The sequence below is a fragment of the Xenopus tropicalis genome, chromosome 3 (assembly GCF_000004195.4).
Source record: "Xenopus tropicalis strain Nigerian chromosome 3, UCB_Xtro_10.0, whole genome shotgun sequence".
Lineage (NCBI taxonomy): Eukaryota > Metazoa > Chordata > Amphibia > Anura > Pipidae > Xenopus > Xenopus tropicalis.
The window spans coordinates 117,235,352-117,306,596 of NC_030679.2; the positions used below are offsets into that span (position 1 = coordinate 117,235,352).

Here is a 71,245-nt window from a genome sequence, read left to right on the forward strand (position 1 = left end):
TTTAAAAACACAGAGAGGCTTATAAGAATGGTACTGGTGAGTCTTTCTCTTTTGTTTATGCAGCGGTCAGAGTGGTCATTTCAAACACCAGCTCTCAACATGATCTCAGTGCTCTGGCACAGCCACTGCTGCCAAATGACAGAAATTCCTGCAGTTTCCTATGGAACTGAGCGTCCCATTCAGGTCTGTACATTACCTCATCATAACCACTGCACCTGGGGAGAGGAGGTGAACAGGCCAGGAGCAAGGAGGGGGTGGGAGGAATGCAGCTACATCTGACCATGGCCTGCAAGTAATAGAGGCTACAAGGCCTATAATTACTAAGAAAGGAGGTACAAGAACACTGGGTTAAGAATTACTAACAAAGCACAATGTACTTCCTTGGGACCTGGGGAAAACAGATTGTGCTCCATCATTTATATAAATTAGGGCTGTCAAACCTGTGGTCCTTAAGATGCTCTGGAACTACAACTCCTAAATGTTTAAATCTGGCAGTCAGACAGGCCTCAGATGGTTCAGCACTCACAAAGTGCTACTATTACTGCAAGATCATGCTATTACATATCTGTAGTGCTTTCCCAGAGGCCAGACAAGTAGCCCACTGCTACTATAGGCACCATCTCTCCCTACTATACTCGCTATCCCACAGCCACAGTCCCTTCCCAGAGGCTATTATCCCCCCACTGCTACTATAGACACCATCTCTCCCTACTATACCTGCTATCCCACAGCCACAGTCCCTTCCCAGAGGCTATTATCCCCCCACTGCTACTATAGGCACCATCTCTCCCTACTATACCTGCAATCCCACAGCCACAGTCCCTTCCCAGAGGCTATTATCCCCCCACTGTTACTATAGGCACCATCTCTCCCTACTATACCTGCTATCCCACAGCCACAGTCCCTTCCCAGAGGCTATTATCCCCCCACTGTTACTATAGGCACCATCTCTCCCTACTATACCTGCTATCCCACAGCCACAGTCCCTTCCCAGAGGCTATTATCCCACTGCTACTATAGGCACCATCTCTCCCTACTATACCTGCTATCCCACAGCCACAGTCCCTTCCCAGAGGCTATTATCCCACTGCTACTATAGACACCATCTCTCCCTACTATCCCACAGCCACAGTCTCTTCCCAGAGGATATTATCCCACTGCTACTATAGGCACCATCTCTCCCTACTATACCTGCTATCCCACAGCCACAGTCCCTTCCCAGAGGCTATTATCCCCACTGCTACTATAGACACCATCTCTCCCTACTATACCTGCTATCCCACAGCCACAGTCCCTTCCCAGAGGCTATTATCCCACTGCTACTATAGGCACCATCTCTCCCTACTATACCTGCTATCCCACAGCCACAGTCCCTTCCCAGAGGCTATTATCCCCACTGCTACTATAGGCACCATCTCTCCCTACTATACCTGCTATCCCACAGTTATCTAGATTACTATCACGCCCAGGGGTACCACAGGTGTTGCTTTTATATCTATTCTTACTATAGATGCTGATGTGCTATTATCGTTGCTTTGATACATACTGCTGGGCTATTAGTCCCAATATCTGCAAGGAGTTTGTATGTTCTCCTCCTGTTTGCATGGGTTTCCTGCGGGTACTCTAGTTTCCCCCACACTCCAAAACACTCCTAATAAAATTGACCCTACTTTGTAAATGTGATAAGGACCCTAGATTGTAAGCTCCTCTGAGTAAAGGTGGCCATACACGGGCCGATTCTAGCTGCCAATATCGGTCCCTTAGACCAATTCAGCAGCTTATCGGCCCGTGTATCTGAAACTGTCCAGATCTCGATCAGGCAGGTTAGAAATTTAGTCGGATCTGGGATCATCGTTGATGCGGTCCCCGAACTGACAGACGCTTAAACCTGTCATTCTAATCCGATCGTTTGGCCACAGGGCCAAATGACCGAATTAGCCCAATATCACACACACGTAGGTGGGGCTATCGAGAGAAGATCCGCTCGCTTGGCAACCTCGTCAAGCGAGCGTATCTTAGCATGTATGGCCACCTTAAAGGAATGATGCATAATCTCTGTAAAGAACTGTGGAAATGTTTTGACACAATATATACCAGGAATGAAATAAATATTTGCATTGCCTGGGGCCCTTGCCCTGCTTGCCTGGACTCCCTTAAATACAGCGCTGAACCAGATAAAGCCTCTCTGGCAGCGACTGGGTAAAATAATTTAGGAAAATAACATTCCAGTGCACGGTTCACAGCACACAACTCAAATCTCCTTATAAATTAAAAGGAAACTTACAGTCAGACTTAGAAAAGGCAATGTTATCATTCCAGTGACTCACAGTAATAGTGTAACCCTCCCTTCCCCAAAACTGCACACACTACAATGTGCTTAAGTCATATTAACCTGCTTCTCTGGGATTCCCCTCCGGTAGTGAAATGGTAAATTTACTGATTGGGCTGGCCAGTAAAAAAAAAAAAAGGCAAAGTGAACTTATTTTGATGAACAGAACAATGGAGACATTCAGTGATGAAGCAGGTTATAGGAGCAGAATCAGCATCTTCTGAACATCTCCAACATCAAAGGATGGAGAAGTCCTCTGAGCCAAACCTCACCCCCTCCTCTTACCCCCCAGGAGCTCCTCTGCTTTCTGTCACGGTCACAGCCACAGGCAGTTCCAGCTCCATCCATTTCTGATTATTTCTTCTGGTTATTTAACCTGCCTGGAATGCAGCCTGTGAAATCACATTACAACCCTACTTCTCTTCAGACGCTTCTATCCCTGGCAATGCCTCTCTGTTGCTGCCATGTGCCAAACTACTGCCCAAAAGAAGGGCCACTGTATGGGGACACAAATGGTGCCACTTGTCTTATGCACAAACTTTGCAGCCACATCGTAAAAAACCTGCCCTTGAAGTAGAGAGCAGCCTGTTCCTCTGCTTAAAGGGGCAGCATACCTTCTTGTTCAACACAAGCTCAATGAATAGGGCTTGTGCCAAACTTACTTTTTGCCTATTGTTTTAATCGCAAACAAATCTATGGATTTATTTTGGTCCATGCGAAGTAGATTATTAGATTACTAGTGTACATAAAATTGCCCTGAATAATAGGCTCCTACTATCAAAACAGTCACAGCAAAATGAGATGGGAGGGGGTTGTATTCTAGTAATTATCTACCTTGAATGGCCCCAACATGGACAGACTTCAGTTTCCCTGTTTGTTTATTTTTGGAACTTAAAAAAGAAAAAAAAAAATTTCATGATTAAAACAATACAGAAAAAACATGTTCAGCATAAGCCCCATTCATTGAACTCATATTGAACAAGGGGATATAATTTACCTTTAGCACTGTGGACATTCCAACCAGTTTTCAGCCCAGGCAGAGGTGGTCCCTGATTCACAAACTGACTTTTATTAAAGGGGATGTTCAATATGTTGCACATGGAGGTAATCTAAGCAACTGTGCGTATTTACCTTTCTATTCTGTCCCCAAAAGCCACACCGCCATTTCATTATGGGGCTGTATTGTATTGCTATTATTTTCATTGCTTATCTTTCTATTCAGGCCCTCTCCCATTCATACTGTTATACAAACAAATGTCAGTCTGTCTGCCAGAAAGCATAGGAAAAGCCAGACTGGAGAGCTACAGAACAAAACAAAGTCAAATCACCCAAATCCAACAATTACAACAGAATAATAAAAATAATAATAATAAAAAAAAACAATTTCAATGCAAATTGCCTTAGAATTTCATATTCTCCATCAATGCTGTTCAGTTGGAGGCCAGCAGGATGGCTGTGTACATGACTTTATCATCTTATAATAATTTGTGCCCCAAAAATGTATTGTTGGTTAGATTTTAGTGTTGTGTGTTGTGTGTTTTTCTTTTTAATTCTGAGGTTTAAAGCTGTTTCTACACTGCCCTGAGCACCCTTTTTACTTATGGATGTAGATATAATAATCCATGAATATAACAATATCAGAGGCTATCAAATGGTCAAGAAAATGTATGGCTGCAAAAAAATTATTTTCATACTTCTCATCCCACCTTAGCCTAGTACCAGAGCCCTAAAACACACTCAGCGGTGTAACTTGGTCGAGTCAGGCCCCCCCTGCAAAAAAATCTTCTGATAGGGTCCAGCATGACCCTGCCCCTCCCGCGCCACTATATTTAAGGGGGAGGTTGGACTAAGGTACAGCAGACCCAGCAGACACCCCCTTCCCCCCTGCGACCGAAGGGTCTGCTGTAATGTAGTTATGCCACTGTCTTGGGGATATGAGGGTCCTGGAAATTATGAGATTTTTTGCCAGCACCAGTTGCGTCACAGCCATGCTATGTTAGAACACAAAGCTGCATGCAGGGGGCGTGTTATTGAACACCCATGCGATAGGGGGGGCTATATCACTACTGCAGAGAGCACAATTGCATTCTCTGCACTTGAAAAGCAAAAAATTAATTTATCAGATTTATCCACCCCTGGTAAAGTTTCATTCTAAGGCAAGGTTCTCACCTTGCCTCATGGCTGAAGCACCAGCTACATATCAAGCTGTACGGCTATTTTCATACAATTTACTAATAGGGCAAATCTTGGTGTACCCAGATACTAATGGCAGATGAGGAGATCACAGTTGTGAAATCTGCTTTAAAATATATAAATTATATAATCATCATAAAATGAAGAAAAATGCCATTTCCATGTTTTTCATGTTGATGCCAGCGCTAAGCTTTTTATTAATGGAATTGGCACTTCTGGATAGAAGTTTCCCCATGGGTGACAAATCTCCTCATGTCATCACCCTTAAGACTCATGGCACACATGGCATATACTGTGCTGGCAAAGGAAATTCCAGTGCCAATTGGAACCTATTTTGGTTGTAGTATGTTCCCACTCTGACTGCTGGGTCTGCTGTACCTTAGCCCCCTGGCCCCTCTCCTTCCTTAAATATAGCAATTCATTCGGGGCCGGGAGGTGCGTTGCGGTTGGGGACAGGGGATGAGAAACTGGTCACGCCAGGCCCTCTTAAAAGATTTTTCTGCATGGGGGCCCAGTGCAACCAAGTTATGCCGCTGTGCAGCATGCATCTAAATTAACTGCTAAACTGCTAATTAGCCATGCAGGATGTGGATTCAATTTTTGCTCAGTATTAAAGAGGTGAGGTTGCAATCCTAGGCCCAACTCTTCCAAAGTCCAGTACTGATAGCATCTGCCTTTCACTGCACACATGGAGAACACCCAAGTGTGTATTTTCCAGGTACTAGTTTAAGTTGCATTAAAGGCCATACTACATATTTATTGTGTCAGTTTCCATATGTGGTTAGTATTTTTCCCATGTTGTGGGAAGCCCTACTATAACCATGCTGTGACACACTAGTTGAACTGAAGTTCATATCTTTTTAAAGCAAGTAGCAAGGCAGCTCCCGCACATATTAATATAAACAGATATGCAGATAAGTAAAGATTTGTATGGAGAAGAACCTAATACCAGACATTTGCTGAATGTTAATGCTTAAAACCCTAATTTTGACAGGGTATATTTTCCGTTCAAGTCACACCAATATTCTCCCCATCATTTTCCTGTTTGCTAGCTGTGGGGATTGGCATGGACCCTGATTTTTTGTGGTTATTAGGCATCTGTTGCTGGATGGAGCTTGATTTCTCTAAACATAGTCACAATTTTGGGAGAAATACCAGCAAAGTTTGCCAGAAACAGATGAATGTATGACCTAAAGGGAGAGGTTGTTTGTGAGGGGAAAAGATTGTTTCTATGGGCTAGTAGGACCAAGCACTGAAAGGGAGCGGCTTTTATTGATTAGTATTACTTGGAAGTGCAGAGGTTAGATGGTTGTAAAAATTTGTATTAATCAGTACTGTATGTTACTAGGTCCCAACAGTAAAGGGGTTAAATAAATATCAATAAAGGATTAGTAGTATAAAGGGTGCATTTACAATAAAAAGGATGGAGATGTATTTCACTCATGGGCTGGACAAAATTTTGCTAAAGCAGGTTTTTAAAAAAGAATAATAAGCCACCTAAGGGGTCCCTTTCCCTTATGCAGTCGCCCTTGGCGCCTAATTATAAATATGGCCCTGATGAGGGATTAAAATGGATGCATGTTTATGAAACACATGCAGCATTTCGTATGAGGTCTAGCGCATCAGACCGAAGTTGCAGCATACTTAGTTCCACTAAATTTGAGCAAAGAAAGTTGTCTAACGGGTAAAAAACATGGCAAAATGCGCCCATTTCTTTGCACTTTACACTAAATATACAGAGTTCGGTAAGAGACACAGTAGGAGAGAGGTCCTGTAGACCTTACAATTGAAGCAATGGCATAACTATAGAGAAAGGGCCTGGACCGCAGGGTCTGCTTCCTCTGTTGCAGAAAAGAAATCCCTCCTCCCCAGCTGCTCTCCTACCTGCAGGCATGAGGCAGCCGCTGGGGATGGGGGAGTGGCTGGAAAGGGGCCAGGTAAGGATTGTTGTGTGCCGGGCCCCTGTGAAGATTTTTTTGCAAGGTGGCCCGGTGCGCACTACTTACGCACCACTGAATTGAAGTGATGTAGGTGAGTCTTTATGAGTTACTGGCTGTGAGGCGTTAGGCCTGTATCCATTAAGGCTAATGCCAGACGTGGCGTTTTTACTCTGCGTATTTTCTCCGCCTAAAAACGCTGCACAGCCCACACAGCCCCTGACTATGGCGTTTTTCAGCCTAGTACTGGTGACGTAGCAAATCCCGTTTCCCATTGTGCTAATAGTGCAAAATAGTAAGGTCTGGCAGCTGCCTTTATGTACACATAGGAATAGGTTGCTGTGCAAATAACAGCGTATTTCAGCAAACGCATGAAAAGTCCGTGGTAACGCGTTTCTAGCGTATTTACGCATAGTGTGTTTTCCATCGAGACTGTTATTTCTATGGATGATGATATTGTGCGTTTTTCAGCCGCCGAGAGAATTAGAAAATACGCAGTGTAACAACGCCACGTCTGGCATTAGCCTTAAGGAAAACTATACCCCCAGAATGTATATGTAGGGGTTTACCAAAAATGGGCCCTTAGGACAGAAACCCCTAGGACAGGCCACAGGGTGGTGCTGGGTAACAGGGACACTGGGATGACTGGGTTGTCAATAGTTAATAGGGTGTATACCTGTAGTTCGGGTTATGGCCACAGGGTGGTGCATAGGCCCATATAAGGGATAGCAGCCATGTGCTGTAGGCAGACATTTTGGGGACTGCTCCAGGCAGGAGTACCCCAGGTACAGCTTAGTTAGAAGTTTGGTAATAGATTGCTCTAGGAGTAATATGCAGTACACCATAGGTTAGAATGGGCAGACCTGACCCCTCCAGGAGTAGTAGTGAGGTTATGACCTCCCAGCGTTACATCTGCTGGAGTGCAGGGCCACAAGTGGCTAGGGAAGGTGTACCAAGGCACCACTAGTCCAGGATCTCGGATTTGAGGATGCTTCGTGTGAGTACCGGTGTGGGTCCCTGTGGTGATGCTTCTAGCGTGAGTACCGGGGAGGGCTCCAAGAGGGGGTGCCTCCTGACGAGAGTACCGGGAAGGTCATCTAGAGGGGAGCATGTGGCGGGAGTACCGTGAAGTAGTCCAACAGAAAATGAGTATCAATGAGTAGTAAGGAGAAAGCCCTGCATGCTGTATAAATATGTTTGCCACTCCTGGAGAGGACCCTACCTAAATAAACCGTGCATCTAGTTCACATACAAGATTGTGTCTGTGTATCTGAGTATCTGCCAAGCCCAGAGGACCACTACCAGCTGGTAAGGAATAACCCCAGGGTGGGGTACATCTGCCAGGAGTACGTGGGTCCCCCGAGGGGCATAACAAATCTATTAAGTTCCCAGGGGGTGGATTATAGTTCCACAACACCATCCCTGGGTGGAGGCACGCCATTTAGGGGAGAATCCCTTGTAAACCCCCATAGTAAGCGGGGGCTCAGGACTCCTGTAGCGCCAAGTATAGTGCTCCAGTAGGTAGTGCCACACAAGCATTTAACAAGTGGGCTACATATACATAACCAACAGATAGTTCATATCATATTAAGAGAACTATTACAGAATCTTTCCAAACTGCAATATAAATATTGCCCTTTTACATCTTTTCCCTTGAGTAACCATTTTGTAAGTGTAAACTGTAGAGCGCTGAAAATTTTTTTCGGTAGGCGAAAGTCATGTCACATACAGGGATGCGCTTCTGGAAGTGACGTACATGTTCAAAAGCTGTACCAAAAACTTTTACCAGGCATGCACAATTTGCTCAGGTGCGCACCGGAATTCACTGCAAGACTTTAGGGGATTTGCTAAAAATCGGGAGAATGCTATTGGGGGACAGGAGCCAGCAAAATTGGGTAACTGACAAAATAGGGAGGGTTGACAGCTTTGTTTGGAAATAGTGGTTTCTCCAGCAACATTATGTAATATCTATAGATTACCCACCCTCACGACATGGCCATCTTTGCAAAGTTGCGGGCAGGTGGCAGGGCCCACTCTGATTTTTCCCTGTATTTTCCATAGGTCAGTCTAACCCAATAAGATGTGTAAAAACTAGTGGACTCTTCTCCAGTGTGTGCAGAGCTGTCAACCAAACAAATGTCATGAAGGAGATAATGATCCAGTCCTGGTTTAAATAAGGTCTCAAAAGGCCTGGAGTGAATTATTAGCTCCCACATGGGGCTCGTTGACAGCTCTGACTGTTGCAGATTAGTTGTGTCTCTGTGCTGAGTGGATGAAGGTTTGATGTGTGATTGGCAGCCAGCACTAAAGGGGTGTATATGGAATTATTACTAACATGGAAGAGATAAGGATTTCACAGGTTATGTAATGGCCATTATTGCAGAACTTTGTAGGGTTGTAATGTATTATGAGGGACATTTCTAGGATGGCAGTAACCCTCATACAGCCCCACCTTAGCCTAGCACTTACGTTGGCTTTGATTGCATAAAAACCCAGTGTAATTGCCAAACAGAGCCTTCTGTAGGCTACCAGTCAACATAGGGGCTACCAAATAGCCAACTTAAGTTCTTATTGGCACACCCAGGAACTTTTTTAATGCTTGTGTTGCTCTCCAAACTTTTTCCATTTGAATGTGGCTCACGGGTATAAAAGGTTGGGGATCCCTGTATGGTGACCTTTAGGCTAATGTCAGACCAGGCGTATGGCGTATATTTTCGGCAAACCGAAAATACCGCCAAACGCCCCTTGCCTGTGCCTGCACCCGAATGAATGGAATATGCTGGGGTGCAGGCACATGTAGCCGATATCCGCATACAAAAGCAATTTTGGCATCAAAGGTCAGTTTTAGGGTAATGCAGGGCCAGAACTAAGAGTAGGCAAAAAGGCACATACCTAGGGTGCAACAGAGGGTGGTTAATGGGTTACTGCACCTGGGCAAACTTAGTGACTTCTTTTATATACCCCCATAAGTGTTTTGGAAGCAGGAGAAAATCAACCCAACCTTAAAAATGAATTGGAATCACCATCAAGTGCCAGGTCCTGTTAAGTGACAGGTGCATATCTTGATGTGCTGCTTCTGCCACTTGACCTGGGGCTTGGTAGTGATTCCTATTCAGTTTGAATGGGGGGCTTATTATGAGTGTTTCCCCCCTCCCTCCTACGGAGCTATAAAACACACACCCAATGGCCCTGTCTGCCATTACTAGCCAGATACCTGCCAGGTGACAACCATACTTGCATAGGTTAATATTAACTGCCAGAGAACTGGTCACAATGTAAAACCCAGTATGGTACATAACATTGTAAAGGTTTATCTGGAAGTATAAACTGTTACATCCATGTTTTATACACACACCATATAAATGTCACACACACATAACATATATCTTTAACCTTGCTGTGAGGTAAAAGAAAAGAAACTCCATCTGAAGGTTGGACTTTTGCCACAAACAGGGGTTTTAAGCAAGAAGTCTGAAAACTACTGGGAAGTTTGAAGTTAGAGTGGTGTGGTTGTGTATGGGTTAATCATCAGCAGTGTAGGGATTAGGCAAGTTGGCCAAGTCAGCAGCATTGGACATCTTCGGCAGGGAAGGGGTTACGGAGCCTGGCGCCCGGTTGCCCTCTCCAGCGGGACAGAGGAATTCCCGAGACTTGGAGTTATCAGTGTGTGGGAGTAGCCTGGAGACATGTTCCAGAGATAAGAAACATTAGCCCCTCACCCCCTCCCCTCGTGTGGGAAAGGAGCCAGCGCTGGATACCGACCCTACCCCCTCATGTCAACAAAGACTTGTCACTTCCCTCAGATTTGGGGGCAGGCTCAGGGATTTCAAAGAAACATTGTTATTAGTAATTATTAATGCCTGATGCTGATATTCACATTAGCTCAAACTTGATGAATGAAAATTGATCCTCAGATCCCATACCATTCAGTCCTAGAGGGTGAAAATATAAATAACATATTATTGCCCTCACTCTAAAGGTGGCAATACACGGCAGATTTTAGCTGCCGCTTTGGGTCCTGCCACGGAGAGCCGGTGGAAAGCCTTTTAGGAGACATCTATTGCGGACAACTTAACCGATTCATGGGTTCTTACCCAAAACGTGGCCATTCACTGGCAGATTTCAGCTGTTGATTCAGCCACAGGCCTCCCCGGCCATCATCTGCCCAAAAAATTAGCCAGATGTGCATCGGGGAGGATAGATTTTTTTCTGCTGGATCAAGGACCACATTGCATTCCTCTCTCCAACTTTTTGTATCCACTTCGATGTTCGGCATCCAATGTGGGCTTCTTGGGGGAAAGATTTACTTGTTTGGTGACCCTGCTAAATGAGCGAATCTTACCATTTCTGGCTACCTTTAATACAGTCTGTTTCTTGTTGTCTGACAAGGAAACTGCAGTGCTTTACCGAACAGGAGTATACAAATACAAGACATTTATCTATGTATGTACAATACATCAATGCAAGGATACAATTATATATTGTTATGAGACAATAGAGGGAGGGAACTTACAATCTAAAAGTTGAAAGATGTACTACAATCTGATTAACTGAATAGATTCTGACCATTACTGCAGATGCCAGCTGTGTGTGAATTGCCCTGCACAAAAGGGTGGCTAAAGCTAATGGCACACTGGGCAGTTTGCAAACTAATTGCAAAGCTCCCTGGCTGAAGCATACAAAGCAGTTCCACAACCTGTGTAATAATACTCATCCTGCATGTGTCCTTTGTTTATATGGTCATGGAGTTCCTTGGTGGTTGAAATTTTACAATATGCCCTACGTAAATTATCTATTAATTTATGGGGAATACATTTTTGTGTGCAAAACTGTATGTGAGCCCTAAACAAGTACTGAATATGTGCATGCATAATAAAAATCTATGTGCAACATGCAATTTGTTGTGTGTGCTGGTGTCAGAACCTATGCCCAAATGCAAGCATGCACAACTTAATGGTAACATGCAAAGCCGGGCAAGAGGTACTGGTTCCCAAGGCAAGTACCACTTGATCCTCTCCCTGCTCCCAGTTGCCACATTCCTTACTTGATTGCCTGACATTCATTCTTCTTAACAGGACCCCCTTCTGCAATCCCCTTGCCATCCCTCTCCCTCTGCTCATTTATCCAGGGCCATAATTAGGTGTAGGCAAAAGAGGCATGTGCCTTGGGAGCAATGGTAGAGGTGGGCGCTAGGCACTTACCTCTCTGTCCACCTACCCCTAGTTCGGCCCCTTGTATAACAAAGCCAGCCAAGTGAGGGTAGTGGGGGATTATCGCACTCCATCGGTGACAAACGGGGGGTGACAACCCCTGTGTCACGCCGTGAGGAGATTGAGTGCGGTGGGCCTTGCCTTGAATGGGGTGGTGTGATTCTTGCCCCTGCACTGGCTACTCCCATTCACCCTTTCAGAAATGTACAGTTGCCAAAGCCGGATTTAGGTCACTGGAAACTAAGTGTATCATGCAGTCATTTTTTTTAATTGTGCCCCTTCACGAGCGTCCTAGACAGCTGCCTCCTCTGTCTAACCGTAGTTCTGGCTCTGGAAACATGTTGGATATAAACAGAAGTTGAATAGCAAGGAAGATACCCTCCATTTCTTTGGTGCCCTGTCCATTGACACTTTATGTATGTTTTATACAGGGCTACTTGTTAAAGAAGTGCTGTACATTAAAACAATATTATTTGAACAGGGAACAATACTTTAAAAATACAATCAAATAAGATCTAAGACACCAAAGGAAGGATGTCCCCCACCCTAAGAGTCTAAGTAGTGTTTGCCACTTCACCCCTTTAAAACTAGACACATATTAAACGGAATGCATGGCCATCATGGCTGGTTTGCAGCATGCATCTAAAGGTGGCAATACACATTAAGAGCCAATCCTAAACTGGACGATATCAAGTATAGGAGCCACTGGGATCGGGTATAGGATCTATCAAGAAAACCAAACGTGCCCAATTGACAACTTGCCTATTTTCGGGCAGATATCGATGGGGGAGGCCCATCAGGGGGGCCACATACCCCGTCATATAAAATGCCCAATTGGTCTAAAGGACTCAAATCAGCATCTTAACTCTACATGTGTATGGCCACCTTTAATCAATTGCATATCAGTAATGAGTGGATTTAGGGCAATGGCACATGGAGAGATTAGTTGCCCTCAGGCAAATAAAAGCCGATAATTCGGCATCTTATCGGTCCATGTATGGGGCCAGCCAATGAGCCCGCCTGCCTGATATCTGGCTGAATAACGGGCAGATATTCATCTGTGGCAAACCAAAAGGATTACACCTTTCCTTGTCCTTTAATGTGTCAAGTTTTAAAGGGGAGAAGTGAAAACTCTACTGCTTAACATACCCCAAAATTACCCTTTAAAATACCTGTGCTCTGCTTTGTGTGCAGAGGGGGAAGGTTGGGAAACAGATGAGGGCATGGATGGGATCAGTCCTTTAGATACACAAGAGTGTCAGTGATGGGATTATCAGGTAGATGTGCCCTGGTATTTATGTTCAGTCTCACAAGATATACAGTGAGCCTTGCCTCCCACCCCCTGCACTTAAAATTATCCACTTCAACTTTAAATACCATCATCCCCTGTCAGCTCAAAAACAGCTGGAAGACCACAAGCTGGATTTTAGCACTTTATAAATCAGTCCATACATACTGGCAGTTCTCCAAGAGGGAATCAGTAATACTGAAAACAATAAAATATTTTGTATTTCTCTGTGTGAAGTGCCCAAAACAGCCCCATTTAGTCTAATGAGTGTTCACAGTCTCTAATCCAGTCTAATGTTTCCCTTTCAGATGAATAGAAGGCAGCAGCAGATTTACTATAGGAAAACTGTACCTTGATCAATGTAGGTCTCTTTTTATAATATATTGCATACAACATATGTAAAACCCTGCTTCATTAAAATAAACCATTTCCATAAAAAGATAATTTTTTAGTAGTATATGCCATTGGGTACTCCTAAATAGAAAATTGCCATTTTAAGTACCAAAGACTGCCCCTGGGACCATACGATTCACAGTGCTCCTGTTGAGTGATGACATGCAGTTTTAGGACAGTGGTCCACCTGTGGGCGTAACTACAGAGGAACCAGTGTGACCCATGATTTTTTTCACGTTCCAGGGGTGACTAGAAAATAAGTTTTTCAGGGGCCCAGGCACCCAAAGTTATGCTACTGGTCATTGCCCCATATCTGTTGAATGATGCACTCTTGTGATTCACAAGCATAAAGATATGGGACAGTGAAGGTTTTTTGCCAGGGGCCTTAACTATACCAGGCCCAATGACATGGGGTTAGACGTGTCTTATCTGCTATTAGATCACTCCTTCGCAGCTACTTTGTGACCTGTTTATTTGGCTCTCACAGAACAGTGACAATTGGCCATGTACGTGCGTGGCTTAATGAGCCACAATGTACACGTGCTAAATCGCATGAGCAGACTGTAACCCTATGAACCTGTGACAATGTAATTGAGGAGCAATCATTAAAACAAATCAGGGTCCTCGTCCTGCTAGTGAGATGTTACAGGACCCATTGTTCACTTCAGAATTTATGCACTCACACTTAAAAAGTTAAAAGAGGTCTCAATATGAAAAACATATGTATAAATGGCATGGAGAGCGGCAGTAAGGATTTTTATTTGCTTGGTATTTTTTTTAACTCTTTCACCACTTTAGAGGTGCTAAGACTTCCAAATCTTGGCAATGGCACAAGGTATGCTTTGTTACCTGCACTTAATCTCCTCCGGCGTGGGTGATAAAATGTCAGAAAACACCTTTACTGGTGTCAGTGTATCGGCAGTGGTAATACAACTGAATTGCATGAATGCTGGAAACTGCCTGCTTCAAAAGTTTTGCCAGTGGAGATTCACACTGACACCAATGCAACGGTTTCTTTTCTGACATTTTGGCTCCCACGCTGGAGGAGATGAAGCTCCAGCAACAAAATGTACCATTGGTCTAATAGCCATTAACATATGCATATCTTTAATGGATGAGCGGCTGAGCGGCGTGTGACCAGATAAATAACCTCGCTGGGGGCCAATGCTTTAGAAGAAGTGGGATCATTGAAGCTGCAACTCCCAGCTGTTAAAGGTGTAGTATACCCATTGTTCAATATAAGTACAATCAATATGGATTGTGCTGAACATACTTTTTGCTTATTGTTTTAATCACAAAAATTATGGGTTTTTTGTTATTTCTTGAGCTAAAATGGGCAAACAGGGAAAATGAACTTGTTTGGTTCGCATGAATTAGATTTTAAAGTACCAGTATACAACACCCATTCACCCTTTGTTGTGATTGGTTTGTTAGAAGGGGTCCTTTGTGCACAGGGATTATATGTCCACAAGTAATCTAATTATCTATTTTACAAGGTTTGAAAGATGGTAATGGAGGAAGGAGCAGGATGAGCACTTTGCTGCCCAGGGGGATACAAATATTATACATGCGTTTCTGTACCCCATTTGCTTCATGCAAGCAAGTCAAGTCAGTCAGGTGGTTGGGGGCTCTTCATGGCCAATAAACTGCTGGCTCGGTCTAAAGTAACCAAACCTGTATCTTATATTGGCCTGTGTATAGCTAGACTGGTACTGCCTTGCCTTTAAAGGGCACCTATCACCCTAACATTGCTTCGGCCACCAGAGGTGTGAGCTAATAAAGCCTGCATTCCTGCTGGGGGAAACAATAGTTTTTATTTTAAAAACACAGTCCTGCCGCTGCTAGGCTGCCCGCACCGGCCATGTTTTTTGTAGTGCGTGTGATGTAGGAGTGGTGGATGTGACTCACCCTCCTATCTCACACGCATGCACATAATAAGTTGTGGCACTCGCTAGTTATGCTCATACGAGTGCCACAACATGGCTGCCCAGCCAGGAGCTCTGTCCCAGTGTGGGCAGCCTGACACTGCCTAGCTGCTGATTGGTTCCTATTCTACAGTGTTTCTGTCCCCCCTGCAGCCTGGGAAAGGAGGCAGCAGGAAATGGAACAGATAGGCAAGACTAATGGGGTTTTTGGAGAAATGTTCAATAAATCAGCCCGAAACTCACTACTACACAATATTGTTTTTCAATCAATATGTCCCCTTTAAGCCCCACTGGGCAGGACTGATGTAAATACTGTATCATCTGCAATGGAATATGTTGGTGTTCTGTAAATCAGGGATAACAGTAATAACAATAATAGTACAATGGAGTTGTTTTACATTCCCTCTCTGCATACTACTCCTGCCTCATTTTTGGTGGGTACAAACCTCCTGAAGACTGTTCTGCTATAATAATAGGGGATGCAACTGTGATGTAACTTAGGCTGTGACTTAATTTGTCAAATATGGTAGGTGTGGCAAAAAAAAACCCCCAACATTTTAGAGCATATCTTATGTGACTTCAAGGCACAGTAACAAAGTGTTCCTAGAAATTATTTTCAGATTTTGGCAACCAGCTCTGTCCCTCTATAACTACGTACTCTATATTTATATAAATATATGTTTTTTTTCCTATTTCATTTTTAATATATATATATATATATATACACACACATATATATATATACATATATATATATTGTATACGTACATGTACAGGATATAGTTAAATATATATATATATATATGTGTGTGTGTATAGCTAAATCAGTGTTGGACTAAACTACTGGATCTAAATGAATTGGATTTCTGCTTGGATAAATAAGACAAATGGCAACAGACATTAGTAGGCCAAACTCTGATACTGCCACAAGACACACACACCTGTTGTATAATGGAGACAGTCTGCTTCCCAATATGTATATAAGATATTATCTAAGCGGAACTGTAGCACAGCACTGGAAGTCTCTTTCACAAGCATTTCCAGACACACCGTCGCTCCCGATGTCATTCTACAGCAACTGTCTGCTCACTACACTGCACAGTCGCACCACCACGATCCAGCGACCGCCCAGCATCGCTGACTGTCCCACAGCACCACCGGGGTTAAGCCCTTGGCTGTTCTGGAGTCAGGGTGGCTGGCCACGCCCACTCCTTGTGTTTACTTGGCCAGGGTGGCAAAAGTTCAAGCTTAAAGCGCTGCAGTTGGCTGAATGGACTTCCAGGCCTGTCCCCCCTTCCTGATTGGCCCTTTGGCTGCAATGAAGGGCAGCTGTCAATCAGAGACTGGCGTCAGCGAGAAGAGTCTGCTGCTGTGTGTGGCTGCGCCGCGGAGTTAATGATTGAGTGGGGGGCGACGCGAATAATCTTGCAGTACAATAGGGACATGAGCTGCCATAGTGATTTCGGATAAGCGCGGTGACACCAGACTTGGGATAAGCAAAGTGGGCCATTGTTTCCCGGAAGGCTTTCTGTTTGCTCCCACATGAGGCTTTGCTTGTTTTGGCCAGTGCCACTATACAGTACGTGCAGATGCAATCGCATTCCAGCCTGGGCTAAAATAGGATCATAATACAGGGTGATACAGCCCAGAGAATGGCAAATACTTACTGATAACTGTTAGCTCAGCTGGTCAAGGAGATTTGGGCAAAGGAAAAGAAAACTGAATAGAATGGCATTGAAATTAATAAAGATTTGGGCAAAGGAAAAGAAAACTGAATAGAATGGCATTGAAATAAAAAAAAGATTTGGGCAAAGGAAAAGAAAACTGAATAGAATGGCATTGAAATTAATACCGAAATACATACTGCTGCAAGAACAGATTTATATCTGCCACATCTGATAGTGGGGTAAATCGTTATGTTTTTGCACATGGGCTATATAGGTTTCCTTTGCATCCATTACTTCCTGCTTAGCAGTTTGTATTCCACTGCTGCAGTTAGAAGGTGAAATATGACCAGATATGATATCTGACCTATTCCTGAACTGACCAATATCCACTATACATGGATATTGGTTGGAATAAATGGGCTGCTGTACATGTACCAACAATCAGGTTTATACGATTTTATTGGTACGTGTATGACCAGTTTAAGGATTTAACAGTTGCTCTAATTATGGAACCTAGTTTTAAGTCAGGCTAAATCCTGCTGTGCATGGGAGTAGTGTATGCTAATGGCATCATAATCTCATGGTGTTAATGAGAAAAGGTAAAACTGGTAGATCTAATGTACAAATAGAGGCACTATATCAAGAATACAATCTAGGTAGATAACGGCAAGTCCCACCCAAGGTGATTAAAATCTAGCCAGATAATAGAAAACCCACCCTAAAAAGACAATGATTACATACAAATATATCATTTGCTAGCAGAGGCAAACCCTCTAGCCTGTTTGATCTTCTCATTCCCTAAGCTGTTTGAAACCTAACTTTATTTAGTTTTGATCTGTTAATTCTTATTTTTGGTCTCTTTGATCTTGTGTCCCTCCAAGGCTACATAACGTTCCTCTCTTATTATAGGTGGGTCTCTTTTTTATCAACTTTTCTGAAAGAAGCTACTGGTTTGTATTCTTTGTTAAGATCAGCTCATAGGTCCCAATTTATGTATCCTCTCATTACATTTATATCATTAACAGTAGATATTAGTGGGTAACAAATGGAATGGCTGTCAAGTGCAAAATGTGATACCTTTCTAAAGACAAGTGATTGGCTGGAGTGGAAGCAATATTTTATTAAAGCTGCATTGTGCAGCATTGAAATTTGGAAACTTTTAATTTGTGCTGTTATGTAGCACTACCCAGGGACATTAAAGCTGGCCTTGTCTGCTTACTTTGCCACTCCAGATCAAGTCAGCAGTTTATTGGCTTGTTTATTGAGACCAACAATGACCTCCCCTAAGTCAAAGGGTACACAAGGTGCAGCCTGCAATTTCTCCTCTAAAATTGACTGCATTGTCTGTATGCATTCCGACGCTGTGCTGTCAGTGCGGAGAAACAGCGGAGCAAATGGAAGTGTATCAGCCTTTCTCCGCCTGCAGAGAAAACACAGGCAGGGAGAAGCCGAGACTGTGCCTTGTGTGCCTAAGGTGGACAATATAGGAGTAATCCAGTCATTTGGCCTAAGGATCTGTGGGTCAATATGTAACCCAGACTGCAGCTGCTTTGTGTGTATTAGTGAACACAGAGCTGAAAATGTAGACCAAGGCTTTCTTGGTCTGCCTTAGCGTAAAGTTTGAAAGGGATTAAAGGGTCCTGTGCATACCATTATACATTGTATGCCAGCATCTTCCTTTTATAGAACCTTTCCTGTAAAAACTGTCAAAAATCAAAGAGCTAAATTGTTGTATAAGTGCAAAAGCAATGTGAGCTACATCATTCACTGTGCTATCCTGCTTATGAATGGCACTCCAGATAATGCTGTTTGGCACTGGCTGATGCACATCCTTGATAATGCAGACAGCTTGTCCCTGTTCTGCTTCCACGTTTAGCTGCCAGTGCAATAAAAGTGCATATATTAACTGCAATTACATTTAGGGTCACAGAGTTTGGCACTATTTAATGGTTTTTAACCATCTGTAAAGTTTTAGGGCCCAGGTTGAACCCTTCCCATAATGCAGACACAGCACTGTAAGATTACTTACAATATTCAACAACACTGGGATATAAGTGTCATAGCTCAGGTATACCTATGAAGTTTGCTCAAGCCACTTAGTTATGACTAAGGGAAGCAAGTTCAAGTCTTTTGTCATTTATCACATTATCTATCTGCACCTCATGCACATAAACTGCACTTGTCTCTTTTTATAACAGCCGATCCGCTGTGCTCAGCCCACTCCTCTGTCTGCACTCACAGGTACTGGGTGCAGCAAGGTCAGTGGCACATACAGGCTTACTTTGCTCCTGAAGGCCCCCTGTTTCTGTAAGAATACAAGCATATGTTTACATGATGGGTGATATTTTCATATTCATGTTAAAGAGACATTCCCTATAAATCCCTATAAATCCTCTCAGGTCCCTGTCTAACGGTCCCTGCCAAAAGCACAGTAAGAGGGGCATAGCCATCACAGCCCTGCAGTCACACAAGCAAAGACAGGCTTCTGTTTGCTATCAGGTCAGCCTAGCTGCTGATTGGTTCCTATCCTGCAGTGACCTGAGTGCCTTCGGCCCCCCTGCACAGACTGGGAAAGAAGGCAGTAGGAAGTGGAACATATGGGCGGGACCAGTGGGATTTTTGGAAATTATTTTAATAAATCAACCCGAAACACTACTTTTTAAAGCACATTCCTTCTATATTTAGATGAGTACAGTTCAGTGCCATGATATTGTTTTTCACACTGTATGTCCCCTTTAACTATCTCTGTTTATTTTTAGATAAAAATACAGAATTAGCCAGGGTTGGACTGGGGGTTGCAGGGCCCACCGGGGATCCCGCCCCAGGGGCCCTGCAGGTGCCCCCGCCGGCTGCGTCCCCTAACCCCCCCCCCGCAGGGGCCCCCCTAACCCCCCGCAACGGCACCCACCCAACGTCCTCCAGCTTGCTCATTATGTGCTTGTGCCAAACATAGGAGTAATAGATGCACCTCCCAAGCTTACGTCTCAAGCTTATGCGTGTGCGTAACAAGCAAATTGTGGCACTCGCTCATTATGCACATGCGTGCCCATCATGGTCACTCACACTGGGAGTTCCTTCCCAATACAAGTGGCTTAGCACTAGTGAGGGGCATTTTAGCAAAGTAAAAACTGTTTCCCACCAGAATGTGGCCTCTATTAGCCTACACTTCTGATGGGGGAAACAATTCTTTAGTGTTAGTTGCCCTTTAAAGTGGGCCCTGCAGTGCTGCACTTACTTGAATTAGCCGGGCCCCCCAGGGCCGGATTTGTCTTCAGAGCGCCCCTCCCCGCCCGCCCAACGCGCATGGGCAATTGAGCGGACGGCCGCTTGCATCCCCCACGCCCCCCGCAAGCGCGCATGCGCATACATTTAAAGTTCCATACGGAGCAGTGGGGAGAAGTTCCACTGCTCCGTATGGAAGAAACCTTTAAAAATGTTGTTGCGGTGGGGCGGCATGCCGCCCCTACATTTCTGCCGCCCTAGGCCCGGGCCTTTGTGGCCTCTCCACAAATCCGGGCCTGGGGCCCCCTTTCTGACATTGAGCTTCTGACTTGGGAAAGGAGGGAGCTTTTTTGCCTGCGTGTTTTTACACAGCTTTTTGTACTTCTGGTTAGTCACTAAAGTTTAGGTCATGGTAGAGTCACATAGGGATTGGATGGGTGAAGTATTAACTTTTCCTCCAGCTAATCCAAGTATATGGCCGGGCCCCAATAAGACGCTAAATCCCCACCAGCCTGGGACAACTGCTGTCCCCCCTTGATGGCAGCCCTGAGTGACAAAGTATATGAACTTGAAAAGAACCTTACCTCCAGCATATCATCAAAAGAACTGAGGTTCTGGTTAAAAAAAAATGGAAATGCCTTTTAGGCCCCTGACACATGGTACTCAGCTGCCCTCAGGTGGAAAACAGCGATGGATCCTTTTGAGCATTTTGCTGCTGAAGCCTGTCTGTCACCAGTCTGGGTGCATTCTGTAGGGAACTTGCCATTTAGTAATATTAAGAGCAATGATAAGTGGAGAAGGTTGTTTGGTCCACCACTGGAGGGCAGCAGCAGATGAAATGCCCCATGTGCCATAGACCTTAAAGTTGCCAACGCGCTGTATTAGGCAAGTTTCTCAAAAATACGCTGTATAGACTAGCAAGAGAGCAATCGTCTTGCAAAACTTAAACCTATTAAAAATCCGCAGGCAGTGAAGTAGGACAAACAGTTTTGACTGTAAAAATCTAAGAAAGTCTTCAAAGGGACCCAGCAAAAAACTTTTACTACAGCAAGGCTTCATGCAGATGGGAGTGTTAGTTGAAGAAGGTTGTAAGTGGTGTTAGACAAGTATGCTAAGGAGCTGATGCCCATCACCAGTAGCCTGTTTCCCTGTATCAGCATCTGGTGTCTCAAAGTTCCCTTCATCTTTCTGTAGTCTCATGATGGTCCTAAATAGTTAATGAGGGTCCTTAAATGCATCAGTTTAGGTAAACAAGACAAGTAGGTATGGAGTGGATAGAGAGGCAAAGAGTAGCTGGCAACTTTTTCCTGTGAAAAAAGGAACTAAATGACCCTTGATAAACAGAACTGGCAAAGCCCACACCCTGCCCATCAGCATCCCAATTGCTGTGGAGTGAAAAGATGGTGGTTCAGTGAGGAGTAGCAGAAACATCCTGGGTCAAGTAAAGACCAAAAGCATATAAGCAGAAGCCATTAACTAGACAGCAAAGAGCAGTTTATGTGAACCGATTTTGACAGTGGAATGAAGGACAACTTTTAGTACGAAAGATGTAATGGATGTGGAATGGTAGAAGACTTGCTACTGTGAGTGGGGCTCCCTTACCAATTGTATTTCTAGTAGGTCAAGTTATTCAAATACCAAAGAATCCCCAAAGAATAGGATCACTATCTAAGTGTCTAGTCAGTGCTAATTTGGCCCTCCCTCTGGTTACTCAGTTATCTCTTTATTCTATGCAAGTTTGTTTCAACCATCACATAATGATAAAGGGCGGAAAGGAGATAGAGTTCTGCAAGAAGTAAAATGGAAGGTGTTAATCTCTTACTGATTATAACTTCTCAATCTATTCCTTCTGTGTCACTTACAAGCTTGTACAAGTATGAAGTAAAGCCGGGCATACACTAGAACTTGCATGTTAAATTCCAGTGATATGGAGGACCAAATCAAGTAGGTTAAACTTTGTAAGGGCCAAGGTTCGTCAGATTGGGGCCATGTACAGATTATAGACAACATTCTTTTGCATACAAAGGGTAAACAAATATCTTTGAACATTATTATCTACATTTATATTGTATTATTGTTGTTATTCATAGTTTTAGGGCTCTGGCACATGGGGAGATTAGTCGCCTGCGACAAAACTCCCTGTTCGCGGGCAGGCCCGGATTTGTGGCGAGGCCACAAAGGCCCGGGCCTAGGGCGGCACAAGCATAGGGGCGGCATGCCGCCCCGCCGCAGGCAAATTTTAACATTTTGCTCCCATACGGAGCAATGGGGAACTCTCCCCACTGACCCGTATGGGAGATTCAACTTTGGCGCTTGCGCATGCGCGCTCGGCGGGTGGGGGAAGGGGGGTTCACGCATGCGTATTGGCGCGGCGGGGGGGGGATAGGGGGCGCCAAATGGGGGTGGCCTCGGGGCGTCCCCACTACAAATCCGGCGCTGTTCGCGGGCGACTAATCTCCCCGAGTTGCCATCAGTTGCCATCCCACCGGTGACTTACATTGTCGCCGGTGGGATGGCAATTCGGGGAGATTAGTCGCCCACGAACAGGGAGATTTGCCGCGGGCGACTAATCTCCCTGTGTGCCAGAGCCCTTAGCTGGTGTATTTTCTGTGCTTTTGTCCAAATTTTGATAGTACCTGAAAAAATGCACATAATGGATAAAAAAAAAGAAAGAAAGAAACTCCAGTAAAGAGGTGAGAAGTCTGAAAAGTGCCTTGAGGGATGATATTGGGAAAGGGTCACATGCAGCATCCAAGACACCAGTTTGACATGCCTGTAGATTTCTAAATCATATAAATCCAATTTTTTGGCCCCCTTGGGAAAGCAATAGCATCATAACAGGGGTTTAAGGTGGCCATACATTATAATATTCACCAAATGAGCGGATCTTTCCCTGATATGTCCAACTAAGGTGAGCGATATCGCTCTAATTCGATCGTTTGGATCCAAATAAAAAAAATCAAACTTGCCCGACTGACACCTGGCTGATTTTCGGCCAGATATTGGGCTGTCAGGGGTCCCGTACACAGGCACATAAGCTGCCGAATCAGTCTAAATGACTCAAAATTAGTCACAAGAATGTAAATCGCTGGATGGATGGCATATGTGTTGCTTTGGTTTCCCAAAGTTGCCTTGCAAGAAACTTTGGCCAACTTTGGAAAACCGAAGAGGCGTGTATGCCACCCCACTGGTGTGATGGCATGTTGGGGAGATTAGTTGTCCACAATAGCAAAGATTTATCACGGGCGACTTATATCCCCGTGTGCCTCTGCCCTTATGCAGATCTGTTGGGAGAGGACTGTAACAAATGGACAATGGGATTTCTACACCCTTTGGCTAATCCTTGTCCAGATATTGGTTGGTTAGGCCAGTAGTGTGTTGTGTGAATGTGGAGGGATCTTAGTGTAATAACACAAATCACTCCGTTCGGCCTCAATGCACACATGGAAAAGACATTGCTGGATTACTATCCTGTCAGTACACACAAATGGTACTGAGGGAGCCTGAATTTGAAATTATTCATTCTAGGTTTGTGCCAGTGCTTTATGAAATAAGCATAATAATAATAATAAGCAGGTAGCTCCTATTTGGCTTTGCAGAATCACAAATATGTTTGTTGCATTCTCCTAGACTCAGCTCTGCCCTCACACAGTGAAATATGTAGTGCAGTTCCTTCTTGGTTTCTCCCCTGAGCTGCTGGCTGCCCACCCACAAGACTGGGATTGATAGGCATCCTATAAAGCAAAATGCTGGGTATGCCAGCTCTCCTGAAATCCCTGGAAGAGTAGCCAAAGTCTCATGGCTGGGAGGTGCTAGTAAAGTTTGGGGGAAATTTTCTATTAAGCAGCACAAAACAACATTTTTTCCTTCTATTTTTAGAGTCTGTGGCAGAGAATGATTTAAATGATTTATAATCCCTGTAAAGTGCTGTGGAATATGTTGTTTCTATATAAATATAGGATAATAATAAAAGTAGTGCTCATTTTCCAGTCAAATGGGCAATGCCCCATGCATACATGATCTTGCCCTGATACACCCTATCCACAAACCTTTATGTAAAAACCCTGGCCCAAACCCCCTGCATTCCCTGTTTTCTTTGCCATTCATTTCTCTTGGTGCCCTATTTTGCCATGTACAGGGCTGTAATACCAGGGGTACAGGGGGTGGTACGGTCAACATAAATTATACATAATAAATAAATTACAGGTTGCAAAAGTGGAGAAGCTTGTGAGGAAGTGGGTGGTGTTGGGGTTGATTGTAGGCAGGGCCCTCTGGTTAGGACTGGGGCCCTGGGGCCAAACGATCGAATTATTACGACGCGCATAGGAAAAGTTGTTCCGGGGACCGCATCAATGAGTCGATGCGGTCCCTGATCCAACTAGATTTTCTAACCTGCCCGATCGAGGTTTGGGCGATTTCAGGCCAGATATCCAGGGTCGGACTGGGGGTTGAAGGGCCCACCGGGGCTCCTGTCCCAGGGGCCCTGCAGGTACCCCCAACCAGACGCGTCCCCTAACCCCGCCCCCGCAGGAGCCCACCTAACCCCCCTCGCAGGGCCCCCCTCCCGACGTCAGGGGAGGAGCAGTCGGGAAGAGGAGCACCGGAAAGGGTCGGGTCTGGGGCCCACTAGAGCCGGGGCCCACCGGGATTTTTGTCCCGGCGGCCCAGTCTGACCCTGCAGATATCGGTCGGGCAGGCCCGTCGGGAGTGCCCCTACACAGGCCGATTAGCTGCCGAAACGGTCCAAGGGACCAATATCGGCAGCTACTATCGGCTTGTGTATGGGGACCTTAACAATGTGGCTCTTGCCCAACAGGATATCCTAACCAGATATGGGATAGGTAGGCTGTCAGGATGCCCCTTCATTGCTGCTACCATACTATGCATATAGCACATTGCTGTCAATCTCAAGGGATCCTCATTGCCTTGCATCTCATGGCCTTCCCCATTTGACTGCAAAAATAAGCAAGCTATGGGCTTTCCATGGGATGCCCAGGTGTTACCTATTACCTGGCCTCCTGTGCTGTTGAATACTGACAGGGCTGCTTAAAGGAACAGTAACACCAAAAAATAAAAATGTTTTAAAGTAACTAACATATAATGTACTGTTGCCCTGCACTGGTACAACTGGTGCATTTGCTTCTGAAACTTTACTGTAGTTTATATGAACACGCTGCTGTGTAGCCATGGGGGCAGCCATTCAAAGCCAAAAAAGGAGAAAAGTCACAGGTTACACAGCAGATAACAGATAAACTCTTTAGTATACAATGGGATTCTGCACAGCTTATCTGTTATCTGCTGTGTATTCTGTGCTTGAATGGCTGCCCCCATGGCTACACAGCAGTTTGTTTAAATAAATAAAAGTAGTTTCCTTAATCAAAAACACCAGTGTTACCGCTTAGGGCTCTGGTACACGGGGAGATTAGTCGCCCGCGGCAAAACTCCCTGCTCGCGGGCGACTAATCTCCCCGAGTTGCCTTCCCTCTGCCATCCCACCGGCGAACATGTAAGTCGCCGGCGGGATGGCAGACGCGGCAGCGCGATTTCGCGCAAATCGCCGAAAAAGACTCGCAAGGCTTTTTCGGCGATTTCCCGAAATCGCCCCGCCGCGTCTGCCATTCCGCCGGCGACTTACATGTTCGCCGGTGGGATGGCAGAGGGAAGGCAACTCGGGGAGATTAGTCGCCCGCGAGCAGGGAGTTTTGCCGCGGGCGACTAATCTCCCCGTGTACCAGAGCCCTTAAAGGTCCCCATACACGGGCCGACTATAGCTACCGATTCGGCAGCTAATCGGCCCGTGTATGGGGAGAGCAGAGCGGCCTGGCCGACCGATATCTGGCCTGAAATTGGCCAGATCTCGATCGGCCAGGTTAGAAAATCCGGTCGGATCGGGGACCGCAGGGCCAAACGATCGGATTATTTTTTTTTTTACCTAAATGCTCCCCGATATCGCCCACCCGTAGGTGGGGATATCGGGGGAAGATCCGCTCGCTTGGCGACATCGCCAAGCGAGCGGATCTGCTCGTGTAGGGCCACCTTAAGGCTAATGCCACACATAGCGTATGGCGCATATTTTCAGCAAGCCAAAAACGCTTGCTGAAAATATGCTCCATAGGCTCCTACCTGTGCCTCTACCCAAATGAACTGAATACGCTCGGGTGCAGAAACTTGTTGCCGATATCTGCATAAAAACATGAGACTTTGCAGTTTCTTGCGTTTTTATGCAGATATTGGCGACGTGCCTGCAGCTGAGCATATTCAATTCATTCAGGTGCAGGCACAGGTAGGGGGAGTTTTATGTGTATTCTCGGCAAGTGTTTTTTCTGCTTGCCAAAAACATGCGCCATAGACTTTGTGTGGCATTAGCCAAAGGGTGAAGACACATGGGGCGATTAGTTGCTGCTACTTGTCATGGTGACAAATTAGCGCAAATTGTTGCGCCATTAGTCGTGCTGATTGTTGCCTATGGAAGTTAAGTCCCTAATTGCCCATGTGTCTTCGCCCTTAGGGCTGTGGCACATGTGGAGATTAGTTGCCCATGACAAGGAAGATTTGTCACTGGCGACTAATCTCCCCGTGTGCCACAGCCCCGATATGAGAATGTAAATAGCCGGTGGGATGGCATACGCGGTGCTGCGATTTCCCTAAAATCGCGGAAGGTTCCTCTTAAGGCAATGTATGCCATCCCACCAGCGATTTATATTCTCACCGGTGGGATGTCATATCGGGGCCAAACGATCGAATTATACTGGCGGCAAGGGGCAGTCGGTTCGGGGACCGCATCAACGGGCCAATACGGTCCCTGATCCAACTGAATTTTCTAACCTGGCCGATCGAGATCTGGCCAATTTCAGGCCAGATATCGGTCGGCCAGGCCCCTCGTTTCTGCCCCTAAATGGGCAGATAAGCTGCCGAATCGGTCCAAGGGACCGATATCGGCAGCTACAATCTGCCCGTGTATGGGGACCTTTAGACACTTGGAGCTACTTAGTAGCAGCTACTTGTCACAGCTACAAAACACCAGAAAATACCCTGCCATAGACAATACTGAGAATTGCCTTTGCTAAAATACACAGAGACAATTATCAGTAAATTGACAGCATTGTGTATTTTTGTATCTGCTACAAGTAGCTCCTGTCTTAGCCCTATAGTGAAAAAACACTACTCACTTTGCTCTATTCTAGAAGTGCAAAGAGCTGAGCTTCAGGGTGCAAGGAGAACATATTTCTCACTTTCTATATATTTGCTGATATTCATTGTTTTCCACATACATTCTCATCTGCTTTTTTGTATTTAGTTTTTTTGGTTCTGTATCATCCATCGCTAACAAATACATATTAAGAAATGAAAGTAAAAGGGCAGGAGACTCCATGTACCGGTCCAATAGAATGTACAGCACCCCATACAGCCATTGTTGTAGTTCAACAGCAGCTAGTGTGCCACAAGGTGAGCATCTCTGCCCTGGGGTGAAATGATGGAAACCCCAAGCATCTAGTTATAATAAGTAAATGACCCAGCGATTATCTGCTCAGCACCAAATAAAAGCACTGCTTTAAAAAAATGTATTTGGTAAAAAGTGTGGGACGTTTGTGAAGGTAATAGGGCAATTTTAAGAATTGGGAAAGGACTGTGGCTCCTTTAAGAGTTAAGAAACTTGAGATTTGTTTGCGCAACAGTCAGTGCAGCGGAGCCGCCAAAGTGTCTAGACTGCCATGTGACAGGGAACAGCCAATGGGAATGCTTTCAGTGGGCCCGAGTGAGTGAGAGAGGGTGAGCACAAAGAGCAGGGATCAGTGTGTGCAGGGACCGGAGCAACAGAGTGAAGCGCCTACTGCTATCGGGGAAGCTGAGAGGAACCCAGGGGACCGGAGCGGGGAGCCTACTAGGAAGTGTGCGCAGTGCAAGCCGATAGAGAAAGGAAGCCTGTGCGGGACGGTAGCAGCAATGTGCAGTGTGTGAGAGCGCCACAAGCCCGGCTGCAGTAGGCTGCAATCCCCGGGAGTGTAAGGGCTAGAGCCGTGCAAATACCCCGCAGCCCCGCTCTATCCAGCGTTCAGCATCCTTCTCCGGAGCATCCCGCTGCGCCCAGTCTCCGTGCCCCTGCTGGATGCCCTGTGCCGTGAGTACCGCCATGTGACAGCCGTGGGGGTTCCGTCTGGAGAAGCAGCCTTCCGAGATGTGACCCGGGAGGGGGACACCCCAATACGTGCCCAGCCGACTGACTCTCTATCCGTGCGGGCACCGGAGAGACTGGCACAGGAGAGAGCGCTCTTCCCCCATGCCGACCCTTCTAGTTGGCCCCGGGCACTGAGGCACCGGAGAGCCGGGCGCACCCTCGGGGGCGCGCCGCATGTTCAGGTCCAGACGCACCGGGCTGGTTCGGCGCCTGTGGAGGAGCCGGGCGGGCGGGGATGGAGGTGTCTCTTGCTGCGGTCTGTCGGAGCAGCCCTCTGGCTCCCCGGAGCTCCGCGCCGCTGCTTCTGCGATCCTGAAGCGACTGAAAGAGCAAGCCCTGTGCGCCCTGCTGGAGGCCGTGGAGTCCCGGGGTGCAGCGCCCGGAGGGTGTGTGTGTGTGACCCGACACGGGCCCCCCCCTCACCTGCTCTTGTGCAGACTCTTCCGCTGGCCAGAGCTGCAGCATCCCGGGCAACTGAAAGCCTTGTGTGGGTGCCAGGGAGCCGGGGGCTCGGAGAATAACAGTGTGTGCTGCAACCCCTACCATTACAGCAGGGTGTGCGGACCGGGTGAGTGCCAATGCATCCTTCCTAACAGCCCCTGCTAGGCTAGGGGAGAGCCTGGAGCATCCCTTGTGCAGATTATGTCTCTATCACTATTGCACAGTGTCCAGCAAATTCCTGTGAGTGATGTCTGTCCCATGGCCCCTCAGGTTGTTTTAATACAACAGGTAGAAGCCAGGATGCTGGGAGTTGTAGTTCAGCTTCTATAATCTCAGGCTAAGGGCACAGACAGGACATCCCTAATAAACACAGTCTGCTTCCCTCATGTTAGTGCACCCGCTTTGGTTTATTGCCCGGGGTGCCTTCATCTTTATCTCTGGCCCTGCCAATAGCTGGAGGCTGTCTACATATTATCATTATTGTTACACTTCTTTAATAGGTAAGAGGTTGCAGGAAATGTAGCACTAATTACATATTACTCTAGTTCCTCTCTTCCAGGAATGTACTTTAATGAAGTCATTTGAACTAAAGATCCTATGTCATTAACAGGTGCCTTATTGCTCTTTTGCTATTAGAGATGTTTAGACATTAGGTCTCTCTGGAAATTAATGATCCAAAATTTCCAGCATTTCCAACACTGTCAGCAGCTGGGGGAGGGGGTCTCTGGTTGGATACCCTGATTATAGTGATAGGGCATTTATAGTTTTGTTTGGAGCACTCACTGGCATAACTCTTACATATTAACCAAAATATTATCAGCGTAGTATAGCTGGAGGCAGAATGGTGGTCTGTTAAGGGCCTCATAGGCTGCCTGGTTTTGCTCGAGAACAATTTGCTCCTAACCAATCATACTGGGCTGAAAAATGGGGCACAGATGACAAGATCCACTTGTATGGTAAGCTGTCCAACTTGGATACCTGCATTATGGTCCACATCAGACTGGTTTGTCCCTAGTGGTGTAGCTACTAAGGGAGCTACGGGTGTGACTGATCTGGGGCCTACTACCCTGGTGAGTACTGAGGGGGGACCTGAAACTCTGTGGCCATAGTCCACGGAAGCCAATCTAATGGCATGGGGGAAGGGGGTCCCATGCAGTGGTAGCGCCTTGATGCAAATTTCGACCCATGAGCCCTTGTCTACACCACTGGTTGTTGGTGAATGATTAGATCATAAACAAAATAGGGGCCTAGGCAGACATGACAAGAGTCCATCAAGGGGGCAGGGGAAAGATTCTTGAAATCATCGCCCATTCATTTGAATGGAAATAGCCTGAAAGATGCTGGTGTACTCAACACCATGACATAAAAAAACTCTTGAAATCGCTCAGTATTTGCCAGTGGAAAGCCCTTTGAATGGTGTTGGTAATATGAAGTTGTGCAAAGTTTCATCTTGCAGCAACTTCACGTGACTTCGGATTACCGAATTGATGGCAATGGCTTTCCACTGGCGACTCCTATTGTTGCTGGTGGAAATCCTTTTTGGAGCAGTTTGTCACCCGAGACAGTAGAGATCTATCGCGGGAAACTAACCACTCTATGGATTCTTACCCTTAGGGTGGAGACACACTGAGTTACTTAGTAGCAGCTAATTTTTCAGGGCTACAAAATGCCAGAAAATACCCTGCCATAGACAATACTGAGAATTGTCTCTGGTAAATCACACGTAGAGACAATTATCAGTAGCCATGACAAGTAGCTGCTGCTACTAGTAGTTTTGTGTGTCTTCACCCTTATAGGACAAGTAACACCAAAAAATAAAAGGGTTTTGTAGGCATTTAAATGTATATGTACTTTGCATTGGTAAAAATGTGTATTTGCTTGAGAAGCAAGCGCTACTACAGTTTTAGGGCCGATATTTGCATAGCGGATAAGCTATGTAGAATACAATGGTTTTCGTTCTGACCATGGGAAAATAAACAGGGGTCTAATCTTATTTATGACTCTCTACAGACCAATCACTGATGGGGCACTGAAACCCAGTATTTAGTACTGTACAAGCTAACATTTTTTGCAGTGGTACAGGGCCTTAATATAAAAATTGAATAAATGTTGATGGTGTGATGAATGTAACACACATAAATGTATACATCAGGTTAATGGAAAAGCTTTTAATTTTATTATACTTTTTTGCTTGGGATCTCAACCCAAACACTTTATTTTTTTCATAATGAAAGAAACTGTAATACTACCAACTTACTCATATATAACTATTCCACACATTCAAGTTATTTGTAAATGTAATTGCAATAGACTGAAGTATCTTTATTTTCTCTGCACTGCTGGTTTTGACTCCTAAAACAATGGCATTGAAGCATTGACTTGAAGGAAGATTAAATGTCGTGTTAGGGGTAAGAACCAGAGGACAGAGAGAGAGATGAACAAATACTGCTTTCATTTGCAGTTACATTTACACAGAATTGGAAAGCTAATGAACACCTTTATTTTCATGGAAAGTTGTTTAGAATTACATTTTTTTTTTCATTAGGCAAAGACCGTGTTTAGGTGGATATCTGCTCTAAGCTAGATAATGTCTGTACTAGCTACTGATGAAGTGGATGGGGATATGAGGTTTGTCTTAAGGTGTGTGTGTATATATATTATATATGTGTAGATGCATGCTAGGCATTACTTAAAGGAACAGTAACACCAAAAAAATGAAAGAGCTTTAAAGTAATAAAAATAATGCACTGTTGCCCTGCACTGGTAAAACTGGTGTGTTTGCTACAGTAACACTACTATAATTGATATAATAAGCTGCTGTGTAGCCACGGGGGCAGCCATTCAAGCTGGAAAAAAGGAGAAAAGGCACAGGTTACACAGCAGATAACAGATAAGTTATGTAGAATACAATAGTGTTTTATCTGTTATCTGCTATGTGCCTGTGCCTTTTCTCCTTTGAATGGCTGCCCCCATGGCTACACAGCAGCTTATTTATATAAATTATAGTAGACTTTCTGAAGTAAACACACAACTTTTACCAGTGCAGGGCAGCAGCACATTATATTTTAGTTACTTTTACACACTTTCATTTTTTGGTGTTACTGTTCCTTTAAGTCTCAGTTGGAGTAAGAGTCTTTGGAGTCCGAGCCAGCAGTGCAGAAATAACACTTTTAATTGCCATTATGTTTACAGATAAACAACACTGAACAAATTAATGTATATTTCAATTTTGTTTAAACTAACGTTAGGTTTGAGTTTCGCTTTTACAGAACCCAGATAATGTTTGGTTGTGTTTTTAAAAGATTTTTTCGCCAGCCATTTTAATCTGAATGCACCATCAGTGGAGGACCACACCCCTTTTTTTTTTTTTTTTTTTTTTTAAATATGGTTCTATATAACAGTGATTATAAGAATAGTGGAGTTAAAACTATTAGCAGACCTGGAGCCGTTACTCATTTTCATTTACCAAAGGGTAATATCTCCTACTTTTAAGTTTGGTTACTTGGTGAGAATGGACCATTTGTCCTGGCCTAGATACAAAAGGTGTCTGCTTTAAGCTGACCAATGACTTGGTACCAATCAGTATGGGAATTGTCTGCTGTTTGGCCTCAGTACTGCTATCTGTTCATTTCTGTCACTTATAGTATAATTGAATATGGTGTGTCTGACAGAGAGAGCCTTAACATATTTTCTTTATACTAGTGAATCCTTTATTTAAGAAGTGGCCTCTTTAATGGCTATGAGGTGTATATATATATATATATATATACACACAGGAACTTTGATTTCCCTGCCTGAATGATAAGTAGCCTATATGTCAGTTATAGCTTCATATGGTAATTGCATATAATTTCGTTTATGGATTTTCACATGTCAAACTATTCATAGAAAGGTGGTGATTATATAAATACTTACACATACACACATTTATATGTATACCATAAGTAGGATTCTTTGAAGTTTGCCTTTCGCATCGTGTTTGTAGTCGTTCCATATATGTTTTTATTGTTACTGACTGATGTTCTGAGAACAATTGTAAAGTTTAGTATCGGCATCCCCTTAAAATCATATGGTGCCATATCTGTTTCATTACCATTTCCCCTTTATACATCTGAACTTTCATAGGTGTTATTTGGTCTGTGTTTATTTATGGTTTCTTTGATTTAGCTAAATTGCTGAGTTATATGGTTCAGCTTTACTCCCTGTAGATTGCCCTTGTCATCCTTTTATTGCTCTGTTTAAGAGAATACGATGAGCCTATTCTAAAAATAATTCCACTTTTGGTTCAAAGAGATGTGGCTCGTTAATGTGGTCCTTGCCATGATGACCTACATTTACTTGTGAGGGTCAAGGGATTGGATCAGGCCAATATTGCCCAAGCGTATTTTGTATTGAAAATAGCGTGTTGGGTTTTCTCTGCGTGGAAAAGTCAATCATCAACTCTGTGTACAATTAGCCTAAGGATAGTATATCTAGATGTTATTAGTTGGTATAGTTTAGCATATCTATGTGCTCTTCTTGGGGAGAACCACTTTTAATGTTCTATACTTGTATTGGTACATTGGCTATTCCCACAAAAGACTTTACAAATAAATTTAATTTGGACAGTTATAGCATTTTTCCACTTAGTCTTACGTCACACATGACATTTTTTCAAATGGTGGAGAAAGTGCCAATCCATTAAAACACAAAAGTATGCATTTTCATGTTGTAATCTGCCCCCTATGTGTACTGATTGGCAAATGCTGTCCCCGGGCCCCCCTGGCAAGTTGTTAGTTTGTATTGGGCACTATCAGAATCATTTTTTGTGCTGGCTGGGCCCCCTCTAGTTGAATAATTCTACATTTAGTGGCATATCCTTTTATGTTTTATTTCCCATTATAATGATTTTGAAGCTATTTGTTTTATAGCTAGGGGTATGAAGTATGTACATGACTTACCTTAGGGAGTGGAGTTACCACCTGTCGTAAGGCAGCTGTGTACTCTGATAGGTATAAATGTGTTTATTTATAAGGGCATTGCATTGCATGTGAGTAATTGCGTAGTAATTGATATGATTGTTTGCTATAACTTTGTCATAGATTTCTGTTTGAACTATTGCTAGTTGTCCTCCTAAGTGCTGGTCTTCTGTGTTTAAATTGTTTTTGTTTTTAACTGAAATCTGAAAATTGCAAGATGTTTACATTGTGTGTTTCTTTTGTTTTAATTTGTTAAAATTAAAGATGATGCTTGATGTCAATGTTATTAATAGGAAAGAAAGCTAAAAATTTATTAAGGCCAGCTTTATTGTTTTCAGAAAAGGTGGCAACCCTAGACGTGATATCCACCCCAAGGACTGATTATGAGGGGTTATACGCATGGTCACATTTCTCTGTGTTTGTTTGGGCTGACCACCTGAATGACTGGACAGCAGGAAATTTTCTGTCATGGGCCCCTCAACAAGCTATAGAAGTACCCAGATGGTCGGGCAGTGTGGGTGAAATATACCAAACTGGATGACCAATCTGGACATATGTGATCAGCCTATCATAGACAACATCTAGTAACAGAAAATTCCTTGTGTTTCTGTCCCAAAATAGTTACTGTCTTTTTACATTTCCACATCAATTGCCATTGCTGTCTTAAACCTTTCTCTCTTGCTGCTCTTTACCTCTGCGACTGCATCCATGAGATTTTTCATATATCTGAATTCAAAGCCTGCTTCTTGAAGTACTAACAGTATCTCAGGACTGTCCAACTGGTGGCCCTCCAAAGGATTTTATGGCTCTCAGTTATATAAGAAATAATTGGCCCACTTCATGTAATATGTTGGGTAGCACTGCTGTATCTGATTCTTGCTTCTTATGGGCTGATGCCACAGCCATAGAGCTTATCTGCCCTTATTACCTTTGCTAATTGTGCCTATAATTTACTCACACGGTTAAGTAGAAAGTAAGTGATCAAGGACAAGGTCCTTCCCCTTGTTTCTCAACTCATAAAACTTAACCTTTGTAATAAACATTGTTGCATTATCTGCCCCCCTTCTGTACTATAATTGTACAGTGTTACAAATACCACTATAGTGCTATGAGTAATGATACATGCTTCTACTTCCAAGGCATACAAGTTTGAGATCTGAAAAACAGGATGTGAGAAACATTGAGTTATTCGACAAAGTTCCATTAATTTAGGCCTTTTAAGATATTTTTATATTTTATTTAAAGTTTTTATTGACTTTAAAATAGAGGAAGTCATCTATACAGAATGTTGATTTATCGTCGTATAACATGGTATGTTCATAGTGCATGTTAAATCAACAGCATTGTTCTTAATCTTAACTGCTAGATTTGTTGCATGTTTTTGCCGACATCTGTTTGTATAAACAGTTATTATATTTGCTTTAAACAAAGAAAAGGTAGAAAGGGTAAGGGGGCCTTTTAAGATATTTTAGGGTGAAGACACACAGAGCTACTTAGTAGCAGCTACTTTTTCACGGCTACTAAACGCCAGAAAATACCCTGCCATAGACAATACTGAGAATTGCCTCTGCTAAAACACAGGTAGAGACAATTATCAGTAAATGATCAGCATTGTCTATTTTAGAAGCCACGACAAGTAGCTGCTACCAGTAGCTCTGTGTGTCTTCCCCCTTAAGGGCTCTGGCACACGGGGAGGTTGGTCGCCCGCGACAAAAGACTCGCAAGTCTTTTTTGGCGATTTCGGGAAATCGCGCCGCCGCGTGTGCCATCCCGCCGGCGACTTACATGTTTGCCGGTGGGATGGCGGGTCATGACAACTCGGGGAGATTAGTCGCCCGCGAACAGGGAGTTTTGTCGCGGGCGACTAATCTCCCCGTGTGTCAGAGCCCTAAAGGAGAAAGAAAGGCTTAAGCTGGCCATACACGCACCTATAATTGGTGTGTGTATGGCAAGTCGGCGAGTAGACCAATATCGCAGGAGGCTGCTGATATCAGTCGACTCGCCGATCGGTCAGGTTAAAAGATTTTGATCGGGCGCCATAGAAGGCGCCTGACAAAATCTGACTTCAGCGCTGAATCGGCAGAAGGAGGTAGAAATCCTATTGTTTCTACCTCCTTATCTGCCGTTTCAGCCCAGAAGGTTAGTGGCGGCCACCTTAAGTCACTTAGGGGTGCCAAAAGGCACCCCAAATGCCCCTGTTAGGAGAAAACAGCACCAGTCTAGGCTACCTGGAGCGAGCGCTTCCTCTTTCTTCTGCCGGCAAAATCCCTGGGCGGTGCATGCGCAGTAGAGTGAAAAGCCGACTTTCTTGTTAAAGTCCAGCTTTTCACTCTACTGCGCATGTGCGCCTGCGTGAAACAGGAAGAAGGAAGCACTCGCAGCTACCCCGGGCTGGTGCTGTTCTCTCCTAACAGGGGCACCAGCCCAGGGTAAAAGGTAAGCAAGTTGTCACTTGGGGGTGCCTAACATTTTTACACCGCCAAGTGACTTAGCCTTTCGTTCTCCTTTAAGCAGCCAGTTCATCAAATCATTGCTGCAGCTATAGTTCTCTGTATATAGTCTTTTCCTGCTTGTAGCAGCAATCCATTGCCTTTCACTGCATTTTGTAAAGATAAAATAGCATGGCCAAAGCTCTGAAACATGTATAAAAACAGAGTTATGTGATTTGTAAAGAAATAGCGCTAATATTAACATTTTTTTTTTTTTTGACTCAAAGTTTATTGAGTATTTGAGCAAAGTTACATCTTGCACAAAAAGTAGTAAACATTTTTATATATATAACAGTAAAAAATTACAAAACATTTCTTTAGTCATGTACATTTATGGAAGGTTTTAGTTCGCTTATTTTAATATAATCTAGATAGTGTTACATTGTGTTGGGTTGGAGGCAAATATATCTTAGAATTGAGTAGGCTTTCATGTGTTTGATATCGTTGTGGATTGGCCATTGCGCCAGGGATCCCAAATTAAGGCTTGTTTGTTTTTGCATTCCGGTGTGGCATCTATCATTTTTTCCATTATATCTAGTATAAATAAATTTGAAGCAACTGGACTTGTTTAGTAAACAAGTCCAGTTGCTTCAAATTTATTTATACTAGATATACCATGACCTGGATGAATGAAAATCTTCATAGACATTTTTTCCATTGTTTCTCTATAGTTGACTTGTTGGATTAGGTGTTGAAGGTTCGGGGTGGCCGGTTGTTTCCAGAGTTTTGCAATGAGAGAGAGTGCTGTATTGAAAATGTGAAATAAAAGTTTTTTGTTTGGAGCTGATATGTCCGGTGGGTATAATTGTAGCAAAGCTATTTGAGGTTGTAGAGGTAGATTCCATCCCTAATATTAACATTTTTTAATTACCATTTTATTTTCTGTGTGGGTAGAGGGATTTTCCCAAATGATGGATTGCTTGGGTGAGCCCAGTCTTATGTACATCATTAAAGTCAATGACAAATGGATTTACCCCCATGTCTGATAAAAATCATGCAGATTCTAGAAGGAAATTGGGTCATTTGGCGCCAACACATGGACAGTTTGCAGTGTTGTCACCTGAGACAGTCATGTGAGACGTGAGCATGCAGTCAGTCTGGGCTTTACATAGGACACTGGCACCAGCATATGAACCTATGGCCTGTGATACAGCTCAAAGAAAGCAAGCTTTAGTTTTACATTGCAGTCTTGCATGAGATTTGATGCTTATGCTGCTTGCCTTGAGGGTCATTTCTGGCCTCCAAAGTATTTCTTGGTTGGGGCTTAATGAGGCACAAAGAAAACAGGTCTGTACATTTTATTTTATTCAAGCTGTATGGGCTTTTAAAAAAATCCAATATTACACTGCTAGACAAATTAAACATTTTCAGTGGTTTTAACATTTTTAAATATAATTGCATAGTAACATAGTTAGGTTGAAAAAAAAGACACACGTCCATAAAGTTCAGTCTTTTATGTCTATATGAAACCTGCCTAACTACTACTTGATCCAGAGAAAGGCAAAAAAAATCCCCATCTGAAGCCTCTCCAATTTGCCCCAGAGGGGGAAAGAATCCTGACTCAAGATGGCAATCAGACCAGTCCCTGGATCAACTTGTACGAAGAGATATTTTCAATAATTGCTAGTGAAAACAGTGTCTGTCTTTGAAAATACTTGTTCTTATTTGTTAAACAATGTTTGTGTTTAAAAGCAGTTCAAGGAGAATTTTAGTAGAGTGAAATCCATGGTGCTGGTTGTCTGTGGGTTTGAAAGAATATTCCCTTTTCCATGCGATCCAGGATAATTTACCGGTTTAGCCTTCTTCCTACTTTGCTTGATACAGAGTGAAGTGCAAAGCAATGGATACTCTTACTATAGTATAGTATTTCTTTGCACTAATATATATTAGCACAGAGGACCCAAGGACTACTGTGTTGTGTATCACACATGCAATGTACCATACACTTCAAAATGTATCAGAAAGCACTGTGTATACAACTAGAGGAAGGATGGGTGATGAAGCAGAGGATATAAAGCTGTTGGCAGGGTTGACTCCTAGATTCAGAGGGATTTATGCCTGTAACCGAGCTTATGCTATAAGATTTGTAACAGCACTATGACTGGCCGGCTAGATTTCGGGCATTTACTTTAAACTCTAGGGTGTCTAACTGCCCCAGTTGGTTGTACCAACCCAAGCTGCTAAGGTGTATTGATTCTCTTATTATACAAATTGGCCTAGTTAAAGAGCAGAGTGGTAATTAAATTTTGTAGTAGCAGATATGAAATGTAGAAAAATTTAGAGGCCAGCCCTTGGTCTACTCATATCCCTCCATTCAAGCTTCTGTCTAGAATGTGATCATTCTCTCTTGTATGGAGCTGCAATGTGATTGGTCTAGGTGGGCCTGACCCACACATTTTTACTTTTGACCCTCCCTATCACAGTGTTGTAAGCCTGTGAGGAAATGGGAATCTGTGTTATTGGGTTGGTAAGTGTGGCCCTTGATGTTATTTATAGGAAACATGGATATTTCTTCCAGGAAATGTGGCCAAACTAACTATACTTCAGTGAAATGTTTTACTTTTTAATTAGCCAAATTAGCCTTGGTTATTTAAGTCTTCCCTCTGAGTTACTGATACAGTTTTTGCCTTTATCTGGAGTGGAACGGCACAGGAAGAGTTACGTTGCATTTCAGTTCCCTGTCATTATAGAGACAGAGTTCTACAAATCACCTCCCTGCCCTCCCTCCTCTTCTCATTCTTCTTTCTTTTTTGTTTGGCATGTTATTAAATTCCTTTGGGCAAACAAGGCAGCCTCAAATACTTTAACCTCCTCAGCACTATGGGCCTCTTGGGCTAGAATATCAGGGGTTGCTAAGGCTTCAAATTCCTTCTCCCCCCATCCATACACCAGGATATACAGAATTGTGTACTCTGGGAAACTGAGCCAACTATATATTACTGCAACCAAATGCACCAGGAGTTCCTCAGAGCCATGTTCGTATTCTTCCATTGTGAAAACTAGTCCTAGGCTACCAAATACCAAAGGAGCCAGCAATGAATCCTATTTAATATCTTGTTTGTTACTTTTCCAATACATAGGTGTGAACTTTTTTCAGGCATTTGTTGTCCCGCAGCACAGTTTGCCTAGTCTTATGCTATAAACATACCATGCATTTCCATTCAGCATTGATTGGATTGCGGAGGAATATAAGGCTTCCTTTATGTTTTTCATTGTTGTGCATGGACAGCTTAATGGTCTGGCCAGGCATACTGGAAGGTACAGTTCATAATGTTTCTGTTTTACATCTTACAGGTTAACGATATCTGATTTTTTCCTCTCCAGTAGTTGTGAAAATACTACTTTTCCAAGGTGTGGGTTGTGGATGCTGCTGGGGCCACAAGCTAGACATCCATGGTATTCCCAAATATTAAATAACCCAGACAGTATAAAATGGCTGTGCTGGTTATTGTAGAAATATTTGTGACTCATAAAACAGCATACTAAGATATAATGATAAAGTGCATTTTATGTACAGGGGGAAAAAAGCCCCACGCTCCACTGCTTGCTCTTTGTCTTGTTGTCCCAGGCCCAAGCTGAATTGTTCCACAGAGCCAGACCAGGATTTATTCTCCTTAAAACTGTCAACTGTAGCAATAGCTGCTGGGTGTCCGATAGGGAGAGCTTCCTTCATTCCAAGATTCCTTATCTCTGGCAGGCCTTTGTTTTCCCTGCCCAGGGCCACTAGTATAATTACACATAGAAACAGGTCTTTAGTGGGAAACATCACAGACCTGTCAAGAGAAAAACCAAATAACTTTTTCATCTGACACTCCCCAGATGTCAGAGACACTTACCTCTCACCTATATTAAACAGACACTGATGGCAATTACCCGTCTTCTAACAGTACATATGGACACATCTACTTATCTGTCATCTTTCTGTCTGCCTAGACCATGGGTATTAGTGAGGTAATGATGCTCTATCTGTACGTGAGGCATATGTTTTAATTTATGGGACAAACAGGGCATCCGTAATGTCCTTATATTTCATATGATGTACTTATACATCTCCTTTTGTGGTATATTTTGCAAGCTACCATTCTACTTTACTTCCACGTCTGCCAGTGCACCATGTACCCACCAACTTGGTGCATCAGCAGGATGATAGGAAGCTTTTCTAAAACTGACCTTCTTGGCATACATGCCCAATTTGTTAGGCAGTGTGGACCAGACTTTCTACCCAATCTCGGCCCTATGAGGAAACTTGGGGCAGTACCATGTAGGCATAAACCAAATGAACCTGGTGTGTTTGAAGGAGCAGTTTACCAGCCCTATTTTTGCTGTGAACTAACAAGTCTCAGAAGGAATGCAAAGGAAATTTGCTTGTATTTATTAAGGAAATGAGCAACGCAGTTTCAGAAATCTGTATAATAGTATGAAAATATATCTGTAGATAATGTGTGCCTTGTCCCTTATTCCAGGACCTGCGAGTAATGCATTGTAAGTGTAACTTATGACAACCAGTACATGCTTGTTCTGTTGAAAGGCGGAGAATGCTAGGAGTTTTAGTGAAGAGCAGATGTTTATATGTATTTATATATTGCTACTTATATACGCAGCATTGTACAGACCTATAATCTTTCTGACTCCTTAACTCTCATTTTTTATCAAATGGGACACTTATAAAGGGGCGTAAGGGCAGTTAGATTCTGATCTAAAATGTGTGTATTTTTTGTTTTTTACATTTCCTTGCTCGTCAAAGCCTTAGTGCAACCTGTGCAGATTTCTCTTAAGCATAAAATAAGTTATAATTGGGGAACTGGCACTTAAATTCCTAAGTTCCTTCTATACATCCCGGTTACACGCACAGGGTTAATGATGTTTGTGCACAGTGTTCGTGTGTGCGTGCAATTTGGGGGGCTAAATACACAGTGTTATGGATAATCAGAGCGTACAGAATATTCATTTCTTTCTAGGGGATATCTGGGGCCTGAGAACTGCATTTGTAGAATAGCAGGCAATCAGCGAGGCGTGTGTAGGTCTGGGGGGGGGGGGGGGGGGAGATGCTGTTGGCTCACTCCTTCTGAATCTGTAGGGGGTTGGTTGGTCACAGTACTTATTTTACCATTTGTTTGACATCTCTGTTATTATTTGAGTATATAGCCAATTCTTCCTCATTCTTCCTCTGTGGCTCCTCATGAAACCCTGAGCAATGGAATAATGGCACTTTGGGTTGTAGGGATTACAAAGGGTGAATCCTGCCATCAACACAAAAGAGCTACCAAAATGTCCTCCGCTTTAGCTTAAGAGAGTCTATAAATATGTAAAGAGGTAGCCCCAGCAAAGTGCAGGAAGGAAACATATTGCAGCTAAAAGAGAAATGCAACTAAAAAGGTTTATACTAAATTTTTGTGGGTGGAAGTTTTGGGGAAGTGCTTCATTGCAGAAGGTAGGGCATCTTTTCATTAAGCAATACTAAAACAATAAACACATTCAGAGAAATTTGTGATGGCTATGTAGAGCTAGTGAGAAAAGAGGAAAATCGGAGGGTTAGGTCATTTGGGGGTAGTGGGCCTGATCTGCCAAAAATGCCAGTGTTTCTGCCACTTGGACCAGAAGAACTTATAAAGGAGAAATAGGGAGGCAGCTGAGGTGCATTTGAGGAAGGGGCATCTGTGCAGCTGGCAGTGCATTGCAGGCAGGGATGTGGGTGCAACTGGCAGTGCATTGCAGGCAGGGATGTGGGTGCAGCTGGCAGTGCATTGCAGGCAGGGATGTGGGTGCAGCTGGCAGTGCATTGCAGGCAGGGATGTGGGTGCAGCTGGCAGTGCATTGCAGGCAGGGATGTGGGTGCAGCTGGCAGTGCATTGCAGGCAGGGATGTGGGTGCAGCTACCAGCATGTTGCAGGTAGGAAGGGGTTTTAGCCTCTCCCAGGAGAGAATAAGTGCACTGCTATTAAAGTTCAGCTTACATCAACCATACATCTTGCAGTAAAATAAAATGATATGACCACCTTGAGGTGAAAGGGCCAAATGATCATATCACAATGACAGGGACACGGGCTGTTGGGGCATGTACCCAATCAATGAGCCAATGCAGTCCTCTCCCCAATGTTTTCTTCAAACCTGTCCAATTAACATCTGCCCAGATAGCGGCCAGTTAGGCATGTCGGAGTGCCCCATAGATTTGGTACATCAGCAGCTTTTAACGGCCCTTGCATGGCCATGTTTAGTGTAAACTGACCAATGGAGTTCCTGCTTTTCCTATGTCCCATGTAAAAAAGCAGTGATCATAAAGTTAATTGTTCTGTGGCTCTAATAGAAGATCTTTCCCCAAACTGAAAAGAGCATCCCCCATGTTATACTATCCTGAGTTTGTGATGCAGCACGTCTTACTTTATTTCTATGCATCTTTTGTTATTCGCCCGCATAGTTAGTAGCTACTGCCTTTTGTCCTTCTTTTTATCCTGGTCCCAGAAAGCCATTACTTTAATACTGCTGATTATGATGGTTGTGCATTTTCTTGCTTGCATTTTCAACCGCAAAAATAATTTTTTGCCTAATAAAAGAAAACGTTCTAAGCAACTTTGCAATATACATTCATTACACATTTGTAATGGTTTTTTTTTTTTTTCTTTGAGTTATTTGTACATATAACTGCTATTAGAAGTAGTGTTTGTCTGTCCTTTCTATTCTCTGCCCTGGTGACTCTAGCATTTGAAACAATGTAACAAATGCCAGCAGATTTTACAGACCTGCCTCGCTGGAGGAGCCTGGCACTTGCAACATTGTTTAAAAAGTAACAACCAGGAGTTCAGCAAATGCTGCTTTCTGTAGCAATTACATTTACAAATAACTTTTACAGCACTAATAATTTTTAATAAATTGATATTGGAAAGTTGCTTAGAATTATGTTTTTTCTTTTATTAGGCAAAAAATAATTTTTGGGGTTGACATGTCCTTTAAGGTGGCTATATACGCTACAATTACCATCTTTCCCACGACTTTTGGTCACAGGAAAGATCGTTCATCTACTTTACTAATGTTAAAAGCTGAATCGTCAGATCTGTAGGTAAAAACAAAGATTCTTTACCTCATCTGACGATTCAGCATTATTACGAGACGACCAATATCGGTTGCCTCATCTCCCACCATGCACGCACCACCTTTAAGCTTCACCAACTTTATATGCCATAGCTCTATGCGGGCAAATGGGGTTAAAATGTATAGGAACCCTATATTTCTATTCTATTTTTGCTTTAGTAATGTTATAAGTTAATGCTTAAAGAACTGTTTGGAAGGGAAAAAAGCGTTTAGAGGCAAGTCTGCTGGTTTACGGGCTGTGCTGTGTCAGCATCTGAACCCAGACTGGGAGACTGTTGCCTTTCTTCCCTGGGATGATTCTAGGGGGGCCGAGGCTGTCCCACGGGCAGGAGAGGAGCCCAGGAATCGGAGAATGTGAAGTTTGTTATTTGCTCTGGCATGGGTTCTCTTTGAAATAAGATCACTCTCCGTCGTGTTTTCCTGAGGAGGTCCCTCTGCTGTTGAGGAGAAGGAGTGGTGATAATATTGGAGTTTGCTTTTTAGCTGGCGCCGGGATGACTGTTTATCTGGAGATCTCGCCAATTACAGCTGCTTTCTTAAAGCTGCAGTCCTCCTCTGGCCCCACTCCTCCCTCCAGCTCCCATTCAGTGCCTATGTCCTAGGAAATGGCATCTATTCTCTTTCAGGAAAACTCCCACTATGTAAAGAGCTGGGAGAGTAAAGCCAGACTCTGCTCCCCCCTCAGTGTTTTCCTTTGGTTCCCTTCCTTTTTCCCCCCCCCCCTCCTCCTCTATTTTTTCTTTATTCTTTCCAGTCCCCGTCTCTGGAGTCCTCTTCCCCTCCTCTCACTCTCTAATTTCCATCCTATCTTATTTCCCTGTCATCTCTCTCCCCCACCGATAATTACTCTGGTGGTATTATTAATATAACCCTTTTAAGCACAATAAGCACAAATTCGGCTTGTTTTTTTTTTTCCCTTAGCATCATTGTTTAGTTTCAGTCTTTACCACCAAATTATTTCCTCATTAAAAGAGTTGCAAAACTCAAAATCCAGGAATAATCATGGTTGTCAACTCCCATCTTGTTGTTTCCTCCTGCTAGTTTTTTCCCTCTGCTGTTTGTTTTATTATCAGACTGCACAATACAAGTAAATGATCTAGGTTAATGATAATTAATTTAGGAAACTGATCTCGCTAAGGTTGATGGGCGCAGTAGTTCAGCTATAGACAAAGTATGCACATATCTGGATTTCTGGAAGCTTTCTATGGTGATGCCTTTGAAGGCTTAATGCATCTGTCTGAGGCATCTTCTGTTCACTGTAAAGAGCTGTGTTACTGTGTTGGCACTATATAAAAGAACCATAATATTTATACTCCCTTAGATAAAGGAAGCTTAGGCAGGAGGGAGATACATGTATTTTTGAGAGTTTTATTTTAGGCCGAACTGGCTGTTTCTCCCCACCAACACTATCCGCATTCAATGTAATCTACGCTACATCTACGTATATCTGTATTCACATTGTTTTGGAAGTGAAATTGTATTGTTTACCTCCTAAAAAAAACATAGGTTGTGGCAGGGCAGTAAAACTGATGGCTTGTGGTCTGGATGTGGCCCGCAAAAAACATTTTCATGTTGAATCACCCCAGGTCTTCTCAGACGTCCGTGTGGGACATCTCTGTCATGTGAAGAAGTGCAACGGCTCTTACTCATGTACAAACCGTGAAAAAAAGATTCCTGCTAAGCATTAACAAAAATATATATTACTGTCTAAAGATACTGAATTAAAGGCCAGTCTTATAGGGAAATGATACAGGGTACAACTTCACCAGCTGGATTTAAGAGTAGATCAATCATCACTGTATGTATTGTTTTTCATGTGCATGACTTTCTGTATCAAGCAAAAGTCAGGTGACTGATTTATAAACTATTGTTTTTTGTTTCAGAGTCTCCACCACCACCTTATTCGCGCCTGTCTCCGAAAATTGAGCAGAAGCCTCTAGGTAAGCCATCATGCCACATTACATCCTAATTACCAGCTGACAATGACTTGGGTGCTCACACTGCTGACCACTCACTGCTAACCACTGCATTCACCATACGGCACTGGCAGCAGCTTTCGATGCATAAGTATGGTCAAGACCCTTAGAGGTGTTTGTAGAGAAGTAAAAGAAGGGCATGGGAATCCCTGTATAGAGCCCAGTAGTCAATATGATGATTGTACAGGGCACAGTATGAGAGCAGTTGATGCTATGTTATGTTATGTTATGTTGCTTGAATAAAATCAATCAGGGAATTGGAAATGTTTCCATAGATTTCCTGGGAGGCCTGGCTCACAGCTGCATGGCTTGTGGATTTGACATCCCTAGAGTAAAAGGGCCCAGGCACTGTAAACCAATGAAAGGAGTCTTGATTAAACAAAAATGAGTGGATTGTGTGGTTCACATTTAGTAGACTGAGACAAAGCATTGTGCAGAAGGGCTTATATGACTAGATATACTTTTACATGACTTAATTTAAGAAAACAAAAATTATGCAAAATGATCTGTGTTCTTTCCAGCAGCCTTACTGCAGCTGGCTGCTATCTCAGGGTCTCCCCAAAAGATTTAAGAACGTTACCGATACAGTATTCTCTGTGGCAAGCATATGAAGGCTTGGCCAACATGCAGCCAACACGTCTTCATTAAAGTATTTACTATTGTTTATATAGCAATCAGGAATATTTACCCATTGTAATGTCTTCCCTTCCACAAATGCGGAATTTGTCCCCCTATACAATTTTAGTGTTGTTGCCTAAAAGCTACTTCTGGCATTATTCATTTAAGTTGATGGGTCTTCGGATGATGGTTTAGAGGCAGTAAATGTTTTTTCACAACAGGAATTATAAAGATTCTTGTTGTCAACTGTTAATAAATTGCCAGCATATTCTACAGCACTGTAAAATAGATGAGTGCATACATTAAATGTAAATATTGGTAGATAACATGTTGTAATGAGGACCCTGCTCAGTTGAGCAAGTATGGAAGGATAGTGAAAAATTCTTTAACAAGATACTTTGTATGAACAGTGATTTAGCCAGTGCTAATAAGCATTACATGGGGATGTGTTTACTGTTTAGGGTTATTCTCAAAAGCTAATTTCGGAATCCCGCTGTCCTGAAACTTTACAAATGTCCACTGCTTAGCACCCTGCTTGGGCTTATGTCTCTGTTATTCATTGCTAGGTACACATCACGTATGGCACTCACTGATGTAGTCAGAGTTTGGAGGGAGATGGCAGTGAAAGAAGGCTGCTATATCACAGCTGCAGTGGGTACATTGCCGTAGGGCTGTGATCCCCAACCAGTGGCTCCTGAGCAACATGTTGCTCCCCAACCCCTTTAATGTTGCTCCCAGTGGCCTCAAAGTTGGTGCCCATTTTTGAATTTCTTATTTGGAGGCATGTTTCGAAGGCCATCTGTACTGCTAAACAGTACCTCTAGTAGTCTGCCAGTCCACATTGGGCTACTAATTGACCAATCTAAGTCCTTATTGGTCACCTACTTGGAAAGATTTTGTGCTTGTGTTGCTCCCCACCCTTTTTTCATTAAAAAAATGTTGCTCACAGGTAAAAATAAGGTTGGGGATCCCTGCCGTAGGGACTAGAATGAGTCCAGTGCCCCCAAAAGCCCTTGCTCAATACCTTTTAGTGAATATTACTTTTGTGTTGGTGTGGCCATTGCAGCATTCACACATGCTGCTCCCTAGAAAATGCATACGGCAACTCTTTGCACTTTTTTTTTTTTACATTTAGTTTTCCTCTAAATGTTAAATGGGACATATTGGTGCCCAGGGAACCTTTTTTGTCTGCATATTTTGTTGATTCATTTGAGTAAGGCAGCCAATACTGATCCTTATCAGAGGAACCTTAAGTGGCCAGACTGTGCTAAAAACAATAGCATTCTTGCTTTCTACCAAATCACTGGTACTAAATGCAGAACCTGTACACACAATTTAAATGTAGTGCACAAATATTGTTAGACATATCTTTTGGTTTTGATTTCAGACTTGCCAATGTAATAGACTTCTGGCCCTTTAGGTTGGCTTATGTCATGTGACAATGCAGTATTAAATGAGAGATTGCTTGGACATTTATTCCACTGGTCCAGAATAATTTTATTTCAGCTTGGTCTCCTTTTCTAGGCTGTGTGACCGTGTGTTGGTTATTTAGAATGATTTGGGTTAATAAAACCACACAGCAAGTTGCACCAGTTGTAGTCAAATTGTGTTAAGCTGGCCATACACACACCGATAATATCGTACAAAACCTTGTTTCGTACGATATTCCTTGCGTGTATGGCAAGTCGGCGGGTCGACCGATAAAGCAGGAGGCTGCTGATATCGGTCGACTCGCCGATCGGGCGGGTTAAAAGATTTTGATCGGGCGCCATAGAAGGCGCCTGAGCAAAATCTGCCTTCAGGGCTGAATCGGCAGAAGGAGGTAGAAATCCTATTGTTTCCACCTCCTTATCTGCCGTTTCGGCCCTGAACGTTAGTGGCCGATTGAACAATCTTTCGTGCGATGGTCGCACAAAAGATCGCAAATTGCCAAGTGTGTGGCCACCTTTACTCTGTCGTGGGACCTTAGGTATAGACCTAGAATCGGTGCTTCAGCTGTTACAGAGTAGTTATCTGTCCCTGATGGCTAAAGGTGGCCATACACAGGCAGATTTTAGCTGCCATTTCAGCTGACAGACATCTGGCCTAAGATTTCCATTGAAACGAGGTCCGCACAGCTCTTTGATGTTGTCCTCAGTCTGACTCTGCCTATTCCTGCCGATTTAATTTGATCATTTGGCCTGATCAAATTAGCCTGATATCGCCCACCTAAGGTGGGAATATCAGGAGACGTGTATGGTCGTCATAAGGCAGGGCAGGACCGGCTTGCTTCATTGTTTCACTATTATTTTGGTTTACCAATAGATCCAATTAGCCCAGAGTTCTGTGTCAGTGAGGGGGTTAAACTGAGGCCTCACTCTGCGTGTTGTTTAAAGACTCTTTCAGTCAAGGGTTAAGGACTTTGTATGGTGTGTGTTTTTAATGGAGAAGGAACAATGCAGGCAACTTGTTAAAACAAAGTTTCTTGTGCTTCAGTAGCAGAGGGAGGAAGGAAGGAACACTGCAAGAATAAACAGCTTCAAGAATGTTAATGTCGGTAATTAAGTATGGTAACTATGAAGCATTTAAAAGCTTTGTGTAACCTTATCCTCCCAGTACCGTGTCCCAGCCTGCTTTGTGGTCAGGGCAGTTGAAATTTGACATGCTACAGAAAAAGGGAGGGTGGGGGGGGGGAGGATGCAACTCAGGGAGATTCAGATGGCAGCACTCCAGTTGTTGAACTACTGCTCCCAGCATCCAACAGTAGCCATTGACAGGTGGCATCTAGAAGGGAGTAACAGTTGGAGCCAGAGATTGTAGATAATTCACATGACAGCAGGAGGTCAACCTGGGCAACAGATTTCATTTATTTTATAGAAGGCTCATTGGTTAGACCAGTGGCAGACTGCAGTCGCTCTGTAGCGCCTTTGGCACCCTTACTTTATAAAAATGGATGGGTTGTGCGATTCGGAGAAGTCTAATGAATTATATTGTTCTGTGTATCTCTCTGCTTCTAAAGTCTGCTGAGATTGTAAGCTCTATGGATCAGGATCTTGCTCTGCTCAAAGGCTGTGCATTTCATCTGTTAATTGGAGCTGTACATTAGTACATGAAATAACGGCTTGGTGGTGCAGTAGTAAGCACTGCAGTGATGGGGTCCTAGGTTAGATTCCAACCAGAACGCTATCAGACATCTGTATGTTCTCTGTGCTTGCATGGGTTTTCTCCTGCACTCCAAAAACATACAGGAAGGTTGGTTGCCTCCTGATACATGAGCATAGACTTTGTAAATGTGAAAGAGACCTTATATTGTAAACTGCACTGTGGGCAGGGACTAATGTAAATGATGTATAATCACTGTAAAGGTGTTGAGGCCTATGTCAGCACTATACAAATAAAGTATAATAATACCATAAACTAACAATGTCAGAGCACATAAATACAAAATATTCATCAGGCCTTTTGGTAGACACTGGTCTCAGCCAGTATGAGCTATATAACATGTCAGACTCAAGAGAGAGCAAGACCAGATAATAATGTGCTTTAACAAATTTATCAATTCAGAGGACACTTCACTAACACATTTTTCTCTGCCTTCTGTTATCAGATCTCTCCGATTCATACACTGAAATGGAAGCCTCCAACTCACTGTGCATCACAGCTGGAGATATATCTGGTACGTCGGCATCCAGTGAGCATTGAGTTTAATTGTCCTTGCCTTTTTTCTTTACCTTCAAATGACTAATGAAAAGGAAATATGCTATATGTTATAGGCCAGAATTATTTGCTTTTTTGTTAATGTTTTTAAAGAGAATAAACTTAAGACGGTCATATAAAATGCTACTATCAGTTTTTTGGTGCATGCTCAGTAGCACCAGGCCCAGCAGTCTGTGCAGCCCATAGGCAGGGTAGGGGCAGTATAGATGCCTTTGATGGCCTTATCTAGTCAGACCCCTTGTGATAGTAATTTACTAATAGAACACAGTAGTTTTCTACTTTATAGTTTTTAATCATAAGTGGCTGCCATTAATTGTGGCTTTAGTATATGCTTATGTAGACCATGGCTAAAGCTGGCTTCACATTAACTATTTTCATTTTATGTGGTCAAATTGCCTGTGAGATAATGGCTGACTGCAATTCGCCAACAAGTATAGATAACTAAATTGCATAGAATACATCTAATTGATTACTTCACAGCAGAAAAAAATCTTGGTGAGGCGTTTTCACTCTAAAAAAAAAAAAAAAAATGGCAGTATCATCACAATCCCATATTTCCCATTCTAAGCCCTTGCAAATATCTTGCCACCCTGAGTAAAGCATGGGCCCTCTTAATGGGACTCTGTAGTGACGAGTTCAGGCACTTTTACAGCTGGCTGAGAATGTTCTTCTTATGCCATCAGCCTAAGTCTCCTCAGCTTAAAGTGTTGTAAACAGGTTTTTCTAGTTTGGATCCATGTTGCTTGTGGCTTAAATGTGTGTTGTAGAGGTTTTGATGTGTAAATAAGCATTCATCCTCAATCTCAATTCACATTCACCTGTCCCTCCTGTCCTCTGCTTTGCGTGCCCCTAAGGCAGTAGTTCCCCAAACTGTGCAGCTCTCTGTCGTTGGGGCCCTGAAGTTTTAGCTTGGGGCTAAGCATGAAGGCCAATTAATGCATGAGTGGGGACAATGCATGTTTGCTCTTCTAAAAGCCCTATCAGTTTGGGTAAGATGCTAAATAGGACTTAAGAAGTTAATTGTTTTGCTATTGATGTGTTTGGCTTTCCATAATTACAGATGTGTGCCAAGTGTTTATATGATGTGTGACAATACTACCCATTACTAGAAGGACTATATCTTGCGCATATCCTGCTACCCCGAGGGACGCACGAGCCCTCTGAATCACTGCCTCGTTGTTAAGATGTTTGTGCAGGTCACATTTGCATGGATTGAATTTAGCAGAACACTTAGATTGGAATTGTTTTGTATGTACTTGTGCTTAGAGTAACTTTTAGAGGAGAGTAAGATATTTATTCACACGTTCTCTTTAGGGCAGTGGTACTTGGTGGGTTTCATGCAAGGAGTGTCTCACGTTATAGCTAACTGGAATTGCTTGGTTTATAGCACACTTGTACAGCTATCAAAAATGTATAGGCAGTGACTTAAATACCATACAGAAAACCACCAGAGGGAATATGGGGGGCCTGGACTCTTTTGTCTTCAGTATAGTAGTCCCCCTCCCCAGCCCCTTCTGCAGCTTAAACTTTGTGCCTGCTGCAAACAAATGAGCAAGGAGTGGCTGCCCAAGGGTCTGTGCCAGTCCCCTGAAGATTTTTTTCTTTCTGGTGGACCCTGTCCGTTCAAATTAAGTTAAATCTGTGGATGATAGTTCCATTGGGTAAGGAGTGCAGCGGCACATTCATTTTACTCTCAACTGACTGGTCCCCAGCCAGGGCAAAGGAGGAAAAGGGGAGCGATCATGAATGGGACTCTACTTAACTTGGCTCAGTTCTGACAGGCAGCTTGTGTTCTGAGCAGGGAGGAGTGGGAGGGGTCCAACCATTCTTGACTGACATCTAACGTTCAACCCCCACCTGCTCATCTTTCCTATCTGATAGAAAACTTGGAAGACTTTGGAGAAGATATATTCAACCCAATTCGCCCTTACATTATCTGGCACTTTCCGCCCCACTCACTCAGTAACAAACACTCAGAACATTTTCTTAGTTATGTATGAGAAAAACATGAAAGAAGCCACATATCACTTGCTTTTTCTTTGCTGAGCAGCAGCAATCGAGTTATTTGCTATGAAGGCTCAGCAATTGGAATCATACAGGCCAAGTTAGCTGCCAGGTGATGTGGGAGTAACTTTAGGGCATCCACTTGCACATTCCCATAAAACTACAATTTGCCTTTTGTATAAATAAATGTTGTAGGAACAGTAACTTGCATTACTGTTTGTGCAATAACATTGTAGTCACTCTTTATATGTATGGAAAATAATTGATAAAATATATGGGCATTTCTTACGAATACACGGACTGGACCAGCTTCAGGCAGGGTTATTATCCATTACCATTCATTAGAATTTTTATTTTTTTTTATTACTGCTTCCTCTATACTTACACTGCAAAATTACAGTGTTTGTGCAAAAATTTTCCCTTGTTTTGCTATATGCCATCTGGGACAGTTCAGCCTTTCCCCACATGGGCTGGGCATTGATACTTGTAGCAAGTAAATGCTACAGACCAATTAGTAATAACTTTGTAACGGTGCAAAATTTCTAAAAGCTATAAATTATCAAAATGTGTGTCTAGACGTTATATTTTCAGTACCATAAAAATGTATTTTGTGATTGTTCCCTTTTAACTGTAGCGCAAACCATGGCACATCTTTTAGATTTTATTGTTTCCCCTTTGCATTATTTTTAGGAATCACTCCTTTCCCATGCAAGCTCTGTTTGTCTGGCTTGTTTTGTGGCACAACTGTCCAAATTCAGTAACTGGCAAGCCAGTAAACTTTTAAAGTTGGGCTTACATAAAAAAGCTGCACAAATACCGTCTAAACTTCCAAAAAAAATTAATGTATTTTTCTTTTACCAAGACATACCTGATACCTCAGATTAAAAGATAGCCATGTTACATGTGTAATATTGGCTTTTTTTATATCTACGTTGTTTGGGTGACTGCAATGATGTAGAGGCACATACAATAACACTATAATGTTAACTGGTTGTATAAAAAGTAGCACGTTGTAGCAATCACAGGGTCATGCATAAAGCATTTCATAGCTTTAGAGAATTTGGATAATTTGCTGACTACCATGCAGTTTTACTTTGTGCTTCTCACTTACTGATCAAGAGCAGGAACTGTACATGGAAAATTGCTTCCCTTATTCTATTTAAAGCAATTAAGGGGGAAGAATTCATTACGCTTGGAATGAACTGGGAGGGTGAACAGAGTAACAAAGGTAAGGGGGATGTGTAAAACCATAGTGCTCTTTGTACACTGTTTAAATTAGGTTCAGTACAGTGGGATACCTTTGTTGTGCTTTATAGGATAGTGCAGACTATTAGATAATGTAGGGTGTTGTTCCTGCCCGTATCAGTCCAGTTTCAGGGGGCTGCACATCCCAAATTACATCAAAAGTGCTCCCTTGCTTGTAACTTGCAAAAGTATTCTGACACAACAGTGACCCGTGGCTACCCAGCCTCTGAAGAATGGAGGCTTGCTCAGAGCTAATGGTAGCCATACACTGGTAGAGTCTGACTTCTTCATTTGTTCCATAGCTGGCAGTATTAGAGCTTATTTTGATAACAGGCAGGCTGGAATATCCCCTTTGGGGGACAGTCCACAGCCCAGTGTCCTCCTGTTCTTGGCTTATTGGGACTATATGGGACACCCATCTGATATGACAAATGTGCATACTTGGTGGCATTGCTGCATGAATGAATGAATGTATGTAATATTTTAAATTTTTGCATTTTATTTTAATTACCACAGAACTTATTTCCAGGTTTAGTGCTGTATATGAGACTGAGCCTAAAATTGGGTGTCCCCTGTAAGAACAAATTTTAAAGTCAGCTAAATGCTGGCCTTTTGGATAGAGGCACATAAGTAGGCAGGGATTGTACCGGTTGCACACAGAGTGTTTATATCTGCTGGCAGTTATGAGGAGGTGTAACCTAAACAGAAGCTGACAGATTCCTGCTCACTCTGCTCAGAAAAGTACCAGGTTCTGAGGAATTCCTTAGGCCTGGCTGCCGCTTCCAAGCACAACTGCAAGATAACATTGTTTGCTTTCTCAAGGCCGTGTTTGTCTTCTGCCGCTGGCATTTCATACCTGGCACAGGAGTGATATTTTGCTCAGTCACGTGGCCCTGTTATATAATAATCTGTTTTCATTTGGGTGCAAGAGGCGGCACATGCTTGCACCCACATTCTTTTAGTTATTTATTTTATGCAGATGCAAATTGCCTTTTTATATGCGCACTAATTGTTACCTGGGAATTCTGGCCATTTAGCAATTCGATACCCGTAGGCAATTGCATACACAGTGTAGTAGCTTCTCCTTCTCAGAGCAATTACATGATCTGATGCAGTTTGGCTTTCTATTAACAAACCGTTGAGAACAAAGAAATAAAGGTTTATACTGTGGCTCATTAATATGTTTAAATATTGCCTAGTTTCCCTTAAATTGGCAGAACAATACAAGGTCAGAGTATACTGTATGCACAGCACACTAATCTCTGTGTTTCATTTAATGGTTTAGAAAAATTCACTTAAATAAAAGTATTGTCTCTGGGATTTGGGATTCTTACCCTAGTAGCAAAATCTTTATTGTATAAAATATAATTTTTTTTATTTTTTTTTTTGTATAAAAAAAATAATTGACTATTGGTATATTTGGGCAGTGTGGTTGAAATTGGCCAAATTGCCCTTTCCAGACCTGAGCATGTACGGCCAGCTGTATTTTATTTTGGCATTAATGAGAACGTGGAAAACCGCGTTAAAGAGAATATTCCCCAAATGTTACTCCTTTTTTTACAGGAAAGAAATCTAGCTGCTTATTCTAGAGAAATGTTGGCCTTGTAAGTCAAAAGGCTCCAATTACAGTATATGGTTTGCAGTTATTCATGTTTCCACTGTAATTACCCGCAGTCCCTGAATCCTATGTCTGCCTTTGTACAAGAGGCTGTAATCTTCCTTGCTTTGCAGCCGTAGAGCCCTAAGGCAATGGTACACGTGGCATTTTCTAGACACTGCACCCCACCTCAGGATAAATGCAAGAAATTGTCTTAGATCAGATTCTAGGTAATGGCTAGGGTTGTGTTTGTGGCACTCGCAAGCAAACTTCATTGCAAAATAGCCCTCTTATTCTGGCTCTTTTGTGTCACATGATCTCTGATCCTCTTAATTACATTTCTGTTTTAATTCTCGGGCTATAGGACCCATTGTACGGCATTGCCTTTAATCTGGGGCCCATGTGAGCAACTAGATCATCCCCAGTTGTTCTGTATAATGTCACAGTAAGGAGCTAGGAGTAATGTCAGTAAGGAGCTAGCTATGTCAGGGTCACCCTCTATGCCAGTATTGCAGGATTCTAAAGTTCTAGAATACTAGTTTTAGCACCCGTATACAAGCTGCCTTTCTCTGATTATCTGCCCATTTCTAGCGCATATTTCTAGCGCTGGTGAAATTCTCTCATGTTGCCTCTGCCTTAAGGTTTACACCCTTGTCATCGGCATGGCCTCATCTGTACATTCCTGCCCCTTCTCTCTCTTCCCCACAATAATTACAGCTCCATCTCCCTCTGCTCCTAGATTTCCTTTCAGATGAGCACTTCTCTCAGCTGGGGCCATTCAGGGAGATATGGGAGCAATGCAGAAAGGAGTCAGCCTTTCCACACTGCCTGGCCTGTGTTTGGGATGTTTATTTGAGGGCAGGGAGACCTCAGCCAAACATCCTGCTTTTATCCTACTTCTAAACCAAAGCTCTGCTAAGCCCAGACCGCAGGATCCTGACCCAGCAAGGAGGGGAATCTCTGTGTATACTGGGCTGAAATAATATCATTGAAGTTGATCAGTCAGGGGAAGAACTCCTAAATCCTCCCCCTTTTATATGCCTTTAGCAGCAGGAATTTGCTCTCTGCTTCTTTCAGTACAGTCTGTGTCTAGATTTTCCCTTATCCTTATTTACACAGTTAGGAGACACTATTAAGCCTAATAAATGTTTACCTTGAGCTTTTATCAAATGCATCAATAAACTGGCATATAAGGGTTAGTATCAGAATAGATTTGCTATAGAGGGAATATTTGTTAGGCATTATTGCTAATGCAGTCATGTACAGAATTTTATATATAGTCAGTCATCTATACATTTATAGTCTGACTGTGGCATGAGTGTTTTTCCTTTGGGAGCATATAAATACGTTGTTTCCCCCTTTTAAATGGTCTATATTATGTACAGTTGGGTACTGTTTATTTTTTTTTTTGGGGTTTGGGCTGCTGTTTTGTCTCTGGATTGTGATATAAAGGAATACACAGGAGGCACAAGCGCCTTCCCATGGAAGTGTCACAGTGGTACATTGCCCAGACCAGTGTTTTCTCCTCTGCTCTAACTCAGTCTGATGACTGACACGTTCATGGTTAGGCACTTTTACCCCCTTGTTTGTTAGTTTAGATTACATCCCAGGAATTCAGATTCTTAAGCAGTGGGCTGAGCTAGAACACTTTGATGGCAAAGTAAAGGGGGGGAGGCAGGAAGTCTTAAACACTTAATAATGCAAAAAGAGTCATTTGGAAAAGCTGGAAAAAGTAAAGTTCAGCAGTAAACGACTTCATCAACAAAAAATGTAGGAGTTTGTTCTTCTTAAGCACAGCTTTCTCCTCAACTTAGGGGTTTGTTCTCCTTTACTTATGTAAAGCTTCTTTCTTGATTTACATAGGGCAGCATCATGTCTCTACAATTGTTCCTCAAATCATGGGGATGAGGGATTATTGTGAAGTGCTCACACTGCTGTGTGAATGCAGAAGTCAACACTACTGTGTATCAGAAGTAGAGAATATATGGTAGTGTTCTGTGTCTCTTTATCCAGTGTAAAGTGGTACAACAATATACGTGAGACTACATTTTGGTATAGCAAATTATTTGTATTAGTGGCAAACCCCAGAAGCCGAAGGAGTTCTGAATGATAGATCTGCTGTATAAAAGCATCACTTTTTTTGCTTAAGAATGTCAGAACACCTAAAAAAATATTTCTGGTTAATTCTCTCCCAGGCCCTCCAGTTCAGGTTTCTTGCAAGGAGATTATAACACAATGAGTGCTACTGGAGTTTTATAAGAGAAGTTCTATGGGCAGCCTGACAGAGGCAGCTTAGGCAAGACCATTGATATTAGTAGCAGTGATCATACAAATATTTAGCAAGTAAACGTGTACCTTATGCATTGGGCTTACTGTATCAGCCACAGGCAACCCCATACCTGTGAGAGGAAGGACCAATTATTCCAAAGTTTTTTTTAATCCTGTTGTCTTCCCTAACGATGTTCTAACTGTGCATACTCATACCTGCTCTGATTGTGCTACATTTGATAGCAAAGCAATCCTTTTGGGTTTAATTAATGAAATTATTTTCAACAGGCTTAGGGCTCTGGTACACGGGGAGATTAGTCGCCCGCAACAAATCTCCCTTGTTGCGGGCGACTAATCTCCCCAATATGACATCCCACCGGCGCGTATGCCATCCCACTGGTGACTTACATTTTCGCCGGTGGGATGTCAGATCGGGGAGATTAGTCGGCCGCAACAAGGGAGATTTGTCGCGGGCGACTAATCTCCCCATGTACCTGAGCCCTCTAGGTATGGAGATCCAAATTATGGGAAGATCTGGGAAACCCCAGGTCCCAAGCATTAAAGATAATAGATCCTATACCTGTATAATTTTCTAGCCACTAAGCTTCTCTGGTCTTTGGAGGAGCAGGCAGGTTGCCTGAAACAGGATAATAACTCTTATTCATACAAACATATTATTAAACATTTAAAGAAAATGAATGCAAACTCCACTGAGTAATGAGTTTGTGCTGTGTGAATATCATGCCATAATTGGTCAGTATAGTGGGTCTTTAATAACTTCAGTTTGTTGCAAAAAACAAGAGCATTAAGGCAAGATGCACAGTTGCACACTATTCTCCTCAAATCAGTTGCAGATTTACTCCCTGCAGCGCAAATGGAGCACTCCTGCTGTAATCCCTCCTCACTCAGACCCCTGGCTTCCACATTCCCTGGCATGAAAAGGGTTACCCTGCCCCCTTCCTTGCCAGGAAAACTCGGAAGATTTGGGATGTGCCCGCTCTGCAGGAGACGTCTCTTTCCTCTGTCAGACACTGTGTTCTTTGATGTCCTCTCCAAGTCTCTGTCACAGACTTTCCAGTTAGAGCAGCAGGAAGGAGTGAGCCCCGCACAGGAATCCTATGGTTCTGCCTTCAAAATTGGGGCTGCAGCATACTGTGTATGGCGGGGACACATCCTAGGTTGCCTTTGGAGGGGGATTTAAGAAGGATGTTATTAGTTAATACACGTTAATTCACCTTCTCAATATAGTACATCACAAATATTTACTTTTTCAGATTTTTCTATTTTTAACAGTTAATATAAATTCCATCAGTAATCTTTGTATCTAACATTGTTAGCTGGGAAATGGCAGCAACTAATGCATTAAATTGCTCCAGTACATGCTATAGAAAGCCTGGCCCATAGGCTGAAGCTGCTGAGAAATACCATCAGCTCATGTATCAAAGAGCAGTGCTGCCCCACTTTCATGTTGTGGGCCCAGAACCTGATTTTCTAGGGCCAAGTTCTATCAAAAGCTTGTGGTTATAATAAGAAATCTATGGATTCTATTGGCAGACTGAGGGCCACATCCGACCTACTGTCTCCAGTTTGTTTCTGAGAGTGAATTAACCCTTTAAAATGGCTTGGCTCTGTGTTCTCCTTGCTGCACCAGATGCACAGCTCAGTGGGCAACATTGCTTCTGATAATTCTAACTGTGTCACTATCATCCGCACTGACCCTTCCCCTTGCCCTACTTTCCTTTCAGTGGCCGCAGGAGCAGGACGAAGCAGCTTCCTGTGTGAGGGGCCCAAAGTAGGGTATTGAGTCTGGCATGCTGACCCTTATCAGCTCCTGCTTTTCATCTCTAGCAGCAGCGCCAGGCCGAAATCCCTCTAGCTCTCCGTAAGTGCTAGGAGTTGCAGAAATCCCTTTAGCTGTTGGGAACTACAACTCTCAGTAACTGCTAGGAGTGGCATTCTACAGCAAATGAGGATTAGAGCGTTATATGTACATGAGCAGAATTTATATGGCAGGAATACCAGCACAATATAGAGCTGAAATTGCCGGAGATGTGCCTGACAGTGTGCCAGGGCCTAGTGCTCACATGTACATACCTGCATGCTGTGCGCTGAGCCATTACTCTGCCACTAGATTGCACATAATCACCCATTTAGCTCGGATTGTGGAATCTTTTGTCCAGGCTTTTTTTACTTTTATATCGACTGTTTAGGGCAAGGTGTCCGTATTATGTGGCCTTGTAGACTTTGATGTTTGCGGCAGAATTCTAAAAATGCATTTTATGTCTCTCTTTACAGACACAAGCCTGTCTCCTGACATGAGCAAACAGGGCCACTGGTGCAGCGTTGCATACTGGGAGCATCGTACTCGCGTGGGCCGTCTCTATGCAGTGTGCCAGCCTTCAGTAAGCATTTTCTATGATCTACCTCAGGGAAGCGGCTTCTGTCTGGGCCAGCTGAATCTGGAAAACCGGAGTGAGGCAGCAGCCAGGACACGGGGGAAGATTGGACTTGGAATAGTACTGAGCCGAGAGGCTGATGGTGTGTGGGCTTACAACCGCAGCGATCATCCCATATTCGTCAACTCACCCACCTTAGATGCACCTGCCTGCCGCCCCCTAGTGGTGAGAAAGGTGATGCCTGGATACTCCCTCAAAGTGTTTGATTACAAAAAGTCCTGTGTTCTGCGGCATCACCCAACTCCACCAGAACATACAGATGGACCCTATGATCCCCACAGTGTCCGCATCAGCTTTGCCAAGGGCTGGGGCCCATGTTATTCCCGCCAGATGATCACCTCTTGCCCCTGCTGGCTGGAGGTCCTACTGGGACGATAGTGGCCTGTGTTGGCTTTATCCCTAAGGAAGGATGTGTTTTTTCTTCACTTTGAGCAGATAACAGAGTGTGTACGAGCCAATGTTTAACTCTTCCCTGAAAGAGGGGTATGCAGGTATTTAAGCAGCTAATAGCACTGCACAATATGTATTGACAACGCATTTCACACCTCTCTGTCTGAAGATGGTGCCTTTGGCAGCAGTTACACCTGAAAGAATTAAAGTGAGAAAGGAATCCAGCTCTTCCTTTTTACATAGAATAATTGCAGCCTCTCATGAGACCAGCAGAGGCGCATGTTATTTGCTGCATGCTGTACCTTCAGCATTGCTCACTTGTGCCCACTGCTTGGGTCTCCATCACAGATTGGGTTAAAGGCATGCCTCCCTCTGCCCACAGAATGGTGCTGTCTTCCTGTTGCCATAATACATACATCAGGTGCCATGTTGTTGAATTCCTTTGGTGCTGCAGAACTGCAGAATCCTTTGCTATTCATTTTTCTATGCTATTCTGCCATGTGATGAAAGCCTCTAGAAGTTATGGGGTTCATTCTTCTGTTCTGCAGCACAGAGTAAAACTAACCCATAAAAACCACAGATTCACCACCACAAAGGACTCTCACGAGCATCATGATCTAGATTTAATATAAAATGTTTATATATTATATGGAAATATATATATTATACCTGTAAATATGGAGTCATTTTTACAATGTAATTATTTATGTATGGTGCAATGTGTATATGAACTAAAATACAATAAAATGCACTTTGGCTTTTATGTTTCTTGTACTTCATAGAGTCTCCAGGGCTTTCTATATAGCACATTGTTTGATATCATATCTACACTGGTTTGTTTTAGCAGAAGGGGCAAATCTTATTTTTTTTTTTTTTTTATGCATTTCTATGGTGTCAGCTTCTTGCACTAACATCCCCTAGCTAGTGATCATAAAGTGATGGGGCTAATAGGATTCGGTCCATTATGGTGTTCATCTTGTTTTAGGATAGGCATGTCAAATCATACAAAGGGCCAAATCTAGCCTGGTGAAACTCAGTGAGGGCACCTATATAATGGAAAAGTATGCCAGTATTTTATGGGCTAACGGGAGAAGTTGCCTTTGGTGGCAGGGATGGCAAACATAGACTCCTTGTACAGCAGTTCTGCAGTTGGAATATTGACAGTGATGGCTGTAGGGCTAGAATGTGACCAATTCTCTATAAGGAAGACTCCTCTTTGAGATGTCGGCTCAGCTGATACTGTACCCCCCTGGGGCACTGCAACATAACATTATTATTATTGCAGAAATGAGAATTTGGCGTTCAGCAGACAATTAAATTAAACTCCAGGAAAAATGAGTGGCAGCTCAGAAGCTTGCTGTGTTGGCTCCTGATTTTCTCTCTCCTTTAGCCACTGAGGCAAGAAGCAATGGCTGATTTTGATTTTTACTGTTCCTTTTTTTTCTGTGCAGTGAACATTAGGGGCATCTAATAAATGATTCCGTTTCTCTGGCTTATTCACAGAGCAGAAACTTGTAACTAATTATAATGCTGGCATTTGCATCAAAGACCACCAGTGCTGCAAATGATTCACCCTTTGCTAAACAACTCCCTGCCAGCAGTGGGGGAACTACAGCTCACCGGCTAAGGATGCTGGGGATTTTAGTTAAGCAATACCTGGCATGTAATCAATAATGCATTTGGGGACAGTGGGCATAGAAGCAGATGAGTGTGCAGCCTTGCATGTGATGAAATGTTGAAACGTCACAGTAAAGTCACTTCTCTTTCAGGCAGGATCTTCCATTAAAACAGGCCCCCAACCTGTCATACATGCCCAGATGGTTAGGCAGCATGGTCAGAATCTGCATGGCCAAATCCCAGCTTTTTCAGCTGCTGCTTTGGCCCCTTGAGTCACAGTATCTGCCTGTGTATGGGGCCTCCCTGGCTAACAAATGGCCAGAAATCAGGCAGATGTCAGTCAAGTGGGCATGCAGGGTTAAAGGAGTGTAGGCAGTTCTTGTTCGATGTCTCCATAGGCCCCAATGGCTCATCAGATTTATGGATCAGCACAATTTGTCCCAGAATGTGGATGCCCAAACCTAGCAGTGTATGGTCTCGTTTACTCTAACACCTGCAATGAGCCCACTGTTAATGTTCACGGGAGATGGTTTTTAAGCCTCTCATCCAGGATCTCTGAGTACAATTTAAAATTTGCAAATGAAATGAAGGCTCTGGAGTTCCGAGGAGGCCACAAGCCGCCCAGTGCACCCGATACAGACTGTTGTAAAGATGCCAGTGAAACCTATGGGAACCCAGGGATTTCCCCACTGCACTACATGAGTTCTTTCCCTGCTTGCAATGTGTCACTGTGCCTTTAAACCAAATATGAGTAAATAAGTTGCACAACACGCCACAGAGAAATCATGGATCTAATTAAAATCTATTTGGAAAAGTTAGACTTCTCAGTCCCACAGTATCCCCCCTGCATATTAAATGGGAGATTTGTTTTGCTTTCTGGCCTCATATTTAGACAAGTGGGATCTTGCACTAGAATTCAGCAAAGTGATTGTCTCCCAGGTCAGCAATGCACAAATACAGCGCTGCTTGAACATTCGGGAACCCTTCTAAATTTTCTATATTTTTATATGAATGTGAGCCAAAATATCCTCTGATTTTCAAAGTCTTAAAAGTATATAAAGGAAACCTAGTTAAACAAATGAAACAAAAATTATTATATATGGTCATGTATTTATTGGGAAAAAATGATCCGATAACATATCTGGGGGGGGGGGGGGGGGGGGGGGGGCAAACATAAGTGAATGGCGCTGTCAGTATCGGTGTGACCCCCTTGTGCAGCAATAACAGTAACTAAACATTTGTTGCAAATGTCAATCAATTCTGCCCATCGACTGGGGGGAATATTATCCCCTTCCTCCATACAGAACAGCTTCAGCTCCTGGGTATTAGTAGGATTCCTCACATGAACCGCTCACTTTAGGTCTTTCCTCAACATTTCTATTGGATTAAGGTCAGGACTCTGACTTGGCCATTCACTGAATATTCTTCCTAAACCATCCTTTGGTAGAATGACGTGTGTTTAGGATCGCTGTCTTTGGTATTCACTTCTCTGATGGATGTCTTGACATTTTCATTAGAATTCTCTGGTATAGTTCAGAATTCATTGTTCCAGCAATGTTGGCAAGCCGTCCAGGCCCAGATGCAGCAAAACAGGACCAGCAATATTTTTGGGGGAGAGCAGCGGCCATCTCCTTGCTTAAAGGGTTCCACAAATTTAAACACAATTGTATAGTTTTTTTCTGAAGAGGTTGATTGCTCATGAGAGCCCCAAGAGTGTCTGTACCTGTGTATAAATGTATAGAGAACTAAACCTATAAAAGTCCTAACTTCATATATATATGTCCTCAGAGCTGGATTTTTACTGAGGGTGCCTGGAGGCCGCTGCCCTCCATCCATCCCCACCCCAACCAGGAGCCCAGGGCACTCGTAGATTCAAATAATCGGAAAAATCTCCTGCATCCCTAGTGCTCCGGGTATAAGCAAGCTTCAGGTTGCCACCCCTTCATTTGTGCCGCCCTAGGCCTTGCCACAAATCCCAGCCTGGATGTCATTTATATTTTGTCATTCTATACACTGATTATCCTGATAGATCGATCTTCCCATAGCCCTCTGATAACACTCTAGTCCTTGTACAAAAACGCAAGCAGAGGCCAGACCTGGTTATCGAAATGGAATTCTCCAGGTAAGGCAGAGGCAGCCTGTAATTTGGGGTACCATAAAACTGGTGTAGATTTTGTTATGTATACAGATATTTTAGATATACAAGTATGGGATCTGTTATCCGGAAACCTGTTATCAACAGAGCTCCAAATTATGGAAAGCCCGTCTCCCATAGACTCCATTTTAATCAAATAATTTAGACTTTTTAAATTGATTTTCTTTTTCTCTGAAGTAATAAAACAGTCCCTTGTACTTGATCCCAACTACGATATAATTAATCTTTATTGGAGGCAAAACAATCCTATTGGGTTTATATTTAAAGTTTTATTGATTTTTTAGTAGACCTAGGGTATAGAGATCCAAAATTGCAGAAAGACCTCATATTCGGAATACCCTTGGTCCCAAGCATTCTGGATAACGGGTCCTGTACCTGTATAATGTATGTTGTAATCAATTCAGAGGGTTGAGGTTGTAGGCAACTTACTGACATTCCCCAGCCAGAATACTTGGGCAAAGCCAATATAGGATGAGCGTTGGGATTCTGGGGGAATATGTGCTCCTGATGTGCTAGAAGGCAAACTATTGAATGCTACAGGCGTGGAACTGTAAGTTATTTGTGAGCCCAGTCTGCCTCCTGGTGGCCAGGATCTGAATCTCAGGCATTGGAAGGAGAATCAGTCAATGTGTGTAACTTTATCTACCTGTACTACACACAAATCTATTGCAGAGACAAGGAGTATGTTATAATCGCTAGGCGCCATGGGCAACCTCTGGCTACTGTTGTTTAAGTGCAGTACCTGGAGGGCTGCAGATTGCTGAGGCCTTACCCAAATTTGGTTGAGGTATTCTGTCATGATTGTTATGGTATACTTTATATTTCTAAATTACACTGTTTACATAGCAAATAATTCACTCTACCATTTAAAATTTTATTCTTAAACAAACAAATGTATTTTTTTTAGCTGTAATATTGGTGTGTAGGCGCCATCTGTGTTTTGGAAAAACAGATTTCAATGCAGGATTCTGCTGGAGAAGCTCTATTACCGGATGTGTTTTCTTATCTAATACCCCCCATACTCTCATAGTGTGTACCCTTATCTAATACCCCCCAGACTCTCATAGTGTGTACCCTTATCTAATACCCCCCAGACTCTCATAGTGTGTACCCTTATCTAATACCCCCCAGACTCTCATAGTGTGTACCCTTATCTAATACCCCCCATACTCTCATAGTGTGTACCCTTATCTAATACCCCCCAGACTCTCATAGTGTGTACCCTTATCTAATACCCCCCATACTCTCATAGTGTGTACCCTTATCTAATACCCCCCATACTCTCATAGTGTGTACCCTTATCTAATACCCCACAGACTCTCATAGTGTGTACCCTTATCTAATACCCCAGACTCCCATAGTGTGTACCCGTATCTAATACCCCAGACTCTCATAGTGTGTACCCTTATCTAATACCCCCCATACTCTCATAGTGTGTACCCTTATCTAATACCCCAGACTCCCATAGTGTGTACCCGTATCTAATACCCCAGACTCTCATAGTGTGTACCCTTATCTAATACCCCCCATACTCTCATAGTGTGTACCCTTATCTAATACCCCACAGACTCTCATAGTGTGTACCCTTATCTAATACCCCAGACTCTCATAGTGTGTACCCTTATCTAATACCCCAGACTCCCATAGTGTGTACCCGTATCTAATACCCCAGACTCTCATAGTGTGTACCCTTATCTAATACCCCCCATACTCTCATAGTGTGTACCCTTATCTAATACCCCAGACTCCCATAGTGTGTACCCGTATCTAATACCCCAGACTCTCATAGTGTGTACCCTTATCTAATACCCCCCATACTCTCATAGTGTGTACCCTTATCTAATACCCCACAGACTCTCATAGTGTGTACCCTTATCTAATACCCCAGACTCCCATAGTGTGTACCCGTATCTAATACCCCAGACTCTCATAGTGTGTACCCTTATCTAATACCCCCCAGACTCTCATAGTGTGTACCCTTATCTAATACCCCCAGACTCTCATAGTGTGTACCCGTATCTAATACCCCCCAGACTCTCATAGTGTGTACCCTTATCTAATACCCCCCATACTCTCATAGTGTGTACCCTTATCTAATACCCCCCAGACTCTCATAGTGTGTACCCTTATCTAATACCCCCAGACTCCCATAGTGTGTAGCCTTATCTAATACCCCCAGACTCCCATAGTGTGTAGCCTTATCTATTACCCCAGACTCTCATAGTGTGTACCCGTATCTATTACCCCAGACTCCCATAGTGTGTAGCCTTATCTAATACCCCAGACTCCCATAGTGTGTAGCCTTATCTAATACCCCCCAGACTCCCATAGTGTGTACCCTTATCTATTACCCCAGACTCCCATAGTGTGTACCCTTATCTATTACCCCAGACTCCCATAGTGTGTAGCCTTATCTAATACCCCAGACTCCCATAGTGTGTAGCCTTATCTAATACCCCAGACTGTAGGATTCATGGACAGGACTGCTGTATACCAGATATGCCACATGACCAGTAGAAACAATGCTTGGTGCCCCTGTGATTAATAGAGAAGGAAGGTAAAAATACAGAGAGGCTGGTATTTTTTGCAGAAAAGATGGTAACCCTAATACTATAACCTGTAGCAGAACTGATACTGGTGGCAGGCAAAAAGCCTCCCTTTTCTCTGTTGGAGGCAATATCACAACAACCCTTTGTGTGCTGGCTCTCTTTGATCTTCCTTTGGGGCCTATTTGTTATGCTGTGTGAAATGAAATTCTCTGAAAAAAACAGTGTAGACAGCTGTGTAAAATAAATGGCAAATTTATCAAGGTGGGTTTTATTTTATGCTGTCCGGGAGTCAGATTTGCGCTGTTATTTTAAGCCACTTCAGACCTTGCAAAGTCGCTGTAAAACATTTTTTAAAAAATGAAGCCATTTTTTACATTGCAAAGCCGAGCGTTGTGTGGCGAATTTTGTTTTTTACACCTCATAATAAATCTGCCCCTACGTGTTGCCAGTAAACATGGCAAAAATTGAATCAGCCGGCACAACAAGTAAAGTGCAAGCGGGGCAGAGCCCCTGCGTGTTTATTCAGAAAGCAACGTTTCGGGGGGGTACCCCTTCATCAGGCCAACTGTCTCGGCCGTGCACCAAGTGATAAACTGTTTGGAGGAGGTAAGGGTGTGCTGGTGTTTAGAATTTTGCCAGTAAACATGGGACACACCAAAGGTCAAAGAGAAACCCAGAAATGTTGAATCTACTACCTTGGCACAATGCAATTATGCAACATTGCTGGCGCTTACAGGGTTAAGTCCCAATCCTCCCCCAAAGTCACGTGCTGTTTCGGGGCAGCAGGAGGGGTGTTCGGGTCAGCGCTGGAATTTCCAGCCGTCCGCGCTCCCATGAGGTCACTTTCTTGTGCTCATTAGTGCCTGACCCAATGTGAAGTGCTTGTGACAAGTGTGACTGGCTGCTGGGCCCTGCTCACCCTGTAGCATTTGCTGCTCTCAGGTCCCCTATTGTGTCCTGCCTTCATTATGGCTCTGTCCCAGGCCAGACATTGCCACCTTGTTCCTCTCTGTGAATTCACCTCAGTCAGCCCAAAGCTGTTTATGAGGGACACTGCAGGGGGTGGGAGGAAGGTCAGGGGCTGCCATCAGGTCCTTTCCTCTTCGGCAAATTAGGAATACATGGATGCCTGCCAAACCTCCAATCAAGAATTAACTCTAAAATTCTCTGTGGCACATTTCCACCCCCTGAGAGGAGAACAGATGGGCAGACTGGCTAAGCCACTGGCGGATCAAGAGAGATTTCTGCAGCACATTGCACAACACTGTCATATCATGCAGAGCGATATAATAACCTGCAGAGCGATATAATAACACAGAAAGTGATATAATAAGGCCTACACTGCTATTGTAACCAGCAGGAGGATATGGAACCAGCCCCTGCCCATTGGTTGGATTTATTGACTTATTTGGGTTTTGTAGGGCTCATTTACTACCCAAGGTGGCAACGTGGGATACAGCCGTTCATTTTTGCATTCGGTTGAATAGTGAATCCTCCATAAAACATTTGGCATGACACCGAACCAGATCCAAATCATCAGTTTTCATTTAAATTGCACTCCATGTGATCAACAATAAGTTGTTCAGATCTTTATAGTCATGTGACTTTATAGGTTTGGGTTGGATTTGGTTGATCACTATGAATTTGATTGACTCAATGTCCAGCATCCTTAGTGCCAGAATCAGGCCAAGTCATATCAGCGCCCAAGGCAATACTATTCATCCCAGAATGCCCCCCTGCCACTCAAACCCAGAGCCCCTGCTGCTGCCGCCAACGATCACTCCACCCCAACTCCCACAGTTTAATTACTCCCTCCCTTATTTTCCACCGCTGGTCACATGACTGATTCAATTTTTTGTAATGTTTTATAATAAATATGGTACTTCTGTTGTAATACATAAGAATATTAGACAGTATAGCCTGAAATAATTATTACATTAGTCATTTGTATTACATTTTACTCCACCTTAAAGGGGAACTCCAGCTTCTGAATCAAGATTTGTTAAAGAGCCCCACACAACACAGAAACCCCTAATATACTTTTCATTGTAATGTGTTCCTTTAAAAAGTATGAATATATAGCATTTTATATGCTGAAATCCAGCAGCAAATCAGTTCTTCTCTTTTTGCGTTGTTTGAAATCCTGGCAGGGGAGGAGGGACTAAAACACTGATGTTAATTGTGACAACTTCTCCACAGCTTACATACAGCATGCAGGAACTACATAACCCACAATGCATTGCACCGTGATGTTCCTTTCCTTTTTGACATCATATGTGCGTGGGATTGGGAGGATGCAGGCTGAAGGCAGACTGAGGACAGTCAATTAGTGTAACATTTTATTTGAGTCCCAAAGTAGTCAGCCGGATCAGCAGGGGAACAGGGGGCGGGGCTTATGGAACTGTTCCAACCATATTATTACATTAAAATCATGAAAAGGCTGCATATTCTTTTAATGATACATACCTCCCAACATTTGAAAAATGAAAAGAGGGACAAAAAGATTGGCGCGCACAGCGCGGCAATTTTTTTGACCACGTCCACTTTGTGGCCACGCCCCAATTACCAAACCCCATTTTTTAAATTCATTTTTAAGATAGTTAAAATAGTGCCCCCAATGTCCCAATACACAGTAGTCCCCCCATACACAGTAGCCCCCCATACACAGTAGCCCCCTATACACAGAGCCCCCCATACACAGTAGCCCCCTATACACAGTAGCCCCCCATACACAGTAGCCCCCTATACACAGAGCCCCCCATACACAGTAGCCCCCTATACACAGAGCCCCCCATACACAGTACCCCCTATACACAGAGCCCCCCATACACAGTAGCCCCCTATACACAGTAGCCCCCCATACACAGTAGCCCCCTATACACAGAGCCCCCATACACAGTAGCCCCCTATACACAGTAGCCCCCCATACACAGTAGCCCCCTATACACAGAGCCCCCCATACACAGTAGCCCCCTATACACAGAGCCCCCCATACACAGTACCCCCTATACACAGAGCCCCCCATACACAGTAGCCCCCTATACACAGAGCCCCCCATACACAGTAGCCCCCTATACACAGAGCCCCCCATACACAGTAGCCCCCCATACACAGTAGCCCCCTATACACAGTGCCCCCCATACACAGAGCCCCCCATACACAGTAGCCCCCCAATTGCCCCCATAGAGAGTACCTCCAATAGAAAATTCCCCCCACACACAGAGCCCCCCATAGACACTGCTTCTTGTGGCTCCTGCTCCTTATGCGGTTCCTTCTACGGCGGCAACAGGACCTTTTATAAGGTTGCGCCCCGTGCGTACGTGTGACGTCACACGTACGCATGGGCGCAACCTTATAAAAGGGCCTGTCGCCGCCGTACGAGGAGCCAAATAAGAAGCAGGAGCCACAAGAAGAGACGGGGCCCGAGTGCTCGGCTGCAGCATCCCGCTGGCCTGGATAGTTTAATGAATGTTCTGCATTTCCGTAATGCAGGACATTAATTGAACAATCCGGGACTGTCCCGTGAAAAGTGGGACAGTTGGGGGTATGATGATATATAGTGCAAAGTTGCTTAAAATTATTATAGCCATCACTATTCTGCTTCCTTTTACACACTAAATACTTGTTTGTATCTAAGGACTGTGCCCATAGCACCTGTATGATTATATCAGTTGCTCTTGTAAGTAGTTGGATACCTGCCTCAATATTATATTGCATCACATTTGCATTCCAGGAGGAGGGAAGGACAAGGGGAGGGAGATTCCACTGAATTTATTGTATTCAGCACCAGCTGGTAAATAACACTGGTAAATACGGGTTATTATGTTACAGAGCTGTGTTGGGATTTAAAGGGATTCTGTCATGATTGTTATGATATACTTTTTATTTCTAAATTACACTGTTTGTATAGCAAATAATTCACTCTACTATTTAAAATGTTATTTTTGAACCAACAAATGTATTTTTAGCTGTAATATTGGTATGTAGGTGCCATCTCAGAGCATTGTGCCTGAGTCTGAGCTTTCAGAAGGAGCCAGCGCTACACATTAGAACTGCTTTCAGGTAACCTATTGTTTCTCCTACTCCCATGTAACTGGAGGAGTCCCAAGTCGGACTTGGATTTCTTACTAGTGAGTGCTATTCTAATATCTACTGGGAGCTGCTATCTTGCTCCCTTCCCATTGTTCTGCTGATCGGCTGCTGGGAGGGGGGTGATATCACTCCAACTTGCAGCGCAGCAGTAAAGTGTGACTGAAGTTTATCAGAGCACAGGTCACATGGCTGTGGCACCCTGGGAAATGAAGAATATGGCTAGCCCCATGTGAAATTTCAAAATTAAATATAAAAAAATCTGTGTTTTTAAAAATCAGATATCCATGCAGGATTCTGTGGGAGAAGCTCTATTAACTGATGTGTTTTGAAAAAAACATTTCTACCCATGACAGTATTCCTTTAAAGTCTGATTCCGCTTGCTGATTCCATACCCAGCCTTTTCTTGTATTTAGGCGTATTTATATATTCCCACAGTTCATCAAGATTCTGTCTGCATACAAGGAACATTCTACCTTACATTTACTTCTACACACACATAAATACCTCAGTTGTGATTGTATAATTTACTCACTGCCTATTTCCCCTGTGCCTGTTACAGTATCATTCTTATTCCGCAGCACAGGGGCACCTATGTAGGGGCAGAGACAATTTAATAAGTATAATGTACAGTAGAACCCCCATCTAGGAAAAAATAAGTGAGATCTGGGAAATTTTTAAATCAGGGAAATGTGTGTAAAGCAACCTATTATTCAAGTACTCAAGGTCAGTTTTACAATGAACTACAATATTACTGTGTTTATGACAAGTACGGCATTAATGTTACTCTATGGGGGGGGTTCTGACAGTCAGATGCTCAACCTAAAGCAATAAGTGATTTATGCACATATCCCAACACTTGAAAAATGCAAAGGGGGACAAAAAGTTCTGCGAATAGCGCAAAGAAACATTTTGACCATGCTAGTTTTTGTGACCACAAACCCATTAAATACCACTCCCATTTTACAAAAATTGGCAGGTTATGTGAAGTTATGTGAACACATTTCTGGGGGTTTGGGGGTCCTGTGTTATTACAGTTTTGCTAATGCAGGTGAAATTGCCCTTTAAGCTGCATATCGAAGCAAGAGCATTGGGTCCATCACAGATCATTGCCAGTACCGGGTTGTACATAGGGATAAGGAAGCTCAGGGACTGAGTAAGAATGTCCGATGACGACCAGCCCAAAACCTCTCAAAGACAGGCTGAAGGGAAAATCCTTAACACATATAAAAAATAACTTTAAAAAGTGTTCAGAAGAGCTAGTAGGCTGA

General features: G+C 43.3%; 1 protein-coding gene across 3 annotated transcripts; it reads left to right on the top strand.

Annotated features, from left to right (window-relative positions):
• The first annotated feature begins 27,846 nt into the window (after positions 1 to 27,846).
• smad6 (SMAD family member 6) lies at positions 27,847 to 60,327 on the top strand. 3 transcript variants are annotated; one of them, XM_004912669.4, is made up of 4 exons: positions 27,847 to 28,908; positions 45,198 to 45,254; positions 49,495 to 49,578; positions 59,014 to 60,327. In XM_004912669.4, the coding sequence occupies exons 1-4, from the start codon at positions 28,515 to 28,517 to the stop codon at positions 59,550 to 59,552; spliced, it is 1,074 nt and encodes a 357-aa protein (XP_004912726.1). In that variant the 5' UTR covers positions 27,847 to 28,514; the 3' UTR covers positions 59,553 to 60,327. The 3 variants fall into 3 exon arrangements, with proteins under 3 accessions (XP_004912726.1, XP_004912727.1, XP_002938398.1); XM_002938352.5 differs by having other exon boundaries at positions 27,849 to 28,908; positions 49,495 to 49,563; XM_004912670.4 differs by lacking the exon at positions 49,495 to 49,578.
• Positions 60,328 to 71,245: the final 10,918 nt, after the last annotated feature.

What these genes read in the sequence shown, in the direction of transcription:
- smad6 (XM_004912669.4), top strand. Translation starts at nt 28,515, where the DNA reads ATGTTCAGGTCCAGACGCACCGGGCTGGTTCGGCGCCTGTGGAGGAGC. An exon ending in CAGCAGGGTGTGCGGACCGG is followed by an intron (nt 28,909 to 45,197) that starts GTGAGTGCCAAT and finishes TTTTTGTTTCAG; the next exon opens with AGTCTCCACCACCACCTTAT. An exon ending in ATCTGGTACGTCGGCATCCA is followed by an intron (nt 49,579 to 59,013) that starts GTGAGCATTGAG and finishes CTCTCTTTACAG; the next exon opens with ACACAAGCCTGTCTCCTGAC.